This window comes from Equus asinus, chromosome 29 (assembly GCF_041296235.1).
Source record: "Equus asinus isolate D_3611 breed Donkey chromosome 29, EquAss-T2T_v2, whole genome shotgun sequence".
NCBI lineage: Eukaryota > Metazoa > Chordata > Mammalia > Perissodactyla > Equidae > Equus > Equus asinus.
The window spans coordinates 22,169,696-22,241,784 of record NC_091818.1 but is presented as its reverse complement, the minus strand read 5'-3'; the positions used below and the strand labels follow the sequence as shown (position 1 = coordinate 22,241,784).

Sequence of the window (72,089 nt, the reverse complement as noted above, 5' to 3'; positions counted from 1 at the left end):
CTTGTTTTCTCCTAAAAGTAGATGATACCAGAACAGAATAGTTCTGTTTTTTCCAGCTGAAGCCTCTCGCACTATAGAGGAAATGAATGAATCACACTCAGTCACTCAGAGTTTTGCCGTGTCTTTGAAGGTATGACTTTTCAAAGTATAGTAGCAACAAGGAATAACAGTCTAACTTCGAGTTCTGTTTGTAGAAATTAGAAGGTGTACACTGTTAATTTAGGGCTGCTACCCTGCTGCGGCAATACTGCATTCTTGGTTTGTCCTTCATAGTCATAAAGACAACCTATAATTTTGCAGCTGTATATAAAAAAAATCGTGACTTTGAATAGTACTAAGAGTTCTTTGTGAAACTTTTAACTCCTCTGAAAGATAAACAAAAATAACAATAGAATTACCAGCGTACACACACACACACACACAAAACCCTCATCAAAACGACTTCCTACAACTGGAACAAATGCGACTCCACATTCTCAGAAAAAAGATCTGTATGTTCTGGATGAAAACAATTACATTGAACATCCGAGTAAGAGGAAGTTGAAGGAACTGAAAGATCCTTTCAAGGGAGAATGAATGGCTCAGAGAGTTAATGAAGGCAATACACACACGCCTTCAGGTCATGACATGGCTAATTGGGAACGGGCTGTCTTCAAATGCTTAAAATAATTATCCTGAAGAAAAGCACATTAAATCACAGTAATATGGTTTAAATTAGAGTAATAGGGTAAAATAAGGCAAGAACAAGATTATTTATTATTTTATTTAAAGGCTAATTTTGAAAAATCCTTCCAGGGTGATTGATTATGGTATGAAAATGACTTTTTAGGAAATGAATGATTTTCCCAAAGATTTTCATAAGGCTGGTCCTTTTTGGTTTGGAGATTACGAGCAGGTTAAGGTCTTTTTGCTCTGGGGAAGGATTTGTGCCCCTTTTCTGCAGTCTGCAAGCCCCGCTACACCAGGTGGGTATCTCCAGTTCTCCTTGCACTCTTACAACTGAGACAAGAGAATCAAATCAAGTGAATTGGAAGAAAAGGACAATAAGGTAGGTTTCATATTTTTGTTTACTATTGTGTACAGAATTCTAGACTAAGAATTGGAAGGTCCTATTGGGTCCTAGACACAAGAGCTGTATGATTTAAAGCAAGATGCTCGAAATTTATAGGTCTACTTTTTTTCATCTGTAAGTTAGGGATAAAATTATTTATGTTGCCTACATTATTGGGTTGTTAAAAGGATCAAATAAATAATGTGCAGTGAAAATAGAAAGTAAATCATAGAATCATTACTGCACTCTAGAACAACTCTGTGCTGCTTTTTCCCTCTCACTTTCCTAGCATCTTTTGTTCCTGACCCAGCTCTGACCTTGTTGTTGGACCTCCAGGCCCCATTATGGAGCCAGTGGGAGGATGGCGGCAGTAGTGGCGTTGGCAACAGGAGATGAAGAAGCTGAACAGAGCAGTATCAATAGTTCTGTTGCCCCAGGTTACCAGCTACACTCCCTGTTAGGTTCATAACCAGGAAGAACATTTCTGACAATTGCTGTGGAAGTGTTTCTGAACAATTTTTTTCTAGCTCTGAGTTCTCTCATTCTGATCTCTAAAATTAAGATTTAGGATGGATATGAAGGAGGGCTCTTACTCTGAAGCAATTACCTTCTCTACCGAAAAGAGCTCCATCCACATTGTTGAATCATGTACAGTTGAGTATGGTGGAATTTGGTTTACTAAGCATTGCCTGAGACCAACAGGACTGTACAGGTTTCAAAATGCTAACACTTTACAAATGTAATACATCTTTTAGTGGGGTGTGGAGAATGTCTAATGACAGTGTTTTCTAGAATTTCTAGGGTAGAACACAAGCTTTGCATTGATATTACAGGCGTATGGTTTATATGCTTGAACATATAATCACAGGGGTCATTTTAGAAGGAAATTTTCTCACTCTCTATGAGGGGGTCACAGGCTAAGGAAGGAATTCTTAAGGTCAAGGAATGTTAATATGTGCATAGGCGTCAACAAAGTTGAAACCAAGACTAACCGGTCTAACCTGCCTTGCCACCAAAACAGCGTTTCTCAAGACAGTGCTGTTGACATTTTGATCTGGATAATTCTTTGTTGTTCGAGGCTGTTCTGCACATTGTAGGATATTTAGCAGCATCCCTGGCCTCTACCGACTAGATGCCAGTAGCACTCTCTCACTTGTGGCAACCAAAAAATATCTCCAGACATTGCCAAATGACCCCCAGGGCACAAAATCAGTCCCAGTTGAAAATCACTGCACTAAAACCATCCATTTAATTTACTGCACAAAAACACTGTTTTGTCTTCTGGAAATTCGCTCTAATGAAGGAAATTGATTTTCAAATAATCAACAAATTTTAGTTCTCACTAATTTTACTAACAATTATTTTTATGGCTTTACGAGTTACAAAATACTTCTACATATAATATAATGGAAGTGAAAGAAGGAAGGGAGTTAATATTTATTGAGTATTTACCATATGCCATCTGCTAAAGGATTTACTTCAAACACATTCTTTCATCTAGATCTTGGAGACTCTCTATGTGAGAGTTATTTCCCTCCGTTTTATAGTTGAGGGAACAAGCCTGGACACGTTAAGTAGCTTTCCCAAGACATGTAGTTAATCTTCTGACTTCAAGTTTTACTACTCTTTGTCCCACATCACAGCTGCCAGTGAGACACTGATCTTTTATACTTGAAGGTGAAAATAGCAATTTTCATCGATGTGTCAGAGTTAGCTATCTCCTAAGGGGTCCCAGTCATTTTTTATGAGGATATCACACTTTTCCATTTTACAGTTGAAGAGACTGGCCCCAAATCACCAAGCTGCAGGCATATATCACCATTAAAGCAAAATTCAATCCAATATTCTACAACAGGCCAGTTAAAATAACCAAATCAACCTACACTCTCTCTGGGTCAGTACTTTACATTACCTTTCCATCTGGCTGGTTTGTAACATTATAACACAGGCAAGTGGGAGGGTAGCTAGGTAGCAGATGTTACTGGGGATTTGGAACAACGAAAGGGGTTTTCATTGCAGCCATATACGTAAATTGAAATTAAATATTAGATACTCCTTTTCTTAAATTAAATATTAGATACTCCTTTTCTTAAAAGTCCTTCTGCAACTGCATCTGCAGAATGCATCCCCTTTTTTCTGGCCATCTTTTTCCCAGGCTCCAATCTGTCATCACTCAGCTTAATCAGTCCTCTCTCTCAGGTATCCTCTCCCTCTTATTCCCTGATTCTCTAGCTCTCAGCACCTTTAGCCCTCCTCTAATTAGATTCCCTTTATTTATAGGGCAGACCAATGAACTCTCTACTCCCTTCTCAGGTTGGGCTCCACCAATGCATATTTGAAGACGCATTTATCACTTTGCTAAACAAAAGGCCATCCCCTTAGGAGCTCACCCCAGTGCAGCGCTGAAGAAATGGCAGACTTTGCAATTTCTGTCTTTCTTCAGTCACCACCCACCCCCATTTACCTCCTCCCAAGCTCTGTAAGTGGAAGAGTTCAACACAGATATTTATTTTCTCATTGATAAGAATTATCTGGCCACCCCCACTCCCCAATACATTTTTTTTTTTCAGTAATGAGACATTTCATTAAACCACACCAGAAAAGAAGTTTCATTTGTATGTAGTCATATCACAGATGTTGAATACTTTCTAATAGCTATTCTGAATATTAAGTTTGAAGCCTTATCAGTCAAAGGATATAATTTATAAGAATCTCCCTGAGTCAGAAGTGGAGGTCAGATGTTGGGCTGTAAAACAAACAAAAAACAGACACAAAATCTAACAAATGTTAGACTAGACACTACACTCCCCAACGAATGGACATGATATCTGAGCCCTGCAGGCTGAGAGGCAGTTAACCAGGTGAAGGAGGGGAGAGTGGAAGTGATTCAGGCAGAGGGAATGTCCTGTCTCAAGTCCCCAGCCAGGAGGGAATAGAGCAGTTACACAAGAAACTGAAAGAACGCCATGGAGCACAGGCTGCTGAAGGGACCGTGGCTCCTGAAGAAGACGATTAGGCGTGGCATTGTGGACCATGCAAAATATTTTGGTCTCTGTCCAAAATCTGATAGGAGACCATTGAAAGGTTTTCAATTTGTGTGGGAAGGTTCTAAATGTATCATCCAAAAGACCGCACCTAATTTTGTTTCTTTGGAAGTAATCCTCTCCTTACCGTGGAGGCTGTGTTCTTGCATATTTTTTCCCCAATACATGTTTTGAGAGGAAGCAGTGGTTAGGCAGTTTTTTATTTTTTTTTAATACTTCGTATTGAAGTATAAAATACATACTGAAAAGTGCACAATTCATAAGTGTTTATCTCTATTAATTTTATAAACTGAACACACCTGTGAACCCAGCATCCAGAACAAGAAACAGAATATTACAAGCATTCTAGAAGCCTCTTTGTTCCCTCTACAAATCTGTGTTATATTTTCTAATGACAGAGTTTGTAGATGCCACCACGTGCTCTCTAACCAAGAGCATTGCAGTGAGTAACTTGGTTTTATTACTGTGTTGCTTTCAATCAGAAGTTTACACACAAGGCACAATTGCTCATATTATTTGTGCACAAGCCATTGAACATGTAGTGATTGTAGTAATAGTGTGGTTTAGGGGTTCAAGAGGGGAAAGAAACCTTCCAGGTCCTGTTCCTGGGATTTCTCAGAGCCCACCAGTCTTTCCTAGGTGGGGTTCTCTCCTAGTCATCCAAAAACCCCTGATTTTCCTCGGGTTCCATGGGTAGTACCGATTTTGATAAGTGATATCAGCTCTCCCAGCAGAGCTCACACTCACCTCAGGAGAAACTTCTTGCTCCCAGCATCACCAGCACCAACATCTTACATTGTAACTGTTCTACATACACAGGACCCTGAATTCTCTACTCCGGTGGATCTCATCCCTGGCAGCACATTGGAAGTATTTGAGAATTGCAAAACAATGAAAAAAAACCCTTCATGCCACCCTAAACTAATTACATCAAAATCCCTTCGGGGGTAGGGTCCAGCATCAACAGCTTTAAAGTTCCAGGTGTTTCCAAAGGGCTGAAGAGCTTTGCAACTTCGCAATCTCTCCTTGGATCTCTCTTTCTTTTCAATTTTAGGCATATCAGCAACTTGAATTACATTCTCAAAGTGACTCAAAATTTAGTGCAAACTTGATTCCCTTAACTAACTTTCAAACATAGGAGAGGGTATCTTTTTTTTTTTTTAACTAAAGATGTATTCTTAAGTTCTCAGAAATAGGCAAATCTCCTTCATTGTCTTCCAGTTACCTTCCTCTGAGTACTGGTCAGGAATGGTCAGATCACCTGGCACACCTGCGATGAAGATCTGATCACTGGAATCTACTACCAGGGGAGCCGAGTCTTCTCCAGCATGGAAGGGTGCCTTCCTCTGGTCATTCAGTTCAGGACGTGAGGTCCGCCTAAACAGAGCCACATAAACACGCCACTCTCTTTTGTCTCTGAAGGCAGTTTTACCATCAACAATCATCTGTCACTCACCAGCTACATTTTGATAGGTATTGGCAGGGCTGTGACGGACTTTTCTTACAGGAAATTTCAGTCCCTGTTTCTTTTCATGTCCTCACGTATCTGTTTTCTCGAGCTGTTTCTCTACCACTAGGAAGTATCGTGAGCAGCAGATCTTCCTTGGAGCTGTATCCTGCCCCCACTGCCTGAATGATGCAGTGACTAAAGGATGGGCAATGACTTGAGAAGGCATCCCGGAGGTGACATGTCCCCTGGCTTGGGGGATCATACACAGATATGAAATTAGCCCTGAATATCTCTGACCTCTATTACAGCCTTCTCCTCAGGTTCCAAAGAAAGTAATTGGAAATTCCGCCTTCTCTTTCTTCGCCTTTATCTTCATCTGCCTCCCCCCTGCTTCAGTTGCTCTTCCTGTTCCTTCCAACCTAACATTTTCCTGTGTCGAAGGATAGGAAAAAGGATGTTACACTGGATGATTTGCTCCAAACTCCAGACTTCCAAGGCATGTCCTTGCTAGAAGAAAAACTATACCCCCTGATAAACTTACCTTTAAGCCCCAGCATTGAAACTGGCCCCAAGGCAAACAGTTCTCAAGTCATCCTTCCATAGTAAAACCCCTGGGGAGCCAACAACATTGAGGGCAGTCCTAACTAATGGGACTGGCTGAATTAATACTAATAATAGCCGTCATTATTGAGGATCTGCTATTCACTGTATTTCATCATATTACATAATATAATCAACCCTTAAAAGTAGTTATAACTCATCTCATTTGACAAATCAAGAAATCAGAGCTCAAAAACTTGAATGGCTTGCCTCCATTCATGCAGACAGTAAGTAACTGAGTGAAGTTTTGAAATCAGGTCTGTCTGATTAGACCCTGCTGCCTTTCATAAATAACATTAATCTTCTATGTCTCCCTCTCTAAGGCAAAGTTGCTAAACCTTCTCAGGTGCCTGGTGCTCTTATGCCAAGCCTGAATTCCCAGAGTCTCCCCTGATTAGAACCCAGCTCAGGCCTGTTCTCCTTCAAAGTCTCAGATGATGAGAGTTACCTATTGTTCTCGACCTAAGGCCCGGTCTTCTTTTAGGAGATATCTACCAAAGTGGTAACAGTTCCATGCTCTACGTAAAATGTGATGAGTTTATCTTCGGTTCTTCTTGGATAATACCCATACTTTATGAGTCTTCCAAAAGTAATGCCTTAACTGAGATTGATGCTAGGCTTGGGATTTTAGGCACTTTGAAGAGAGAGCTATATGAGGCATTTTTAGGGGTATCCTGAATAGGTCAATCGGGACTCTTTGGTTGGCAAGTATGGGAAACCCAAACTCAACCTGGTTTAAGGGGAGAGAAGGTATACTAGCAAAATAGTGGAAACATCAGATCGAATGATGAATACATAGCTTTATGGAATTTAGAATACTGCACTTTAAAGAACCGCCCATACAAAGAACTGCCTATACCCTATCCTATGATTGTGTTAGAACAATGCCTGCCGTGCTCTCTCATCTCTAAGCGAAAGTGACTTATGGGAAAATATAGATCAGTCTCACTTAGGAATATATTTATATATGCAAACTCACAAGTAAAATGCCAGAACATATAATTGAACAATGTAAAGGGAATAATTTAACAAAATCAATCAAGATTTATCTCAGCGTAGAATAATATAAAAAAATCCACTAATGTAATACATTGCATTAATAAGTTATGAGAAATAACAAATAATAGGTGAAACTCCATAGATATTCCCATTAAAATTAGGAATACAAAATAATGATGTTCATTATTGTCATTATTATTTAAATTTTTTTTCTGAGACGATGGTCAATGCATTAAGGGATAAAGCAGATATAAAAAGTATCATAAATAGAAGGTGGGAGTATTGTTCTACCAATAAAAGACCAAAACGAACAAAAGTGGACAGATTCAGTCCAGTTTCTCAACAAGGAGAACGTGATCTAAAGGACGAGGACACCGGCTTGTGTTGGAATGAGGACGGTGGGAGTGTTACATACAGAGCCAGGTTGTTCTGAGAATTATCTCAGAACTAGAGAAAAAGAAGAACTAGACTCAGCTCCCTGGAAATGGAGCTGGCAGGAATGAAGCCGGAAGCAGGTTCTAGCCACCTGGCTGGATACCCACGGGGAACTGACACCCTAGCAATGAGAGGAGGGAAACCTTGAGTTTTCAAGTGCTCTAGGTAGAAGAGAGTCAGGTAGGGGCCCAGACTTGCCATGTTGTGTATTTGTCACCATGTTTTGGTGTACTGGAACTCTAGACACACTTAATGCAGTCACACTTAGGTAAGAGCAGCAGGGCAGGAGATTCTGTTATGGTGCTGGGCTGGCTTATCATTGGTTCAGGGGTGGGAGAGGGAAAAGCCTATTTCTAAATGGATACCCCTTGGACAATGTAACTTGGTTGAGAAGAGTATGGGACAGGCCCTGACAATGTCCTCCATATGTATCAAGGATTGTGAATGGCGTATCATAAAATAAATCAGTATGTTTTAAATACATTCATGAAAGACATTCTGTTGAAGTTTGAGCTTTTGCCATGGTAGCTTATCCTTTGTTACTCAGTAGATCTAGCCCTGTGAGTAGACTCAAGGGCCAGAAATTCCAAAACTCAAAAGGCACTGGTCAGGGCCAGCCCTGGTGGCCTAGTGGTTAAGTTTGGCGTGCTCTGCTTTGGCGACCCGGGTTCAGTTCTCAGGCACAGACCTACACCACTCATCTGTCAGTGCCCATGTTGTGCGAGCAGCACACAATCAAAAGGAGGAAGATTGGCAGTGGATGTGGATGTTAGCTCAGGGCAAATCTTCCTCAGCAAAAAAAAAAAAAAAAAAAAAAGCCACTGGTCAAAGGGTCCATTTTCAGGTAAAAGCAAACAATCATATTTCACCCTTTATCTCCTGCTGAATGAAGCTATAAAACCTGGAAAGAATGCAAGGAGCAGCTATTTGAGGACTCTGAAAAGTAAATATTAGCCTATGGCTTGGGACAGAAAACCAGAATTTGAAAAACCACTCAACCGGCAGTGAATTTACCATGTTTCCCCCACTGGTAGCTCCTGACCTCAGCTTAATGCACTGGAAGTGGGCAATGGAGCACAGAAAGACAGAGCTCCAGAAGTCTTCTGGTGGCGACCTGAGGAGTGGGAAAGCATACCTTCTAAGCTCAAGGAGAACGTGGAAACCTAGCCCGCTTTTTTTCTTTTCTTTGTTCTGCTGTGCCCAAACAATCCTATGGCAGCAAAACCAACCAGTGGAGACAGGAGCCTGCAGCAGGCAAAACTTCGGAAGAAAAACCTTCCTCTCTGTTTGACAAAGATATCAAGATATTGGGCTAATTCCTATTGCTTTTTTTTCTCTCCCTGTCTTCCTGCCACTTGACCATGGACAGGGGCCTAGTTATGAAAGTGCACAGCACACCAGGGTAATTAAAGCCCTAACTTTCTGGCTGGAGGACTGAAGGAGAAGATCTATAGGGAATCAGAAAGTATTCGGCATATTACCAAGGGGGAGGAACTCAGGGAAATGACACTATACTGTTGTTTATGAACTCTTGGGCCAACCCCCAAGCTCACGTGTTTGGGCTTGATCCTATTTGGCATACCAAAAACTATGAGAAATGAGCTAACAGATACATGGCTACCCAGGCACCCAATTGGCTATTGGGTGGTGCGTACACTAGATGGGTCCATAGAGCCCCACAAAGGCTCTGAAAACTAAACTGATTTGGAACCACAGCCAACAGAAAGTGGGCTGAAACTTTTTTCCTGAACCCAATCAGGTAGGCTCCTTGCTAAAACAAAATATCAACATTTTTCACAGGTTTTAAATAAGACTCAAAATCTCATAACATAATATTCAAGGTTTCCATTCCAGAATATAATCCAACATTACTCAGTTTACAAAGAATCAGGAAAATTTCAGCTGAGAAAGACAATGACCAGATTCTAATGCTGAGATGATACAGATATTGAAATTATTTGACAAAGACTTTAAAGCAGCTATTTAAAAGTGCCCCAGTAAGCAATACAAACACTCTTGAGTGGAAAAATAGACAATCTCATAAAAAAATAATACCAAAAAGAAGCAGATAGAAATTTTAGAACTTAAAAACACAATAACTGAAATAAAAAAAACTCAATGGATGGGATTAATAGCAGAATAGAGATGTCAGAGGAAAGACCCTGTGTATGCGATGACGGAGCAACAGAAATTATCCAGTCTGAACAACAGACAGAAAAAAAGATAGAAAATAAAAAGAGCATAGACTCAGGAACCTACAGGATAATAGCAAAAGCTCTAACACTCATGTCATCAAAGTCTCAAAAGGAGGAGGGAAAGAGTGGTGCTGAAAAACCACTGAAAGGAAAAAATGGCTAAAAATTCTGAAATTTGGCAAAAGACATAAAGCTATAGATTTAAGAAAATCGGCAAACTCTGAATGGGATAAGCCCAAGGAAATCTATTCCCATTCACATTATAACTGATATAAATATATTACATACAAACTAAAGACAAAGAACACATCTTGAAAATAGACAAAGAAAAATGGCTCATTGCCTACAGAAGAACAATGATTCTGAATATGAATTTCTCATCAGAAACCATGGAGGCCAGAAAGAAATAAGAGTTTTCAAGTGCTGAAAGGAAAGAACTGTCAACCCAAAATGGTACATCTGGTAAAAATATCCTTCAGGAATGAAGGTGAAAGACATACATTCCTAGATTAGGAAAACGAAGAGCATTCATTGCCAGAAGACTTGATATGAAGGAATCGATAAAGGAAGTTTTTCAGACAGAAGAAAAATGATGCCATCAGAATACTTGGAATATCGTGAATCAAGGAAGAGCAACAGAAATGATAAATATCTGGGCAGATACAATAGACTATTATTTTCCTCTTGAGTTCTTTAAAATATATTGGGTGTTTGAAAGCAAAAATTTTAACAATGTCTGATGGGGATTTCAATGTATACAGATGTAATATATAAGATCACTATAACATAGAGGGAGAGGTAAAAGGGATCCACAAATTTGTAAGATTTCTACAGCCCCATCAAAGAGGTAAAATACTGATTCTAAGTAGGCTGTGAAAAGATAAGTATGTATGTTGTAACCACTAGAACAACCATTAAAAACTATGCAAAAAGATATAATTTAAAAAACAAGTGAATTAAAATGGAATACTAAGAAATGTTGAGTAACTCAAAACAAGTCAGGAAAGGGAAAGCGGAGGAAGGAAAAACAGAGGGAACAAGAAAAAAACAAATAATTAAATTGTAGGCCTAAGTCCAAATATATCAATAATTTGATATACATCAAATTCAATTGTCTAAATACACCAGTTAAGAAACAGAGATGGTCAGAAAGGATTAAAACTTATCTTGAACTAACTCTATGCCACCTACAGGAAATTCACTTTCTCTTTTTTGGTGAGGAGGATTGACCCTGAGCTAACATCTGTTGCCAATCTTCCTCTTTTTGCTTGAGGAAGATTGTCCCTGAGCTAACATCTGTGCCAATCTTCCTCTATTTCTTGTATGTGGGATGCCGCCACAGCATGGCTTGATGAGTGGTATTTAGGTCCATGCCTGGGATCTGAACCTGTGAACCCTGGGCCACCAAAGTGGAGCACTTGAACTTGACCACCATGCCACCAGGCCAGCCCCCAGGAAACTCATTTTAAATATAATGCTATATCATGCAAACATCATTTAGAAAGGAGCTGGAATAGGTATATTTTACCAAAGTAAGCTTCAGAGGAAAGAAAATTACCAGGGGTAAAGAGGAACACTATAAACTGATAAAAGGGTGAATTCATCTAAAAAGACAAAATACTTTTAAATTTGTCTGCATCTGCCAATAGAGCTTCAAAGTACATGAAACAAAAACTGAGAAGTAAAAGGAGAAATAGATAATTATTCCTCCCTGATAGTAAACAGAAAGTCAGCAAGCACATAAAAGAATTGAACAATACTATCAACCACCTGTATCCAATTGACATTTACAGAACACGCCACCCCAGAATAGTAGAATATACATTCTTTTCAAGTGTACGTGGAACATTCACCAGGACTGACGATACCCTCGGTCATAAAACAAATCTTAACAAATTTAAAATAGTTGAAATCATAGAAATGGTTCTTTGACCACAATGAACAAACTAGAAATCGGTAACAGAAAGATAACAGAAAAATCTCCAAACACCTGGGAATTAAACCACACCATTTTCATAATTCATGGGTCAAAGAGTAAGTCTCAAGGGAAATAAGAAAGTGTTTTCAAATGAAACAAAAGGAGAATATAGCACATCTAAATTTGTGAGGTGCTGCTAAATTGGTGCTTAGTAGGAATTTTTTGGCATTAGCCACTTTTATTAGATGAAAGATCTCAAATCAATAGCCTAAACTTCCTTATGTGAAACCAGGAAAACAAGAATAAACCTAAAGTAAGTTGAAGGAAATAATAAAGATAAGAAGAGAGATCAATGAAAGTGAACATACAAAAACTAGAGAACAATCAATGAATCTAAAAGGTGATTCTTTGAAACAATCAATAAATTTAATAAACCTCTAGCAGGAGTGATAAGGAAAAAGATGTGTGAAGTCTCAAACTACCAATGTCAGGGAAAAAAGGAGGGGAAAACACTGCACATCCTGGATACAGAAAAGGATGATAACTTTACTCACATAAATTCAACAGCTTAGATGAAATGGACCAATTGCTCAAAAAATACAAGCTGCCAAAACTGACTCAAAGTGAAATAGATAATCTGGATGGTTCTTCAATTATTTTAAATAACTAATTCTCTAATTTAATTTTAAATTTAAAAATTTCTGAAAAAGAAATCTCCAGCCTCAAATAGTTTTACTGGTAAATTCTACCAAACAGGTGAAGAATAAATAACACCAGTTCTACCCAATTTCTAAAGAAATTAAGTGAATAATAAACAACCTTCCAAAAAATAAAGCACCAGGCCTAGAGAATTTCACTAGGTGAATTTTACCAAATATTTAAGGAAGAGTTAATTTTAAATTGAGTTTAGGTCAATTCTCCACAATTTCTTCCAGAAAATAGAAGAGAGAACACTTCCTAACTCATTTTATGAGGCCAGCATTACCTTGAAAATAAAACTAGACAAAGATAGGACACAGAAAGCTATAGACCAATATCTTCTATAAACGTAGACACAAAAATCCTCAAGAAAATATTAGCCAGTTGACTCCAATAAAACATAAAAAGAATAGTACACTAAAACTATGTGGGAATGTAAGGCTGGTTCAGTAGTCAAAAATCAGTGTAATCACAGGCCACATGTTCATCTCAATTGATGCAGGAAAAGCATTTGACCAAATTCAATAGCTATTCTTAACAAAAACTCGGAAATCTGGACTAGAAGGAAACTTCCTAAACTTCTAGTCATAATTCCAAAAAACGGAAATGGATGCCCTTCAATGTGTGTATGGATAAACAAACTGCATTACCTCCATACAATGGAATATCAGTAAGCCATAGAAAGGAGTGAACTAAAAAAACCCACAAAACTATTGATACATGCAACAACTTGGATGTATCTCAAAGACATTGAGTGAAAGAAGCTGGTCTCAGAAGGTTGCATACATATGATTTTGTTTATATGATATTCTCAAAATGACACAACTATGGAGCAATGGTTGCCAAAGATTGGGGTCAGGGGAGAGTGTGAATCTAAAAGGGTAGCATGAGGGGATTTGCAGGAGAGATGGAACTGTTTTGTATCCTGACTGTGGTGGTGGCTACACAAATTTACTCACGTGTGAGAATTCCTAGAACTGTACACCAAAAACATTCATTTCACTGTATGATAATTTAAAAAGTAAAACTTGGACAGAGGAGGGAAAAGCCACTGGTTCAAAAATGTAACATTTTGATTCTTGGAGATGATGCATCTTAAGATGAAGACTAGTCAGCGACCCTCAGTATTCCTTCTTCCTTTTTCACTTTGATCATAGAACCCCACGATTTAGCTGGGCACATGGCTGCCAAGCTCACATTCGATTTTCCAGACTCTCATTAGGTAGGTGTGGCCATGATTAACCTCAGGCCAATGAGGTACGAGGAAGTAATGTGGGAACTCCTGCATTACTTAGTTAAAGGTAAGTTCCTTTCCCTCGACTTCATTTCTTCTTCTCACTGGATGGGAAGCAACAAGAATAGTCAGCTACCTTGGATGCAGAAATGGAAGCTGCAAGTTGAGTTTGGCAAATCGGCCTTACAGCTTGGGTCTGGATGATCGCCTGGAATATAGCCATCTACGCACCCTGCATTGCGCATGTCTCTCTGAACTACAAGTGGGAGAGAAATAAACTTCTTTCTTATTTAAACCACTGTATTATGACGTCTCTTTATTACAGCAGCTACCCCCTACCCCACCTTATACGTTCCTAGCATGATCAACGGATTCTTCAATGGGTTGGTGCTTATTATATTTTGCTCCGAAACTCAATTACCAAGATAGTTAAAAGACTAAAAGATGGAGGGGATCTGAGAGACAATTTACTGCAAGCTATTTGTTCTTTTGAGGCCAGGCTTGAGGACTGAAAAACATGATCTGGTGGCAATATCCCATTTTAAGAACCTGGAAACAAAGAAATGTAAGGACCGTCACTTAGTATTGGTGAGATTCATGCTGAATCTGTCCCTCGTCAGCACTTGCCTTTTTTTCATCTCTGCTAGCTCTGATCTACCCTATATTTCACCATTTTGATGTCCTGCTCCCTCCAGCCCCTCTACATTATTTGTTTACATAGTTGGTCCTTCATCTTTTCTTCTATCTCTTCCACTTTTCTTTGATTCTTCTCTTGTGATATGGCATTTGTGTGGACTGTCCTTATATTTATTAACTTCTTGGCTTGATCTTGAGAATCTTTTAATCAGAAACTACAAATACCATTTCTGGTGCCCAGCCCCATCCTGAAGCTATCCAGGAGCTCACCAAGAGTTGCCTCATTAGAACAAAAGATGCTCCTATCACCCAGGAAGTTCCAAAGGATTTAGGAGCTTTGTGTAAGATGCCCCTATCACTCCCACCTCTCAGGAAATTGTAAGAGATTTTGGAGCTCTGTGTCAGAAACTGGGGGGCAGAGACCAAACATATATTTCTTATTATGTCACACTCTCAAGTCTTTTATTTTACATGAGGATGCATGTCAGAAAGACTAAGTGACTTATCAAAGGTTACAGGGTCAATATGTAGCAAAGCCAGCACTAGAACTCAAGTATTCTTATAGGACAATGATTTTTCTGCTCTGTGATTTTGACTTCCAGGTATGTCCTTACCAGGTTTATTTCTGTTTCAGATTCTCATACTACATTGATTAATAATTCACAACTAACTTTATAACAAAAAAAAAAAATACCTACCTTTAACAGTATAGTTCCTATTCAGGTCCTTGCCGGCTTTTGGTATTCCAAGTTGTTAACTATTGGCACTGTGGTCTTCTTTTCATTCACTCCAAATTTTAGCTATTCACAATATGTCTTTCAAGAAAAATCTGCCTACCTTGAATTGTGGTCCATCCACTCCACCCCACGTTCAAATATCAGATGGCTCACGTGGCATTTTGAACTGAAAGCATCGTTGTTGATGTGAAATATCTGCTAAGTTCTAGTCAGTAGTGAAAATGAGCATAATGCAAATATTTGAATAGCACAGAACTCATGCCCATTTAATCAGTGTTCTCCAAAGTAAATTTCTCTGCCTTTGTAGCTTCTTGGTGGTATGAAACTAAAAAATAACCAAATGAGTTAGCACTTTCTTCCTGCCACTGGGTACTGGTGACTGGGGAAACAAACTTTTCCAGCTCTAGCTAAAGTGCATGTTTATGGTGATGATGTAAAATAATGGAAGTGTATCAGGAGAGCTGGATTCAGTTCTCATCCCCTGGCGTTACGATTGAGGGCAAATCACTTCAACCTTGTGTGAGTCTGTTTCTTTAACTGTAAAATATGAGGTGCTCAGTTCAAAAGAGAAAAGTCAAAAGTCAACGACAAGGAGAAAATATTAAGGACAGCCAGGCAAAAGAAACTAACCTACAAAGGAACCCCCATCAGGCTATCAGCAGATTTCTCAGCAGAAACTTTACAGGCTAGAAGAGAGTGGAATGATATATTCAAAAATCTGAAGGACAAAAATCTACAGCCGAGAGTTCTCTACCCAGCGAAAATATCCTTCAAATACGATGGAGAAATAAAAACTTTCCCAGATAAACAAAAATTAAGGGAGTTCATTGCCACAAAACCTCCTCTTCAGGAAATCCTCAGGAAAACCCTCACTCCTGAAAAATCCAAAAAAGGAAAGGGGCTACAAAACCAAGAGCAGAGGAGATAAGTAGAAGGACAACAACAGAGAGTAGCAGCTCTACATCAGAACAGATTAAACCATGGGACGAGAAACAAAGGAAACTGAAGAAAACCGGAAAACAAGACACAAAATGGGAGTGGAAGGCCCCCACGTCTCAATAATCACTCTAAATGTAAATGGATTGAACTCCCCAATCAAAAGACACAGAGTGGCAGGATGGATCAAAGAACAAGATCCAACAATATGCTGCCTCCAGGAAACACACCTCAGCCCCAAAGACAAACACAGACTCAGAGTGAAGGGATGGAGAACAATACTCCAAGCTAATAATGAACAAAAGAAAGCAGGTGTCGCTATACTAATATCAGACAAGGTAGATTTCAAAGCAAAACAGATAAAGAAAGATAAAGAGGGACAGTATATAATGATAAAAGGGACTCTCCACCAAGAAGACATAACACTTATAAATATATACGCACCCAACACAGGAGCACCAAAATTTGTAAAGCAACTCTTAATAGAACTAAAAGAAGACATCAACAACAATACAATAATAGTAGGGGACCTCAACACACCACTAACACCAATGGACAGAACATCCAGACAGAAAATCAACAGGGAAATAATAGAATTAAATGAAAAATTAGACCAGATGGACTTAATAGATATATATAGAACACTTCATCCAAAAACAGCAGGTTACACATTCTTCTCAAGTGCACATGGAACATTCTCAAGGATTGACCATATTTTGGGAACCAAAGCAAACATCAATAAATACAAGAGAGTTGAAATAATATCAAGCATCTTTTCTGATCATAACGCTATTAAACTAGAAATCAACTACAAGAAAAAAGCAGAGAAAGGTGCAAAAATGTGGAGACTAAACAACACGCTTCTCAACAAACAATGGATCATTGAAGAAATTAAAGAAGAAATCAAATATTATCTGGAGACAAATGAAAATGAGAACACGACATACCAAATCATTTGGGATGCAGCAAAAGCAGTCCTAAGAGGGAAATTCATCGCAATACAGGCTCACCTCACTAAACAAGAAAAAGCTCACGTAAGCAACCTCAAACGACACCTAACGGAACTAGAAAAAGAAGAACAAACAAAGCCCAGAGTCAGTAGAAGGAGGGAAATAATAAAAATAAGAGCAGAAATAAACGATATTGAAACAAAAAAGACAATAGAAAGGATCAATGAAACAAAGAGTTGGTTCTTCGAAAGAATTAACAAAATTGACAAACCCCTAGCCAGACTCACCAAGAAAAAAAGAGAGAAATCGCAAATTAATAAAATCAGGAATGACAGAGGAGAAATCACAACAGATACCAATGAAATACAAGAGATCATAAGAGAATACTATGAAAAACTATATGCCAACAAATTGAACAACCTGGAAGAAATGGACAAATTCCTAGACTCCTACAATCTCCCCATACTGAATCAGGAAGAAATGGAGAATCTGAATAGACCTATCACAAGTAAGGAAATAGAAACGGTAATCAAAAACCTCCCCAAAAACAAGAGTCCAGGACCAGACGGCTTCTCTGGAGAATTCTACCAAACATTCAAAGAAGACTTAATACCCATTCTCCTCAAACTGTTCCAGAAAATTGAGAAAGATGGAGAACTCCCTAACACATTCTATGAAGCCAACATCACTCTGATCCCCAAACCTGACAAGGACAACACAAAGAAGGAGAACTACAGGCCGATATCACTGATGAACATAGATGCAAAAATCCTCAACAAAATTTTGGCAAACCGATTACAGCAATACATCAAAAAGATTATACACCATGATCAAGTGGGATTTATACCAGGGACACAGGGATGGTTCAACATCCGCAAGTCAATCAATGTGATACACTGCATCAACAAAATGAAAAACAAAAACCACATGATCATCTCAATAGATGCAGAGAAAGCATTCGACAAGATCCAACACCCATTTATGATAAAGACCCTCAGTAAAATGGGTATAGAAGGAAAGTACCTCAACATAATAAAGGCCATATATGATAGACCCACAGCCAACATCATACTCAACGGACAAAAGCTGAAAGCCATCCCTCTGAGGACAGGAACAAGACAAGGGTGCCCACTTTCACCACTCCTATTCAACATAGTACTGGAGGTGTTGGCCAGAGCAATTCGGCAGGAAAAAGAAATAAAAGGAATCCAAATAGGTAACGAAGAAGTAAAACTCTCGTTGTTTGCAGACGACATGATCTTATACATAGAAAACCCCAAAGAATCCACAGAAAAACTATTAGAAATAATCAACAACTACAGCAAAGTAGCAGGGTATAAAATTAACGTGCATAAATCAGTAGCATTTCTATACACTAACAATAAACTAACAGAAAAAGAACTCAAGAACTCTATCCCATTCACAATCGCAACGAAAAGAATAAAATACCTTGGGATAAACTTAACCAAGGAAGTGAAGGATCTATACAATGAAAACTACAAGACTTTCTTGAAAGAAATTGACGATGACATAAAGAGATGGAAAGACATTCCTTGCACATGGATTGGAAGAATAAACATAGTTAAAATGTCCATACTACCTAAAGCAATATACAGATTCAATGCTATCCCAATCAGAATCCCAAGAGCATTCTTCACAGAAATTGAACAAACAATCCTAAAATTCATATGGGGCAACAAAAGACCGCGAATTGCTAAAGCAATCCTGAGCAAGAAAAACAAAGCCGGCGGAATCACAATCCCAGATTTCAAAACATACTACAAAGCTACAGTGATCAAAACAGCATGGTACTGGTACAAAAACAGGTCCACAGATCAATGGAACAGAATTGAAAGCCCAGAGATAAAACCACACATCTATGGACAGCTAATCTTCGACAAAGGAGCAGAGGGCCTACAATGGAGAGAAGAAAGTCTCTTCAACAAATGGTGCTGGGAAAACTGGTCAGCCACATGCAAAAGATTGAAAATCGACCATTCTTTTTCACCACACACCAAAATAAACTCAAAATGGATCAAAGACCTAAAGATTAGGCCTGAGACAATAAGTCTTTTGGAAGAGAATATAGGCAGTACACTCTTTGACATCAGTTTCAAAAGAATCTTTTCGGACACTGTAACTCCTCAGTTGAGGGAAACAATAGAAAGAATAAACAAATGGGACTTCATCAGACTAAAGAGCTTCTTCAAGGCAAGGGAAAACAGAATTGAAACAAAAAAACAGCTCACTAATTGGGAAAAAATATTTACAAGCCACTTATCCGACAAAGGGTTAATCTCCATAATATACAAAGAACTCACACTGCTTAACAACAAAAAAACAAACAACCCGATCAAAAAATGGGCAGAGGACATGAACAGACATTTCTCAAAAGAAGATATGAATATGGCCAATAGACACATGAAAAGATGTTCATCATCGCTAATCATCAGGGAAATGCAAATCAAAACTACACTAAGATATCACCTTACCCCTGTTAGATTGGCAAAAACATCCAAAACCAAGAACGACAAATGTTGGAGAGGTTGTGGAGAAAGAGGAACCCTCATACACTGTTGGTGGGAATGCAAACTGGTACAGCCACTATGGAAAACAGTATGGAGATTTCTCAAAAAGTTAAAAATAGAAATACCCTATGACCCAGCCATCCCATTACTGGGTATCTATCCTAAGAACCTGATATCAGATATCTCAAGAGTCCGTTGCACCCCTATGTTCATCGCAGCATTATTTACAATAGCCAAGACGTGGAACCAGCCTACATGCCCAGAAACTGATGATTGGATAAAGAAGATGTGGTATATATACACAATGGAATACTACTCAGCCATAAAAAAAGACGAAATTGGCCCATTCACAACAACGTGGATGGACCTCGAGGGCATTATGTTAAGCGAAATAAGTCAGTCAGAGAAAGACGAACTCTATATGACTCCACTCATAGGTGGAAATTAGTATATTGAGAAGGAGATCTGATCGGTGGTTACCAGGGAAAAGGGGGGGTGGGGGGAGGGTACGGAGGGGGAAGTGGTGTACCCACAATATGACTAACAAAAATGTAAAGGTAAAGAGAATGGCTGCATCAGTCAAGGTCCCAAGAAGAAGAGGAATCTAAGTCAGATGTCTCAAGGGACTATAATTAAGGGACTATTTACAGCATCATGGTTAAGTCAGGGCAACCAAGAATGGAGGAACTCAGAGGATAACTTAGCAGGAAGACTTTTCCACATTAGACCTAAAGGAGAAGAGGCAGGACATAGTGTTACCAGAGCCCAGTGAGAGCTGGGGCTACGGTAGGAGCCAGCCAGGAGGAACAGGTAATACAGACTGGGAAGGAAGATGCTCCCAGTTGACTACAAATTCTACCAGGAAAGCAGCATCATTTATAGCTTGCAAGTTTACAGTTTTTACTGCAGCCTGTAGGACAGCACCCCAACCTCACAGGATACTGTCATCCTGCTGGCACCTTAGCTGAGCCTGTGTTAGGCCATTCCACAGTTTATCAGACCAGCTGCTTCTGGAGGGTGGGGTATGGTGATAACACCAGTGAATCCAAGGGCATGCATGAGCCCACTGCTGCATTTCTTTTGCTGTAAAATGAATTCCTTGGTAGGAAGCAATATTGTAGTGTTATAATGGGCCTGGGGTCAAACGGAGAATAACAGCACAGAGGTCCTCTTTTCAGTCTTGGCTACACTGTCCCATGAGCCCTGAGACAGCACTGCTTGTGTCAAGCTTGGGTGGGGGGAATGCTGTATGACTCTTCTTTCCAGTAGCACCTGAACTCCAGCCACAAAGGCCTATAAGCAGCCTTACATAAGCCATGAGTCACAGTGCTCATGTTGGTACCTGTTTATGTGAGTTCTTCAGGCAGCATTTCTATTCTTCTCTTCACCACAGATACTGAGAGGAACAGCAAAAAGATGCAGAGAAGTCAATGGCTTGAATTTGTTCTTTTTTCTCTCCTGCTGTCCCTTTCTGAGGCCACTGCTGTGGGCATGTTGGGGACAGCACAGACTCAGGAGCCCTTCCCCATCACACTTCCAAGTGGATTCTTAATTTCAATCCCTTCCTCCATTCTGGGTTTACTCATAGATTACCCCAAACTCCAGGTCTTAACAATACTATTTTAAATATTCCCTTATGAGCTGATCATATCTTTTGAATATGGCAGAATTAATACTAAAAGACAGATCCACAAGGAAAAGGACGATGAAGTGTGTCTGAAAGCCTAAAAAAGAATGACTCTTTTTTTTTCTTCCCCAGGGATTTAAGGATAATAGCATATATGTGGAACAGAGCACCCAGGCCAAATCGTTGGTTAGGAATGTCATCTTCTTGATCCTTCTGTTTTGGCGTCTTGTTATCCACCTTGAATTTCAGTACCACAGCTCTAAAACAGTTTATAAAAATTTTGCCTCCAAGGTGCTCCTTCACATACAATTCAACATGGTTGAAAGCAAACTCATTTTCCTCCCTGTTTCTGTCATGAGTTTTCTTTCTTATTTGTGGCACTGAGGCTTAAAACATTAGAGAAATGCTAATACTTTTCTCTCCCTTTGCTTCTTCTTGTCCTTCACAGGCATGGGGCAATTAATTATTCTTTGCGTCTTTTGTACACATCACTCCAATTCCAGCTCCCACAGCCACCACCACATTCTAGTCTTCCAACAGTTTCCTATCAGGCCTCCATGCCTTCACTCCTGCCCTTTGCCTAATATTTCCAATACACAGCACATTTATCCATCTCAAAGGTTATATTTTACATGTCATCTTGATGACTTTGTTTATACTGAATTCCTTCTGCCTGAATCATTGCCCTCTTTCTTGTACTTGTCTAAACTGCACTTTTCTTTCAAGTCCTGCTTCCTTCATGAAGTCTTTCTTGGTTGCCCTAAGCTTCGGTGACCAATTATTCCCGTCTGAATTTCTGGAGCATTTATTGTCTGTATCATTCATTTAGCACCAAAAAATACCACCTTGCCTCTCTGTGCATGAAGGCTGGCTTCCTTTCTAGCAGTACCTGGTAATGGTTGTGCATGAGAGTTATTGAGGGTGTTTTTAAAATTTGCTTTAATACTCAAGATAGAGATTCAAGAGACATCCCAACCTATATAAAAAACAAACAAGCAGCTAACATTGTTACAAATTCCTGAAGTTGAGTTGGGGTTTTTATGTTAATGAAAATTTTTTTGAGCAACTACTCTATGCTAGGCATTGTACTAGATGCTGGAGACAGAACAAGGAACAGGACATTAGTCAATTCTGCTTTTAAGAAGCACACATTCTGGGGGCTGGCCCTGCGGCATAGCGGTTAAGTTCATGTGCTCCACTTCGGCAGCCTGAGGTTCGCTGCTTTGGATCCGGAGCATGGACCTACCACTACTTATCAAGCCATCCTGTGGCAGGCATCCCACAGATAAAACAGAGGAAGTATTAGCCTAGGGCCAAATCTTCCTCAGCTAAAAAGGAGGTTTGGTGGTAGATGTTAGCTCAGGGCTAATCTTCCTCAAAAAAAAAAAAAAAAGCACACATTCTGGTAGGGGAAGAAATAATTAAACATACAATTATAATGCTGTGGAATACATAACACAATAGACGCTTAGGACATTATCAGAACACATAAGAGGAACGTGTAATGCTGACCTGGGAGGCCAGGGAAGTTGTCCCAGAGAAAGGGATCCAGAAGGTGGAACATGGAAGACGAGTAAGAGTTGCCCAAGCAAAAGTATGTATGCGTGTGTGTGTGTGTGTGTGTGTGTGTGTGCAGGGATGAGGACAGAGGAATACTACAGGCAGAAAGAATGACATGTGCAAGGTCCTGGAGATAAGCAAAACATGGTTCATGGAAAATATGCAAGGAGTTCAATTTAGCCAGAACACAGAGTGCAGGAGATGAGGCTGGACTGATAATCAGGGTCTATGACAAGATAGTAAACACTCACTAGGGCAGTGAGCAGCAGATAGAAGCCAAGTGACTCAATCAGATTTGGGTTTTAGGAATACCCCTTTGGCTGCAGTGTAGAGAATAGTCTGAGAGGAGAGAGGAATGGAGGAAGGAAGGCCAGTTGGATAGCCGATATGGTAGGTAATCCAGCAAAAAGCTGATGATGATGACCTGACCATTGCCATGGCGGTAGAGATGAAAAACGTGGATAAATTTAAGTGATGCTTAAGGGGTAGAAGTGTGAGGACTAAATGTTTCGGTGTCAGGAGTGAGGGAGAGAAAGTGAAATGGTTGTTAATGTCATTCCCCAAGAAGGAAATCAGGAGAAAAAGCTGGTATAGAGAAGAAGATAATGAGTCCAGTGTAAATTATGTTTAGCTTGGCATTCTCCACCTGGGCATACCCACGTGGAGATGTCTTGGCAGTTGTATATATTGGTCTGAAGCTCAGGAGGGAAATCTCAGCCATAGATTTAACTTTGAGAGTCCTCAAAGCAAGTGGGATGAGGGAGCCATGTAAGTCCAAGAAGACAATGTGTGTGCAGAGTGCATGCAGAGTAAGAAAGCAAAACCAGGCTAAAACTCAAGGAACAAAAATGTTCAAAACACGAACTAGAGGAGCTCAAAAAAACTGGGAAGTGGCCAAGAGGTAGGAGGAAATCTCAGAGAATGTGGTGTCGCCAAAGTAGGTCAACCATGTTACATGCAACATCAACAAATCCAGGCCTGTTTTAGATGAGAAAGTTTTTGTTTTTGTTTTTAAATCTTGGTGTGAATAGTACAGTGCAACAGTTCTCAAACTTTTTGGTTGTACAAATTATTGTACACGTTTACAAATTATTGAGGACTCAAAAGAGCTCACAATGCGACTACATCTATTAATACTTAATTAGAAATTAAAACAGAAAATTTTAAAGGTATTAATTCATTAAAAAACAAACATTACTAGTTAATATAATTGTTTATGAAAATAATTATTTTAAAACAAAAAATTAGTGAGAAGAGTGGCATTATTTTACATTTTTACAAATCTCTTTAACGTCTGGCTTAATAGAAAACAGCTGAATTCTCATATCTGTTTCTGCCTTTTACCTGTTTTGCTATCACATTTTATGTGGCCTCTGGAAAATTCCACTGTATTATTATGAGAGAACAAGAGTGAAAAAAGTAAATAGCATCTTAAATAATTATGAAAATAGTTTGATCTTGCAGACCCCCTGAAAGGGATCTCTAGGGATCTTGGGACTAGATTTTTAGAATCGTTACCCCAGAGTGGGAGAGCTTGACAATACTGCGAGCCTTGCAAACAAGCTCTGTTGCCATAGCCAAAAGTAGGCTGAATTGAATTGACTGAGATTTCAATGGCAATTTTATGAGAGGTTGAGGTTGTTTGGTTAGCATCATTTTCCAGAGTTAGAAATTGAGTCAAGGACGTTCATTCAATTAATTAATTCCACAAATATTTAGCACATATTATATGCCAAGAACTACTTTCTACACAAAAAAACCAGACAAAAATCCTTGCCTTGATAAAGTTTCCCTTCTCTTTGGGGAAGGTTAGACAGTGAACAAATAAGGTAGTAAAATGTATAGTATATTGGAGGGTGGTAAGTGCTATACAAAAAATAACTCAAAAAAAGTATAGGGAACGCTGGACGGATTTGCAGATCTCAGTGGTATGGACAGGGAAGTCCTTATTAAGGCGGCAACATTTGAGCAAAGACCTGAAGCAGGTGAAGGAGCCATTTGCATAGCCGGTGAAAGAGCTTTTCCAGATATTTAAAAAACTAAATCCTTAACTTGTTTTATTAATACATACTCTTTAACCAAATATCTACTGTATCTGGCATTAGCTGCAAGTATAAGATATGACTGGAGAACTAACGCTTATTTAGAGTCTGCCATATACCAGGAATTTTGCTAGGTATCATGGTACCTTCACTAAGATTTACAACTTAGTGAAGAAGACAAAGCATATACGTACAATTCCTGCCATTGTGGTGTAGCAGTTCTTAATAAACAGGCATAGTTGGTTTGAAGTTGCATCATCAAACGATTGCATGCACCTCATCTAACTGAAGTTTACATCTCCCTTTCAAGATGCACCTACTCGTGAGTACTCTTTAATCTAACAGAGGATAAACTAGGACGTTAATACGTTATCACATCATCTCTAGAGCACTTGAGTTTCCAAAGTGTCTTCATAAATTAGCTCATTTAACTTTCGTAACAATTCCAAGAAGCCATTATTATTCTACGAAGTATTATGGCCTCCGTCTGCGAGATGGGGAAACAGGCTCAGAGGGCTAGGCAACACTAGGCGGTTATACGGTAGAGTTGGAACCTAAATTTAAGATAACCTGACTGCAAGCACAATGCTTTTCCCACTGCAAAGCAGCTATTCGGAGCAGCTGCTGAAATAAGAGTATTATACTCCTCCTACTCAGTCCTTTCCCAAGCACACAACGGAAGGACGGTTAGCTCAGCACTCGGGAGGCAGAAGAGCCTACCCTCTGAAATGGCACACGGCTCTCCCCATCTGCGCTTGCGCAAGGGATGACACGGCTCTCCGGAAAGACGCCCGGGACTGTGGGTTTGCGCAGCCGCAGAGCTACCTCAAGGCGGAACTGGGGCGTCGGAGGCCTCTGCAACCTAAACACCCGGTGTAAAAGGAAGGTGGCAGCCGCGGAGCGGTGCGCATGCGCGGGCAGCTCTGCCTGGTGAAGGGCTGGTTGAGCGCCGGAGCGGGGTGGCTTGCTGGGCCGGAGCGGAGCAGGGGCAGGATGGACGAGGACGTGCTGACCACCCTGAAGATCCTCATCATCGGCGAGAGCGGCGTGGGCAAGTCCAGGTGAGGCGGGGCTGCGCGCCGTGGCGAGGCCGGCGGGCTGCTTTCTGCCTCGGTGGCCGCTGTCTCCTGGGCCGCGACGGGAACGGTAAACGGCGGCGGCGGGCGCGGGCCGGGCTGGGGCGGGCTCCGCTCACGGCCTCCCGGCCTCTCTGCCGCGCGGGCCTCTGGCCCTGCCGCCCGCGCCCGCCCCGCGCCCGCCTGCCGGGTGCCCGGCCTCGGCCAGGCCCGGGTTCTCGGGATCGCCCTGCCTCCTGTCGCAGCACGAAAAACAATCCCGAGGGCTGCCACCCGGCCGGCCGGCTTGCGGCCGCGGAGCGTAGGGCGCGGCGGGCGGGTTCGGGCCCAAGTCCGGCCTTGGGGAGGCGTCGTCGCGGCCCCTCGGGGTGCAGGCCGCCCGTCACCCCGCCAGGTAAGAGTTGTAACTTCATCACTTTGGGCTTTCTGTCGGGCTTTCTCTAAACACGTAACGTTCTGCGCTGGAAGTTTCGCGACGCCTTGGACCACATTCCTGGCCTATTTTGGTGCACCCCTTTGCCGATTCCTTTATGTTTTTCTCTGAGTCAGCTGTGAAAGCGCTCGTTGGTCATCTGACCACTCGAGTAGCTCCCTTCAGTCTAAGATGCTAGAGCTTAAGCCGTGGCCCACCTTTGGAAATAAAGTGTAATTGTTACTTCTCATTCTGCCACATCATCTAGAGGTAAAAGAACAAATTAGCATTTGTGTGTTTTCTTTCTTGACTCCTTCTTGGGGGAAAATCCTATTGACAGTAGTTCGGGTTGCGTATAAGGTGAGACCTGGAGCTCGGTGGGTGCTGCAAGAGGATGTGGTTTCATCCAGGTCTTAGAAAAACGTTCTCCAGGTGAAGTCATCCTTGCCATCTGGTTATGAGTAGATTACAGTCTGGGCTGCTTTGATCTTTGAACAATAGTCAAATTCCAGGAGCCGTAAGCAATTTCATATTTTAGCTATACCTCCTGATAAACTTATTTTTCAGATCACTTCATAAAGGCTTACTTTTTTAGGTACTTAAAGATTTGAAATCTTATTCTGTAATATGTTTTGAAATTTTGTATAATTTTAAAGTATCACGATACATTTTCATAGTTTTCTTCGTTTAATGTACTCTGTGTATGTTGGAGTGTGGGATTTGTACGTAACAAGGAATAAATTAATGAAACGTGAGCTAGCAAAATAGTATGATTTGTGTGTGTGTGTGTTACTTAAAGGGCTGGATAAAATCATTTTTATGATCACCATCTATTATATTTGAGAGTTAAAAAGTTAATTACTATATTGAACATTGTCTTAATAGGAATTCCATAGCCTTGTGACCTTTTTTTTTTCTTGAAATGTGACTCTCATTTAGGTTAAGGGATGTGAAATTGCTGATTTTGAAGTCAAGAATGGTTGAATGTCGTTTCATGTGGTTCAGCCCAGTACATAGTTGGTTGGCACTTTTTCTAAATATATTGGATGAGTGACTCAACTATGTTAAAATTTTCTGGAAGGTTGGCTGGAGGTACTGTGTTTACATAATTGAATTTCTTCCTCTGGAGTAAAATCTGTTAAGTGGATTTATTGGTTTTCTTAGTCCCCTCCCCTCAAACAAACTTATTTGGATCTAATCTGCTCCAAACTGTTTCTCAGTACTTAGTGGTGAATTATCAGCTGCTCACTGAGAAATTTTAACACCTTTAACTACCTCTTTCAAGAAAGGATCCTATTTAGGGAGAAAGTTGGCTTATTTTTCTAGCTAAATATACATTATTAGTGTATGTGATATGCTATGAAAAACAACCTTGAACACCTGCCTTTCTGGATGAGAATAAATCACTACAATATGGAAGCCTATGCTTTTTAAGGTGAGTTACTACAAAAACATTTCTCCTGGATATAATCTTAAAAGGTTGTTCAAACCAATGGTTTGTTTCTGTTTTTTTTTTTTTTTTTTTTTTACAGATTAAGAGTTAGTGGAAGTGAGATATCACTTATGTTGTCGAGAAGTCATTGCAAAACAAAGGATATCTTAACTAATTCAAATTAGTGGGTTATTTTCCTGTTTATTTCATACTGTTGGAGTGCAAGGAGCATGTGTTATAGCAGCCAGGAAATCAGGATTATGAAACTGATGCTGCCACTTGTGTGACCTTGTGTGTGATATTTGAACACTTTAGGCCTTCATTTCTTCATTTGAAAAATGAGGTTGGAGTAGAAATCTCTCCAGCCCTGTCTAAGGTTCAGTGTCTAACAGTCTTTGATTCTGTGGCCAGCCATGGTGCAGTAAAGAAGTAGCAAAGTGTTTCAGAAACTAGAAGGGCTTCTAGAGGCCTGTTATCTAAATTACTGCCCTCCTGTGCCTCTTGTATTCCCATCCTTTTTGGCCAATTTCATTTGTAAATTAAGAAATGCAGATTAGTTATAATCATACTGTTTGTTATAAATTTGGTTGTCTTTAAGTGGAATGGTGGTAGTTACTGCTTCCATCTGTATAGCTCTGCATGGAGAGTATTTTGCTCCTGTAAGTTTGAAAATATGAAGGCTTAAATATACTTCCTTTAGAGCAGTGGTTCTTAATCATTTTTAGGTTGTGGATTCTTTTTAAAATCCTATAAAGAAAAAGACTCTGCCTAGAAAAATGCATACATAGAATTTAGAATACATTTTGAGCTCAGCGTGTACTCCTGGCTAAGATCTGCTGACTTACACTCAGAGCCTATATTAAAATTTGTTGCTTTGCACCATCTCAGTTCCTTGTCTTTCCTGACAAAGTACCATTGATGACAAAGATTGTTGTAAGGATTAGCAGTTATGCAAGCAAAGCTCCTGGCTCAGTGTCTGGCATATTGTTGATGTTCAGTAAATAATGGCCAATACCATTGTTATTATTTGTATTATTATTATGGTATTGTTATCATTACCACTACTCTCCAACTTCTCTGTATCTGTAATAATGTTTTCTGTGGTGATGAAGTATAGATACATATCTTCTATTCTTAAATTATGAGTCACTGAAATTTTTAGTAAATCTTCACTTTTATTACTTTAAAGTTTAACGTTGCAGAGAGAAGAAAACTTTTGTAAGTAGTTTTTCAAGATTCTTATTAGTGCTGTCACCTGACTCATGTTGGAAGTAAGTAAAAACAGTTATAGTCAAGAGGGTTCAATGTTAAGTAGAAGAATCTACAGTTTGACTCTTCTGTTTTACTTTGCTTGTGTGCTCTTGGTTTTATGGTAAACATAAGAAAGCAAAACCAAAAAGGGAAAGTTAATTCTTCAACAATTAATGATACTGGGTTTGGAAACTACCAAGAGGCCATTTTGCAATCTATTCTGTGGACCAAAAACAAATCTCGATCAGTAATAATTACAACCTATAGAAATATTCATAAATTTTTTTCTGCAATTCAGACGTGATAGCTAGTGCCTTGATTTTTATTAATGCAAATAGGTCATTAGAACAGTCTTGTCCTACTTTAGGAGATAATATGAGGGAAGATTCATTAATTTTATAAGTCTAGGCTTTTACAAAAGCTTAGATTTAATTTTTGAAAAGCTTCTGGTAACTGACAGTTCTGCCTTGTATTAAATAAAATAATTCTGGGAAACGTAAAATCTTAGAGTATTCTTATGGTATCCTTTGCTTTCGTTTTATCCCTTCCTTTCTAGTTGCTTTACTATTTCCTAGCTTTAGTCCTTTGTTATTTCTCATCATAAGATGGCAGTTATCTTTGTTGCGTTTTTTTTCCTGGTATTAATTTGAGGTTCTTGCTATTGCTTTCTTTAAAAAAGCTTTCAGTAGCTTCCTGTTGCCTACTTGATTTCATCCAGTGTACCTAATGTTTTGGTGGTCTAGTAGTTAAGATTCGGCTCTCTCGCCTCTGTAGCTGGGGTTTGTTTCCGGGTCAAGGAACCATACTACTCATTTGTCAATTGTCATACTGTAGCAGCTGTGTGTTGCTATGATGCTGAAAGCTATGCCACCGGTATTTCAAATACCAGCAGGGTCACCCATGGTGGACAGGTTTCAGTGGTGCTTCCAGAAGAAGACAGACTAGGAAGAAGGACCTGGCCACCCACTTCTGAAGACATTGGCCGTGAAAACCCTATGAATAGCAGTAGAGCAGGTCTGATAACAGCGCCGGAAGGTGAGAGTGTGGCACAGAAAGACGGGGCAGGGTTCTGCTCTGCTGTACACAGGGCGCTAGGAGTCGGAATCTACTCATGGGCACTAACAACAAGAAAACCTGTTGTTTGCCAGAGTATGCCTACTCTGGCCATCGTATGGTCTTTCTCTCCTCACGTTTTACTGTTTCTTCTCTTCCCACTTAGGGAGTAGTCATGCTGTTTGTTAGAAAATGCTGGCCTTTCACACCTTTCTGTTTTTACTTGAATTCAGAGTGGATTACACATCAGATTTTTTTTTTAATTAATTGATTGCATTCCAACAAACTTATTTTTCCCCCTTTCATCCACTTCAGTTAAAGCATGACATGTTGTTGATATAATTTTCTCAGAAGGACATACCAGTACAGTTCGGAAAAAACAACCCACAAAACCTTTTCACACTTGAGGAATTGTGTAGGGGAGCATGGGGAATATATTTTCTAATAAACTCCTTTGCTCTTGGATTCTTTAATTGCCTTTCGGATAATTTAAGTCCTCCGTGTATACCTGCACGGAGGCAGTACTTCTGGGAGCAGACCTACATCAGCTATTCTTTTTTTTTTTAAGATTGGCACCTGAGCTAACATCTGTTGCCAATCTTCTTTTTTGCTTCTTCCTCTTCTCCCCAAAGCCCGCCAGTATATAGTTGTATGTTCTAGTTGTAGGTTGTTCTGGTTCTGTGTGGGACGCCACCTCAGCATGGCCTGAGGAGCAGGGCCATGTCCTCACCCAGGATCCGAACCTGCGAAACCCTGGGCTGCTGAAGCGGAACGTGTGAACTTAGCCACTCAGCCACGGGGCCAGCTCCCTACATCAGCTTCTATTATCTAATTTGTGACAAAATATAGTAATTATGAACATTTACAAAATGACTAGAAAGAAAAGTCAAGTTTCTAACCTGTCTTTTTAACATCTTTTTTAGCCTGCTCTTGAGGTTCACAGATGATACTTTTGATCCAGAGCTTGCAGCAACAATAGGTAAGCCTATGTTTAAAAATTTAATAGAAATGTTGGATATTTTCTTGCCTTCACGCTGTTCTATCTAATTTCCCCTACCGTCCCCTCACCACCCCATTGCTTCCTTGTCTGTCGGAATCTTACTTGTCTTTCAAGGCTTTACTTTGGTGTCATTAAATTTCTGAGCCTTTCTGGATCTCACCAAGCAGAAATAACATCCTTATCTGTTGTCTCATGGCACTTTGTTCACACTGCTGGTATTATAATTATCTGTACACACATTTCCTGATTGTCTTTTATTTTGTATTATGCAATTATTTGAATATTTTTTGTATGCCAGGCACTGTCCTAAGATGTGAGGTTATAATGATGGATAATATAGACTTAGTCTCTATCATCATGGACCTAAAAGTATTACCCAGCAGTAGAGTATGTTAATTTTGTGTTTTTAGCATTTGCTATAGTATCTGGCATATATTTTGAACTCAACGTATTTATTAATATTAGCTGTTAAGTATTGTTAGGAACAATAATACCTAAATGCCATTTTAAAGTGAAATTTACATTGCCTGGAAGTGGTTTGCCACACTAGTTTATTAGAAGATATGAGAAGATAGAGCTGGATATTTTGGTATCACATGTTTAGGGAATAGACGACAATATAAAGGGATCGAGAGACAGCTTGCAGTGGTTGAAAGAGCTGAGTCAGAGCAAGATAGTAGTCTTGGCTCTGCCTCGCACTGGTTGTGAGCTTGAGCAAGTCATTTACCTTCATTGTCTTCATCTGAATTGACAAGTTTTGGAGAGAATACATTTTTCTTACAGCTCTAAAATTTTATGATCTGATGAGTAGAGCGTGGTAAAGATGATCCTAGCATTAACAGGGAAAATAAAGAGTTTCTGTTAACAGGTTTTGTTTGTTTTTATTTATTGTGTGTCTAGGTTTTTTTTTTCTATTCTTCTTATTGTTAAATAATGTCATTCTTAGGAAAAGTTGTGAAAATAGTATAAAGGATTTCTGTACGTCCTACTCAAATTCCCCAAATGTTCCACATGTGCTTTGTCATTCTCTCTCTACATACACACACGCGGTATTCTTGTTTTTCTGAATTGCTTGAGAGTAAATTGCAGACATGATGTCTTTAATCTCTAAATCATGTGTATTTCCTGAATGAACATAGATGTAATTCTGTATACAGACAGATTTCATCAGTTGTCCCACTAATGTCTTATATAGCAAAGGAAAAATAATTGTTTCTGGTCTAGGATCTAGTCCAGGATCACACTTTGAATTTAGTTATCACTTCTCTTAAGTCTCTTTTAATCTGAACAGTTCTTCAGTCTTTTTTTGTCTTTCATGGCCTTTGACATTTTTGAAGAGTACATACAGATCAGTTATTTTGTAGACTATCCATCAATTGCGTTTGTCCAGTGTGTCCTCATAGTTAGATTCAGGTTATGCATTTTTGGCAGGAATTCCACAGAAGTGCTTCTTGGAGCATGGTGTATATTTGTACCATTCGTAGTGATAGGACTTTGGTTACTTAAGGTGATATATGTGACATTTCTCTATTGTAAAGTGTCATCCTGTCATTGTAACTAGGTTGGTTGTCAAATGGTGATTTTTCAAATTCCATCGTTCCATCTACATCTTTTATTTAGCTTTCTGTAAGGAAAAGCTCTTTTTTGTTTCTTTTTATCAGTAATAACTCATGATGCCTCTAAATGTTTAATAAATTATATCAGTCATTCTTTAGCTTTTGTATGACATGTTAACGTTTACGGATTTACTCTTATCTGTGTGAAAGGGAATCATTTAAAACACTAGCAATTCAAAATCCATTTTAATTTGACTTTGGTATATTATTTGTTCCTGTAAAAAATTAGTAGTAGAACTTTATTTTTCTCAGACATGCCTGGTAATGGATAGCAAGGAGTAGAAGAATAGTAACTGGCGGGAAAATAAATTTGCCTGGAGTTAAAATTTTACTAAGGGAATGATCTTATATGTAATATAAAGCTGTCTATCTTCATTTCAAATCCCGATGGAATCTGGGGACTCGCAGAATGACAGATCCTGTTTTGTGCTTACTATTAAAAAGGCTTTGTCTGCCTTAAGAACAAATACTAAGATTATGGCGCACTGATGAGGATATACGTAATTTGTTCCCCAAATGGGCCCTGGGTCTTGAAAAGTATCTTTTACATTTAGTCGTCAGATTATTTTCTGCCTTAGGTTATAATCGATATACACATGAATTTTTAAAATAAAAACAATTAGCTCAATTGTTAATGGCCTTGTGAAAATTAGTGTTTTGTGGAAAATTAGTATTTTACCTCACAATAAAATAGTAAGGAAAGCACACCTTTATCTTTCAGTAATATAGTTTGACACTCAATTTTCTGTCTTATATAAAATATTCTTTTAAGATAATTTTATTGAAATTTGAGTTTGAAGATGGTACTATAAAGTTGGCATTTTCTTCTTTTGCTTTCTGGCAATTAGCTAATAACAACGAAGAGAGGGAAAAACTAAAGCACAAACCCCATATTCCACTAAACTAGAAGATGGCTAAAACCCCAAGCCACAGAAGAGTTGGAATGGCTGCCAAAAACAGTGGAGACTAAGCAGCCTGCACATGAGACTAAGTAGAGAGAGGATGCCACAGCTGCAGAGCTCCGAGCCGGCAAAGATGCTTGATGAAGTGGAGAGGCCCACCCTGGGGCGCAAAACCTAAATCCCTTGTTTGCAAAAGCAAAATGGGTTTCTTAAGCTCATGGCAGGAGTTTTCCTGCACCTGTTTTGATTCCAAGAAGTTGGGGAGATGAAGCCAAACAAGAAGTCACACAAATCAGCCATTTTTGCTTTTGTCTGTCCAAGTGTAGGGGAGGAAATGCCTTTGCATTGTGGAAAACCTCAAGGCTGCCTGTCGCCATTGGCTGTTGAGAAGTAAAAAACTAAACCATTCTTATGTAAAACTCTAAGTCAAGACAGAGTTTTGCTGTCCAGAACTGGAGTCACTGTGGCTGCCTGCGTGAACCTCCTACAAATAGCTTGTCCGGGAAAACCTCCCATCATTCAAAGATGAGTTAATCAAAAAGAATCCAGCTCAAGGCCACTACCACCATTCAGGAATCACAAAGGAAGAAAAGAACAGAAAAACAAAGGATAGGTGAAGAATACTCACCAGAAAAAGTATTGCTGCAAAGAAGATGAAAATCATGGTGAAATATTTTGCCATGAATTTAAAACCCTTAATGCAAGTGTTTACCAGTGAGAGCACAAAGCAGTAATATAAGAGGTCAAGGAAGGGGTAGTGTAAGTGTGTGAGAAAATGCAATGTAAGCTGATTGAGTGGAAAGAAAAAGAAATAAGATAAAAAATAAAATCATTACTGGAATGAAAGGGAAATTGGAAGGATCACAAGGGACGATGGAAAACAATAGAGGACATAGAAGCTGGAAATGGGAAAAGTGGGTAGAATTTACCAAAATGAATGAAAATGTTAAGACAAATTAGAGAAAGTGATAGATATGGAAATCAGAAAGGAAATTCATCATTTGCATATTTGAGTCTCAGAAGAAGAAACATAAAGAAATGCAACAAGTATTTAAAAATACAATCCAAGATAACATTTCTGACATGAAAGTAAACACACACACAAAATTCTAAGACTGTTTTGACCAGGTTTTTTGTTTATTACATGGGGGTGTTGGGGGAAAAAAAGGCATTAGATTTCTTTTTCTGCTATGGCAAGGCCATATGTTGCTACTTAATCAGCTGCATAGATAGAATTGGTTGAAATTTAAGCATGAAAGTTAGATCCTTGTAGAAAATAGGCTAACTTTATATAATCTCATTAAATAGGCAAAAGTTCTTCATGTTAAGATTTTTAATGTACCCTGTTTTATAGGTAACCCTTGAATATAAAAAGAGTACTTTATGTAAGACTCTCAAATAAAAAAATTAGAAAATTTAAAACCAGTTCTCTACTTAAGATAGGCTGGCAAACTATTTCCTAATCTGTTTGTGAGACTTATAGTTGTTAAAATATGTAAAAATGTTTTTTTGAGGGTTGATAGATTTCAACTAAAGTTAGAGAGATTTTGGCTAATGGTTGCCTTAGATCAGTGATTCTTATCAATTCCTTAATAAGTTTTTAAAAAATACTGATGACTCTGCCCTCATGTTACCTGTGTCTGACTTTAAGGACAGAGACCAAATCTGTTCCATCTGCAAGTTACCTTAATAGTTTGGACTTACTTAACAAAGAGATAATTTAATTAAAATGGAAACGAATGAGTTTATATATCTTGTTTAATGTCATGACATAGACTTGTTAAAATATTTAGAAATATGAGAATTCAGAGAAAAATATAGTGATTCTATTCATATAATTTCATTCAATTAAACATTCTAATTGGAATAAAGCAATAAAAATGTCTAGCATTTCTCTGTTTAGAATAATGACAAGTTGTCTTCATGATAGGTAAAGAGTTTCTATTTTCTATTTTACTTGGAGGTTTTATGAGGAAAAGTTGTGATTTTTTTCATATACCTTTTCAGCATTGATTGATGGTTGATAGACTTTTTTATACTGAAATGTCCTTGCTTCCCTAGATGAGTCTTCACTCCGATTGTTTGACATATTTCTGGATTCTATTGACTAATACTTAATTTAGCTATTTGTATACTTAAGATAGTCTCTCCTTTTTTGTGTTTTTTTAAAATCAGGATTTGGTCTTCAAGTTGTACTGGTTTGTAAAATGAAGTTGTTTTCCATTGTCAACCTACAAAAACAGAAACCAGTGTAAGAGGCAAAGCGGTTATTTGGAATCAAAGAATTGCAGTTCAGGAAGCGCAGATTCAGGTAGAAACCCAAATAGCATCCTGATTACAGGAAAGGGGCTCTGGGTTTTTAAGGGAAAAAGGGCGGAAGATGAGCTAAGGTATATTGAAGAGGAGTTCATTGGTGCTGGATGAGGTAAGGCTAGACTTGTACTTCATGGATTGACTTGTGATTCGGTCATCGGGCCAAAGGCTAGACTTGTACTTTGCTGATTGGTTAGCGATTTGGTCATCAGCAAGTCTAATTTCATTGGTCCTTACAAACAGGATATTCTTGTTGTCTGGCCGCGTGCCCAGTTGTGTAAGCAGTGTGGGATAGGTAGAGGAGAGACCGAAGAAATGACCTGGAGACGGCATGAGAGACATATGGGCTTACTGAGATTTACGTGCAAGGAGTGTCCACTGGCGGCCGGCTGGGCAGCACTGTGTGCCGCTACTGCGCGCAGGGAGGAGGCTGCTTATCTGGGCAGGGGGCACAAAGGCTGTGTGCTCGCCAAGAGGGGCTGTGGCTGGTACAGCCAGCGTTCCCAGGAACAGTAGCTCACGTGGAGGGGCTCTGTATTCCTTTAAGACATGATGTTCTTTGAGTGAGATAAGGTAAGATCCAGGTTGTCCAGGCCCTGGATCGTTACAAATCCCAGCAGCTAGGCGTCTGGCCCAGGTGGTTGGCGTTCTGCCCACAGCGGGCCAGAAGGACACAAGGTTGTAATGGGGCATGCGGGTTATTGCTGAGCAAGCAAGGCCCAGGCCCTCCGCTTGTCCTCATGGACTTCTTGGAATGTTGATGGTTTGGCCTGGTTTGGAAGATAAAGAAAACAAGACATACAAGGCAATCCCTCTGAAATGGCTGCTCCAGCTCTATTTTAACACAGCTCCACTCAAGTCATCTTTTACACCATCTTTTTAAGTTGTCTTTACTCACTTAAATAGAATTGGAGTTACCTGTTCTGTGAAGGCTACATTTTACCTGAGTCAATCTGATCCTTGTTCCCTTCTTACCATTCCAACCTCTTCAAGTTTTCTATTTCTTAGGACAGCCTTGGGAGTGTAACTAGGAAAGCATGCCAAGTTCTCTCTTAAGCCGGTTGCACATAATATTCTTTTAAACTCTTCATTATCTGTGCCTCTGTTCCTCTCTCATTTCTAAACTTGTGTATTTTTGTAGTCTGCCTTTTGCTAAGGAATGTATTTTATTGTTTGAGGAATTGCTTTATTTTTTTCCTCTGTCTGCTTCCTACTTTTCTTTTGGTTTATTTTGTTAGTTTAAGATGAGAATTAAGTTCCCTTCTTTTTAGCCTTTATTTAATAAAGATGTCCTCTAAGAACAAATTTTACTGTGTCCCATAGGTTTTGGTGTGGTGTGTTTCTTTTTCATTGCTCTCTGCATAGTTTATATTTTCAGTTTTGCTTTCCTCTTTGGACATTTGAAATCTTTGATTTAAGAATGTGTTTCTTAATTTCCAGGCCTTTCTTTGGTTATTGTTTTATTTCTTATTTATTGGATAATGATTCCCATTTGGACTAAGACCGCCCACCCCTCTGCCAGCCTCCTGTCTATCAGTGGAGTTGAGTTGGAGCCTCGGAATTCAGCCTGCTTCTGACAAGACCTTCCCCACACCCCTCTTTCTTCTCCAGATCTTTTCATCTTGCTTTTGCTATCTGCCACAAGACCAGCAGACATCACACAGTTTTTCCCCTCTTTAAGTAGTCACCACAAAAGTCCTGGCCTCCCACCTTAGTCTTTATCCTCCAGATTCTAATCTTGATAAGGTTTTGTACATCTTCTTTTCTCACTCCCAGCTCCCACTCCTTGTCAACTCTTGAAATGTGTTTACTCTGTCCTCTGGGGTAGCAGAGCACTTAGTGCGTTTTATTATTAGTATTTTAAAGTTGTTTATAAACTCAGGTTTGGGGATCTAGTTCTTTGTAATCTTGTTCTCGATTGGCTCTTTGAAGCTTTTATAGTATCTCTCTTGGTGCCTCCTCTGATGTCCTCCACCCACAGCCCTCCCCCCCGAAAAATAACTAAAAAGCAGTTGAAGCAGGAATTTTTATATCCTTAATGAGAAGAGGAAAATTGACTTAAAGAGATTAAGGTTTTGCCTATCGAGACCAGTAAAAGAGTTGAGACTAAACCCAGCTTCCCAACTTCTAACTTGGTATTCTTTTAATGACATCTCAGTAATACAATTCAGCAATAAAAAGGATCAGACAGATTTGAACAGAATGCCAAAAATGCTAAACATAAGGGGGAAGGAGCAAAATTAAATATATCGATTAATTAAATATGAATGGGTCCAATTCCAATAATTCACATTGTCAGATGGAGTTGAAAGGAAATTAAAACAAATAAGAGATAGGCCAGGCAGATGCAAACAAGACAAAAGCAAAGGTGGTACTATAATGTAAGTTAAGGTGGACTTCAAGGTTAATATACTGGAAAGGATAAAATAGGGTAGTACATACTGATGAAAGGCCCAAGTAATCCACAGAGCAGCTGTAACGTTTATAAACGAGTAGGCATTGAACATAAAAGCTATATATAAAAGCAAAATCTGTTCAAACACGAGAGAAGAATTGGATGAAAATACAGTTATATTAGAAGATTTGTTCTCTCTTTCATAGTTAGATAGACGCAAATAAGACCATAGAGAAATAGAATAATACAATCAACAAACCTTTTGAATAAAGAACTCATTTCTTTCAAAACCCATGGAACAGTTTTACAAAATCAATCTTGGACTTGGTAGCAAAGTAAACCTTAAATTGGAAAGAAGCAGAACTTTTACAATACATGTTCTCTGATAATTTATTCTTTCAGAAGGTGTGTTTGAGCTGTTGCGTTCCTAGCATATGAGTTGATAAGCAGTATCTTAAAAAATATATATCATATAGTAAAATTGACTTTTTTTGGGTATGTTGTTCTTTGGATTTTAACGTAAGTATTATAACAAATGTGAATGGTCATTTTATCACCACCACAATCAGAATACCAGCCAGTTCCATGATCCCAAAAGCTACCGAGTGCTATCCTGTTTTAGTTAGACTTTTTCCCCGCCTCTAACTGCTGGCAACCACTGGTCGGTCTTTATCGCTTTATCTTTGTGAGAATGTCATGTAAGTGGAGTGATGAAGTTTGTAACCTTTTCTGACTGAGGTTTTTCACTAAGCGTAATGCCTTTGAGCTGCATCAAGTTGTTGTGTGTCAATAGTTTATTCCTTTTTATTGCTGGATTGTATTCCGTTGTGTGGATATTTCAGAGTTGGTTTATCCATCCACCCATTGTAGAACATTTGGGTTGTTTCCAGTTTTGGATGGTTATGAATAGACCTGTTATAAACATTCAGGTACCAGATATTGTATGAATGTTAATTTTTATTTCTCTGGAGTAAATACCCAGTAATGGGATTGCTGGATCATATGGTAAATGCATGTTGAACTTTGGAAAACAGTTTGTCTATTTTTGAGTAAAGGTATCACTTTACATTTCCCCTAGCAGTATATGAAAGTTCCTGTTCTTTGACATCCTCACCTGTTATACTTAGTGTGATCAGACTTTCACATTTTAGCCATTCTAATAGATGTGTATTGGTTATCTCATGATGGTTTAATTCACATTCTCTAATGATATTGAGCATCTTTTAGATTTCTTATTGGCTATCCATATATATTTTTGTGTGTGGGGGGGTGTGTGTATGAAGTGTCTAAGTCTTTTGTTCGTTTTTTAATTGGGTTTTTTCTTACTGTTGAATTTTGAGAGTTCTTTATATATTCTGCATAGAAGTCTTTTATTAGATGATATGTGCTTTGCAAATATTTTCTTCTTAGTCTGTGGCTCCTTTTCTCATTCTCTTAACAGTTTATTTCTAAGAGCAGAGGTTTTTTTATTTTGATGAAATCCAGTTTATCAGTTTTTTCTTTTATGGATGATGATTTTAGTGTTGTATCTTTTACTTAACAGAAGGTTGCAATGATTTTCTCCTATGTTTTCCTCTAGAAGTTTTATCAATTTGTGTGTTACATTAGGTCTGTGATTCATTTTGGATTAATTTTTGGATACACTGTGACATATATAGATTGAAGTTTTTTTCTCTTTTCTTTCTTTTCTTTTTTTTGCTTATGGATATTCAGTTGTTACAACACCATCAGTTGAAAAGATTTTCTTTTCTGCACTGAAAAGCTTTTGCACATTTATAAAAATGTGAGTTGTCCCTGTAAGTGTGAGTCTGTTTCTGGACTCTATTCTGTTCCATTTATCTGTTTGTCTTTATGTCAGTACCTCACTGTCTTGATTTTTGTAGTTTTATAATCAGTCTGGCAGTCATACATTGTTAGTCTATCAACTTTGTATTTTTCAAAGTTGTTTTGGCTGTTCTAGTTTCTTTACATTTCCTGATAATTTTAGAATGAGCTGTTGATTTAAAAATAAAGGCCTGCTAGGATTTTGGTAGAGATTGCATTGTATCCCTTTAGATCAATTTGGGGAGAATGAACTCTTAACAATATTGAGTCTTCATTATGTCTCTTCATTCATTTAGGTCTCTTAAAATTTCTCTCGCAGTGGTTATATGTCTTTCATATCTCTTGTCAGATTTTAGCCTTAAGTATTTCATGAATTTTTATGTAAAATGGTATTTAAAATTTTTGTTGAAATTTCTCTTTGTTTATTGCTAATATAGTGAAATACACTTGATTTTTTAAATGCTTATTTTGTATCCTCCAATCCTTGCTAAACTTTCTTGTTAGTTCTAGGAGCTTTTTTTTATCCTGTAGATTCCATTGGATTTCTACATTCTTCCTTTCCAATCTGGATTCCTTTTATTTCTTGTATTATTGCCTTTGGTAAAAATCTCCAGTATGATGTTGAATAGAAGTGATAAGAGCTGATATCCTTCTTTTTTCTGAATATTAAGGGGAAAGCATTCAGTCTTTTACCGTTAAGTATGATGTTAGCTGTAGTTTTCCTTAGATGCTCTTTATCAGGTTGAGGAAGTTCCCTTCTATTTCTAGTTTGCTGAGAGGCTTTATGAGGAATGCATGTAGGATTTTGTTAAATGCATTTTTCTGCGTCTGTTTAGATGATTTTATGAAGTTTGTTTTTTAGTTTGGTATAGCAAAGTCCACAGTGATGTCAACCTTTTGTTTCTGAGGTAAACCCACTTGGTTGTGATGTGTTGTTCTGTTATACATATTTGGATTAGTTATCAAATTTTGTTTAGCATTTTCCTCTATGTGCTTGGGGACTATTAGTTTGTAGTTTTCATTAACTGTAATGTCTTTGTCTGGTTTCAGTATCATGATAATGTAGAACTCATAGAATGACTAAGGAAGTACTCACTTCTCTTCAGTTTCCTGGAAGAGTTTGTTTAGAATGGATTATTGTTTAAATATTTAGTGGAATTCACTCTGGGCGTAGGGTTTTTTCATGGAAAAGATTTTAACCTCAGATTTGGTTTCTTTAATAGATATAGGACACTCTAGTTATCTATCCATCTATTTATTTATTTACTTTTTGGTGAGGAAGATTGGCCCTGAGCTAACATCTGTTGCCAGTCTTCTTCTTTTTGCTTGAGTAAGATTTTTGCTGAGCTGACATCTGTGCCAGTCTTCCTCTTATTTTTTATGCAGGACACCGCCACAGCACCACTTGATGAGCTGATGAGCAGTGTGTAGGTCCTGCGTCTGAGACCTGAACCTGCAAACCCTGGGCCACTGAAGTGGAGTGTGTGAACTTAATCACTATGCCACTTGGCTGGCCCCTGGATTTTTTTTTAATATATGTTCTGCCAGTCTCTGACTTGATTGGACAGTTTAATCTACTTAATTTAATGTAATTATTGATAAGAATTTACTGCCAACATTTTGCTATTTGTTGTCAGTATGTCTTATAGAGTTTTTGTCCCTCATTCCCTCCATTATTGCCTTCTTTTGTGTTTAGTTGATTTTTCATAGTGACATGCTTTGATTCTCTTTTGTATATATTCTATAGGTATTTTCTTTGTTTCTATTTCTTTTTGAGTCAATTCTGGTAACTTTTAATCTTTCAAGGAAGTTGATATTTCATCTGAGTTGTCAGACTTATTGGCATAAACTTGTTCATGACATTCCCTCATTATCCTTTTAACCTCTGTACAATTATAAATGATGTGATCTTTCTCATTCTTTAAAATGGTACTTTTTGTCTTCTCTGATTCTCCTGTTCAGTTTGGCTAGAAGTTTATCAGTTTTATTGATTTTCTTTATAGAACCAGCTTTTTGTTTCATTGATTTTTTAAAAATTGTTTTACAGATTTGATTTTATCAATTTCTGATTTGAATTTTTATTATTTCCATTCTTCTGCTTGCTTTGGATTTAATTTGTCTGTGTTCTTAAATGGTTGGAAGTTGAGGTCATTGATTTGAGATAATTTTTTCTTTTCTAATATGGGCATTTAGTGCTATAAATTTTCCCATCAGTGTTGCTTTAGTGACATCCCACAAATTTTGATATGTTGTATTTTTTTTTTCATTCAAAATACTTTAAAATACTTCCTAATTTCCCTTGGAGCAATTTGATTATGATGTGCCTTAGTATAGTTTTCTTCATGCTTCTGTGTTTGGGGTTCATCAAGCTTTGTTTTAAATCTATGAGTTTATCCTTTTTGTTAATTTTGAAAATTCGGAGCCGACCCCACCGTTATTTCTTTAGATATATCTTTTGTCCCCCTTTCTTCTCTCTTTTCTTTTTTGTCGTCTACATTTGCTTGCATATTAGACTGCTTGAAGTTGTCCCACAGATCACTGATGCTTTCTCATTTTCTTTGATTCTCTTCTCTCTGTTTCCTTTTTGGTAGTTTCTATTGCTGTGACTTCACATTCACTAACATGTTCTTCTGCAATATCTAAGTCTGCTGTTAATCCCATCCTGTGTATTTTTCATCTGAGACATTATCATTTTCATCTCTAGATGTTTGATATGGGTCTTTTTATTCTCTTTCATGTTTACTTAACTTTGTGAGCATGTGGCATATACAGTTATAAATGTTTTTAATGTCCTTGTTTCTAATTCTAACATCTTTGTTAGGTTTGAATCAGTTTCTATTGATTGCTTTTTCTCCTTTTGACAAGGCAGATGATTCCATTGATATGCTCTGGTTTCTCATTCACAAGTATCTCTTTATCATATTATTGATGTTATCTTTGGTAAGTTTTCATGTTCCACTTCTTGTTTTAAAGGTCTTAGTGATTATATTATCTAGTTTTAACTAAAATGACCTTTATAAAATAGGCAAGAGTGCCTAAAAAAGATTCCTACAAAGAAACTGAATTAAATATTGTATTAAAAATGCAAGCCCAAATGAACAGCAAGGAAACAGCTGAAATGATAATTCTTCAGTGTGATGATGTAATTTATAATAAGAAATATATGGTTCTTGACACAGAGCTCCTAAGACCCTTGGAATTTCTCAGCTGATAAGAGCAATAAAGATGTCTTTTGTTTTTCGTAACAAGCCCTGTTTGACCACACCTGACTTTATGTTAATGCAGTGAATTCTAGAAAGCCCCAAGGATGGAGACTGGTTGCTAGGAGAACCAACCATGTGATTCGAAGATTGGCACTTTCAGTCCCACCCCGCCTCCCCCAACTCTGGGGAGGGAGGAGGGGCTGGATATTTTGTTCAGTCACCAAAGGTAAATGATTTAATCAGTCATGCCTATGTAGTGATGCTTCCATAAAAATATGAAACCATGGGTTTGGAGAGTTCTGTGTTGGCCAACATGTGGAGGTGCTGGGAGAGTGGTGCTCTTGGAGAGGCCATGGAAGCTCTTGCCCTACGCATCTCTTATCTGGCTGTTCCTGGGTTATATCCTTTCCGTGAGCTACTATCGTAAGTTAACCAAATCAAGGAGGGGTTTCTGGGAACCTCTGATTTATAGCCAATTTGTCAGAAGCACAGATAATAAGCTGGACGTTGACTGGTGTCTGAAATGGGGGTTACAGCAGTCTTTGAGCCCTTGGGATCTGACTCTGACTCCAGGCAGATGGTGTCCGAACTGAGTCGAATTGTAGCACACCCAGCTGGTGTCCCTGCAGAGTCAGAGAATAGCTTGTTATGAGAAAAACCTCCTCATATCTGGTCACAGAAGTGCTCAGTGCTGTAGTACAGCAGAGGAGAAACACAGGGCTATTTTCTCCTAAGCATTATGCTTCTATCCTGAGCTCCTAGTCATCCACATGAGGAGGTTGAAAAGGCAGTTTAGTCAAATCTAGTAAGAAGTTGGCAAAATCAGATTTATCAAAAAGATTGCCACTGTTGCCACCATTAAAGACAAATTTAACAGTCACTTGCAAAACAGAAGAACCAGGCTTGGTGAAGAAGCAGTTTGAGCCTATGGGAGTTACAGAGCACAGTGTCTGCACATGAGATTCACCAGAGGAGCCAAGAGAAGATTAATGGAGACTTGAGGGGTCTGAATCCACATGGGGTGCCCTACAGGCTAGCTGTGTCTGTTAGCTTTGCTGATAGGACTCCAGTGGGCAGTGTTCCCCGAAGGTGTTACCTGTAACTTTCAGATCGAATATAGTCTCTGAAAAACCTTCAGAATTTAACCATAGAGTATGCATGACAGGCTGTCTCTATATAGTGTCTACCATTGGCCTTCATTTAATACCAGCACCACGTCAGAACCATTTCCCTCATCTGAATTTTCTCAGGTTTTGGTATTTTTTTAAAGCAATATTAATAGAATAAATAATTTCATTTTTATATAGATAGTGTGGCATAATATATTTTTATCTAGACCCAGTGAATACACGATTATTTAATATATGGGATTTTTTGTTTGTTTGGCTGCACAGAAACTTTATACTTAAATTTGCCTTGGACTGTGTAATCAGACTGGCCTTTAACTAGATTGCCCATCATTTGAGGCATGCCTTTATCAACTCCTTTATCACCTTAGCCCAAAACAACCAACCATTTTTTTTCAATCTTTGGCGTATAGAAAGACCTGGCATAATGCACATTTTGAAATGCATTTTTATTGCCTAATTTGTGTATGTCATGGATCACCAGAAATCATCCAAAAATTACTAATATATTTTCATATTGGTGACAGGTGTTCTCTTAAGTGTTTCGTATATGTGGGTGCTGTTCATCTTAGGTGGGGCTGTTGTGAATTTATTGTGACAAGCTAATAAGATCTTTTGAAAATTTCTTTCCAAGCGTCTTGAGCTGATGTTTTCCCTCTGGCTAGTGGGATAGACTGCTGTTATTTCTGATACTCTTTAAAGACATGTGGGCAGTTACTGTTCATTTAAGCCAGATGGCATGTGTCAACTCCTTTTCCTGGAAAGGAAGAGGGTTTTTTGGGGCTGCTGTAGTAAAACTTTATGTGACTTCTTATGAAACTCTTCTCTTTAGATAAATTAGTACTTACGGAAGATTTTCATCGAACTTTGAGCATCCCTCCTGCACTTATGAAGATTCTTAGAGGGTTGGGCACAGAGGTTTTGTGTGTAAATTCTCATTTTGCCATTGTGCAGTAGAAGTGATCATTGATAAGGTTATGTAAAACTAATACTGTATTTTAGGATATAAAACAAAGAATTCCTAAGAAAAGAAGTGAGTGGCCCTTTTATATTTTTCCAATTCTGCAAGTTCCCTACGGTCAGAATCTGAGTTAGGAGATTGGCTGACTGTGGACAACACTCAATATAGTGTATAGATGCTTAGGGAGCCCGTGAAAACTGCCCTGATCCACAGTCAGCCATGGGTAGTCTTCTCTATATTAACACCATGAATTCTAGCTTGTGGCTTTTAATGTGCATATTCAGTCACCACCTTACATTGAATTTTATTTTTTCAATAAAATTTTTATTTTTTCAAGAAGTGCAGGTAGGTGAGTGTTTGAATCCTATAAGCATTTGGTTTTCGTTTATGCTGATTAAGTCCTAAGCTGCTGAACTTTAGTGACACTTTTTCTTTTATCTTCACATTTATAACTCAAAGAATTTGGGGTATGAATTTGGGCATTTGATCAAGTGGTTTTTTGATTTTCTGGTTTTCTTGGTAATTGATCTTAAAAGTACATTTTATTGGGATTCTTATCAAAATTTTCATTTTTTCAAGGTGTTGACTTTAAGGTGAAAACAATTTCTGTGGATGGAAATAAGGCAAAACTTGCAATATGGGTAAGAATTTTTTAAATGTATTTTGTATAGATATTAAATACATACTTTTTAAAGAAGGAGAAATTGATATGTGAAGTGTTCTAGAGGTGAACAATTTGTATTAAATAACTTTTGGGAGATTTGATGTTGATTAAAGGGTGGCAATAAATATTTATTATAATTGTGTAATTAGGCAAAGATTTGTTTTACTTAAATTTTAAAAATATATAATTCCTTCAGAATATTTAAAAACAGAACAAAGTATAAAAAGTCATGTTGTCTGCTAGAGAGAAGCATTGTTATTGAATGTGTTCCTTTAAGGTTCTAAAAAGACAACCTAGGCTGAACTAATGCTAAAGGCAGTTGTTGGGGAGAAGGGGAATGAAGTGGTCCTTAGAAAAAACAATGTATTTTTCATATTTGTGAGTATAAATATTATAAAATTTGAGTTTGCCAACTTTGGGTTTGTTTTTTAATACTGATGCCCAGTCTTTGATTATTGGCTTCTTCTCATTTGCCTGTGAACCCAGCCATTCTGAGCCACGTTGCTCTGCTCACTAGACCTCTTCGTGGTCATGCTGATCAGGTTGCATTACCTGTCAAAATGTCCAAGATGTCTGTACTGTCTGGTCGTCTCTCTCTCTCTCCTATCTACCTACCTACCTATCTACCTACCTATCTGTGTCTCTCTATCTAAATAGGATTGCTAATATAGTAATTATGTAATGTTCAATTTATAAAAATATACTACTTTGTATATCTAATTACCACATATACTATGATAAATATATAAATATATTTTAATAACATAATAATATTAGAATTGGTCAGCAGTCATCATATTGAGACATACTTCAGCATGGTGGTTACATAGTGCTGCCTGGGCATCAGTTACAGATTGGAACAGCGAATGTTCATGATCTCATTCATCTTCCTGGCAGTCTTTGAATGGTATGCTGTTTGTAACATACATTTTATCCTAAATAATGAGTAACTATGTAAGTGTGTCTAATGTTTTTCTAATTTTTTTCTAACATACAGTGCTTTACATGATTGGGAGCCTATTTGCCCTCCCTCAGATATGTTTAATATCAATCAGAACAGTCGCGTCTAACAGAGAACAGTTTGGAAAATGTTGGACTAGGCCGTAGTAAAATATATTGAACAGTTTAAGAATGCTGAGTTCCTTCTGTCCTAAAATGGAGGCCTGATTTTCCACGTCACCTCTTTCTGCCCTTGCTACTACTTTGTGAAATACGAGATTAGACTAGGATCTGAGGCTTCATGTTCACCTTGAGGTCTTTCTTTCATGTGAGAGGTTTTTTGTTTATTTTTAATTTACTCTCTAGTTCCTGCCTAATAAAAAGGCTGGCAGGTATTATTGAAGTGATATCTTTATTATAGATGTGTGAATATTTTTTAAATGAGAAGTTTCTCCCTGACTATGAGGATAATACACGTTCGTTCTAAAAAGCATAATTGAAACAATAAGAAATTAATAGAGAAGTTCATCTTTAACCAATGTATACATTTTAGTGAACAGTCTTTAAAATAGCTAGGCACATGCATACTGTTACACACGTGTGCATCTACAGTTTTCCAAAGGAAAGGATTACATCTTATGTTTTTTCACCTGTTTGTGTCCCGCGCTACCCCCCTCCATCTACACTGTACATTTTTCTGTCAGTGAATTTAGAGGTACATCAGTTTAAATGGCCACCTGTATTCCATCTTACGGCTATACCTTACTTTTGTCAAACCTTAGTGACAGATAGTTACCTCATTTTTAGTTTTTCACAAACATCAACAGTGCTCTGAGTATCCTAATGTATGCATCTGTGTGTACTTGTCCAGTTACTTTCAGATGTTTACCTAAAAGTAGAATTGTGGCTCAAAGAATGTGAAGATTTAACATTGATTCATATGAAAAAGGTCTTTTGGACTGTATATTGCCAATCTTTCTCATTTTTGCCTCTCTGAGTAGTAATTGTTTACAAATGTTTGCATTTCTTTTGATTAGTGAGGTTTTTTCTCTCACATTGTTTATTGATTATAGTTTAATGAATTTTCTTTTTTTGTACTTTGCCCATTCTATATTAGCAGCCATCTTTTTCATGATTAAGGTCTTTATATAATAAATATACTAGCTTTTTGTCATATGCTGCATTTTTTTCCACTCTGTCATTTGTCTTTAAAATCTTATTTAAGGTGAATATGTGTTAATGTTTTTATGTGTGTATGTAATACTAACTCTTTCATGTGCTACGTATGTTTTTTCCCGTTCCATACAGATTTCTTTTTGTCATTTACCTTTAAGTCTCGTTGAGGATGAGTGTGTGTTTATGGAGTTGAGGGGATGAGGGGGAGAGAGATTTTTGCCATACCAAGGTTTTGGTATTTATTTAGTCGGGTCAGGTATTTTCTTCATGCATCTGGGTGTCGTGTCATATTTAGGAAGGCCTTCTCACTCAATATTAGAAGTGTGAGTCCATTGTTTCCTCTGATTTGTCTAGTTTTATTTATATAAATGAAATCAATTCCTCTCCCACTGGGAAGCTCCTGGGATTGAATAGAATCATCAAGCGCAGCCCCGGCCCACCGCCTCCATCAAGTGCCGCTTGCTCATCCTGACCTGCTTGGCACCTCGGAGGCGGCTTTTCTCCACAGCCTTGCCTCACCTCCGCTCCCCACCTTCTGTTATTTAGCCTTTCTGGATCCTTTCTAGCCCTTCATACATCTCTGTCTTCAATAATCTCTTTTCTTTTCCCACCAGAAAATAAAACCACAGGGTAAAGATAAACAGCTCTGCCTCTTGTATCTCACAAAGATGTCATTACACTTAGTATATTCCTGTTTTGAAAACGAACACAAGCAAAAATCTAATTTCTGACTATTTAAGTGCTGTAAGTTTTGTAGTTGTTATAAATCCTGATCCAATATTATCGCACGGGGTTTTTTGCCCAGATTATTGTACCTATTTAAACATTTTTATAAGTGAATCAAAAAATGTCAAGACTTTAAACATCTGGCCTAATTTAATATTCACATGTAAAGTGTCAAAATCACGTGTAATATTTTAACATTAAAACATTTTTTGATACAGTCTTTACTTGTAAAACATTGGGTTTTGTGGCTATTTTCACAGGAATTACAGTTGTGATTTTTATTTGTGTTTCATCAAGGCAGTTATTGAATTTGATCTCAATGAAGACCAAAGGGAACAAAATTCGTACTCAAATGCTTTCTGCTAGTTCTGGAAATTAATTTATGAAAGAGTGGATATTTTCCTTATGCAAATACAGTGACTTTCTTCTCTGTTATAGCAAAAAGTTTTGGGATTAAAATATTTCATTGTCCTAACCTATGTTGTATTACCAGAATTATAGTCTGCTTTAGATAGCAAGTCCACTTCAATTATGTAGCTTTTAATTTATATTATTGTTTTTGAAAAGTTGAGTAAATATGCAAATAGAATAATTTTAAATATCAGAGGCAGGTTTTTTTAAGAAACTTTGATGCAAAGAGAATTTTCATAAAGAGAAATCATTTTTTTAATCTCATAAATCTTTCTGTTTACAAAGTTTAATTTTAATTTTATTATTTTTTCATTTCAACATGGCAAGGGTGGGGCAACAGTTTCTGTAGTGGTGAGAATCTGGAACAAGGACAGTTTGCATAAGCAGGCTTATCCTGTGCAAGAGTAATGGAGGTGCAAACTGGTTTATGTTGAACGTTGTTTTCCTCTTCAGTTTCTCTTCTAGGGCTATTAATTACCTCAGACACTCTCTACCTGTTGTTATTGTTTTAAAGTTTTCTCTACTTTGGCCAGGCAAAGAAACTAGGTGTTGTTGGAGCCTGTCACTACTAGTTTGAAATTCCTCTCCAATCTTATAAACCTCTTAGAGGTTATTAACACTTGTTATATCTAAAGGAGCTTCTGCTTGTCCCGTTGCTAAACTCGCATTTGCAGCCATGGGACTGGTAGTTAAGGTGATGTTTGATGCACATCTTTACTTTTCTGCAGGTTACTTTACATTAACAGACTGCAAACTTTTTTCTTAAAAGGCAGGATAGTAAATATTTAGTCCAACCCTAAAAAAGGCCATATGGCAATGCATAAGCAGATCGGCCTGGCTGTGTTCCGCTAAAACTTTCCTTCATAAAACTTTACATAATAAAACAGGTGGTGGGCTGAGGCAATAGTTTGCAAACTGTTGCTTTGCATAATCTTAGGTACCTTGAAGCCACAGTCCAAGGATGGTAGAAAGAAGACAAGAGAGGAGGAACCAGGCCTGGAAGTAGAGACTTACTAATTAGTTTCTTCTCTGCGCCCATCCCTCCCCGCCCCCCCCCCCCAACAAAGTTGAGCAGTGTCCTATGGTAAGAATTGTTCTAGGCGCTGGGGTTAAACTGGTTGTTCAGCGGATGACGTCCCTTCTTCATGAAATTTACATTACCTACCTAGTGTACATCTTATGTTGTTCATCAGCCCTCATATGAGTCAGAAACAACATGTAATTAGGAGTGGTTTGGTTTTATGCATTTTCCTAAAAGAAGATACATAGAAAACAAGAGTCTAGCGTAAAAATTCTTTATCTTAAATAAGACACCCGTGTAATTCTGTTTAAATCAGTGGTTGTTAGCCTTGATTCAATGTTAGAATCACCTGGGAAGATTTTTAAACCTTCTATCATACCCTAGACCAATTAAATCAGAATTTCTGGGAGTTGGACCCAGGCGTTAGTATTTTTAGTTTCCCAGGAGATTTTGTTGCGCACCCAGAGTTGAGAACCATGATTTCCAATGAAATTAGTTTCATGTGTGATAAAAATCTTAAATCCAAAGTGGTAGAAAGCCTTCAGTCAGCCCTGGTGGTCTAGTTGTTAAGATTGGGTGCTCTCACAGCCGCCGCCCGGGTCGTTTCCGCTCAGGGAACACACCATCCCTCTGTCGGGTGTCATACTGTGGTAGCTGTGTGTCGCTGGCATGCGGAAAGCTCTGCCACCGGGGCTTCCAATACCAGCAGGGTCACCCATGGTGGACAGGTTTCAGTGGAGCTTCCAGACTAGACAGACTAGGAAGAAGAACTGGCCACCCAATTTGAAAACATTGGCCATGAAAACAGTGGAGCATGTATGATACAGGCCAGAAGCTGAGAAGATGGTGCAGAGAGACTGGACAGAGTTCAGCTCTGCTGTACACAGGGTGCTAGGAGTCGGAATCCACTGGATGGCACTAACAACAAGAAAACTTTTACAGAGGTTGCATTTTTCTAGAGATGTCAATATTTATTAATTTTGTTTTATGTAACACTCATCAGTAAGAGAACACATCTTATTTAAATTTCAAGTTTTAAATGAACTTAACAATGCTGTTTTGATTTTCTGTGCCTAAATTGTATATTGAAGGTCTGTTACTTATTTATGATTTGTTTTATTTAATAATAATTGATTGTTACTTTTAGGATACTGCTGGTCAAGAGAGGTTCAGAACATTAACTCCCAGCTATTACAGAGGTGCGCAGGGTGTTATATTAGGTAAGTTTTTACTGTAATATACTATTTGAAAAATACTATTGTTTATTACTGGAATTTCTGATTTTCCTTGTCTATGTAGGTAAATGAATTTTTGTTCTATTTTTCTTTAGGGCTACTTTTATGTATCTTGAAGTTATATTTACTTCATTTAGTATTAATGAGTATTATTTAAACTTTTAAAATTTCTTTTCAGCCCTTTGTCTAGCAGTTAACAAATAAAAGTCAGGCCAGTTTATTTGGTTTAAAGCACATGTTGATGAGCACGTAATTGAGGATTAACCCACATATAGTTTGTCTGTCTTAGAGTATTACCAGAAACTGATGCTCAGTTAGTAGGTATTACTTGCTGCAGTTTATAAAAGAAGAAGAGTGTTTGTTACTTATTGGAGTCTGTTTAATCAGTCCTGAAAAATAGCACAAAATACTTAACACTGTTGACTCGTAATCCCACAAAATTTAAAAAACAAATGTGATTCTCAGTGTAATCTGTTGAAAAGAGCTTACTATTAATATTCCTGGGAAACTGTTTAAAATGAATATTGATCAGTTGTAGGGGAGAATTCTTTTTTTATATCATGACTTGTGAGACTTTGGTTTCATTTCTCTTAATTTGACAGTTATTCTTTTTTTAAAAAAATTTTTATTGAGTTAATGATAGGTTAGCATCTTGTGAAATTTCAGTTGTACATTATTGTTTGTCAGTCGTGTTGTAGGTGCACCACTTCACCCTTTGTGCCCACCCCCACCCCCATCTTTCCCCTGGTAGCCACTAATCTGTTCTCTTTGTCTACATTTTTAAATTCCTCATATGAGCGGAGTCATACAGAGATTGACAGTGATTCTTATTATTTTGGTACAGCATTCCTTAAGTTTAGAAAACACTTTAATAAGCTCTTTATTTATTATGATGCAGGATAAGATGAAAGTGATAATGGAGGAAGACAACCAGGATCCCATCCACTAACTTTACATATTTTTTCAAAGCTGCAAATTCTGGTCATTGTAAGAAACAAATTAACAGGGTCATAGATGTTTAAATTCATGTAAAATTTTTTTGTATTTTGACACAGATTTGGATCTAAACACATTTGGGTTTTTGGTCAAACTTCTTTTATTGTTATGAAGGGGGACAGCTTAAATTTTTGCTTAAATTAATTTTCAGTTATCACACAGCATATAATTTATATGTTATATGTATGTTATATGTAAATTTTTTTTAATATGCTTCTTTTTTTAATGTACTTGTTTCTTCATCTGGATCGGTAGACAGTGTTAAGCGTTGAAGGCTTAAAAAAACAGACTTGTCTACATATTGACATTAGCTCCTGGTTACATATCAGAAATCTAATGTCATTGCTTCTTATTTTTAATGCTTAGTTAATAAATTACTCTCTTTATTTCAGTTTATGATGTCACAAGAAGAGACACCTTTGTTAAACTGGATAATTGGTTAAATGAATTGGAAACATATTGCACAAGAAATGACATAGTAAACATGCTAGTTGGGAATAAAATTGATAAGGTAAGAAGTCAGACTCTTGGTATTTTGGCTCCATAGTCTGATAGCTTTTCTTAATCTTTGCATTTATCTTTTAGGAAAATCGTGAAGTCGATAGAAATGAAGGCCTGAAATTTGCACGCAAGCATTCCATGTTATTTATAGGTGGGTGTGTGGATATTTATTCTTTTATTTTTAATGAGGAACTTTAAAATGGAGTTTCTGCTAATTTTTTTTTTTGAGGAAGATTAGCCCTGAGCTAACATCCGCTGTCAATCCTTCTCTTTTTGCTGAGGAAGATTGGCCCTGAGCTAGTGCCTGTGCCTATCTTCCTCTATTTTATATGTGGGACGCCTGCCACAGCACGGCTTGATAAACAGTGATAGGTCTGTGCCCAGGATCCAAACCAGCAAACCCCAGGCTGCCGAAGTGGAGCGTGTGCACTTAACTGCTACACTGCAGGGCTGGCCCCTACATTTTTCTTTTTATGAACCATAAAACATATGTATTTAGTTCATGGTTGTCCCATGCTATAAAATATAATTATAACACTAAGTTTTTTATTTTTCCTTCTTTAAAAAAAAAAAAAATAGGATAACATTATGTGAAGTCATATGGAACACAGTCAGATCATTCCTCTCAGGATATAACGGCATTCAGTAAAGCCAGGAATCCATGCTAAAGTTGAACCTCGCTGGTCCATGTGCTGTCAGCAGTGGCACCACCTGGGAGCTCGTTAGAAATGCTTCATCTCAGGCCCAGCCCAGGTTTTCTGACTTAGAATGTGCATTTTAACGAGACCTTTGTGTGCTTTGCATATTAATATTTGAGAAGCATGGTAGAGCAGGGGTTGGCATACTTTGGCATGGGCCAGATGTGGCCCCACCCTTTGCATTGGAGCACACCCGTGCCCAGTCGTCTGCATGCTGTCTGTGGCTGCTTTGGTGCTTCCTGGCAGAGTGCAGTAGTTACAGCAGGAACCGTGTGGCGTTTAAAGCCTAAAATATTTACTGTCTAGCCCTTTACAGAAAGTTTGCTGACCCCTGGTCTAGAAAAGTGGACTGACTTTGTCAGAATCATGTGGAGAGCATTTTAGAAGCACAGATTTCTGGGCCTTATCACAGGTCTGAAACAGGGCCTGGGAGGCAGTTTATAAAAAACACCCTGGTGGTTTCTGATGTGAAGCCAGTTTTAGAAATGACTGATTTAGCTGTTGCGCTGTGTTAGAAGCTGTTAGGAATCAGGAATTGGATCATATATAGACAGAAACAGAGTGGTATAAGTGGAAGGTATAGGGAATTTTAGAAAGGAGTTGAGTACTAGCGCTACTGCTTATTTGCTGGGTGTCCTTCATTTCTGTGTATTAGTTTGTTCAATAAATATTGTCCATTGAGGATATAATCATGAACAAAATGGTCAAACTCCTGCCCTCATAGAACTTACATTATAGTATGGGAAACAGTCTTAAATAAGTAAGTAATGCTTTGAAGCAAATAAAACATTGTAGGGGGAGAGAGAACGACTGGGGTGGAAAATGATGAGGGAAAGTTCTTCGAGGCAGAGCTATTTGAGCATGAATCCGTCATATGAAGATATTGAAGGAAAGCATGTCAGGCTGAGAGACTACCAAACATTTCCTGAGGTAGGAACCAGAGTAGTGTATTTAAGAAACAGAAAGAAAGCAAATTGGCTGGAGCATAGTGTGTGTTGGGGGAAGGATGGTGATGATGGGAGATTTAAAAAGGCCATGTTAGACCTTATAGGATATGGTAAAGAAATGGATTTTATTCTAAGTGTGGTGCAAAGCAAGGGAGTAGTGCTGTGATCTGAAATTCTTTTAAAAAGACTCATTTGTGTAGCAAATGAACCATGAGAAGCAGAGGCAAGAGTGGCCCAGGTGAGTGATGCTGGTGGCTTTGACTACTGTAGCAATAGTGGGTGGTGGAAAGTTCGCAAATCCACCAGCTTTGTTGGTAGAGCTGACACACTATGCTGGTAGACTGGGTGCAGAGGATAAGGAAAGAGAGCAATCAAGGATAATTCTGGGTTTTGGGCATAAGCAACTAGGTGGATTGTGCCATTAACTGGGATGTGGAAGACTGAGATAAGAACAGGTTTAGGTGGGGGAATAGGGAATCAAGAATTCTGCTTGGGCATAAGAACGAACCATCTTTCAGATAATCACATTCTGGCCGCTGGCATTTAAAGCCATAGATTGGAGCAATCACTACAGGAAAAACTGGATAGAAAAGGGCTGAAGATTGAACCCTGGGGTACTCCAACAGTTAGAGGTCAGCAGAAAGAGGAGGTGCGGGCAAATAAGGCTGTGAATGACATGCCAGTGAGAGGAGGACTGTCAGGAGTGTTCAGTGTCCTAGAAGCCAGGTGCACAAAGTATTTAAAGAAAGAAAGTGATCATCTTTCAAATGCTGCAGGGTGTCGGGTAAGATGAGGAATTGGATTTGACAAGACAGAGGGTGGTAGTGGTCTTGAAAAGAATGCTTCAGTGGAGTGATGTGATCAAAAGCCTAATTAGAGTAGTTTGAAGAAAGAATGTGAGGTAAGAAAGTGGAAACAGCTTGTTTGTGTAGATAACTCTTTACAACAGTTTTGCTTTAAAAGAGAGTAGAGAAACTGAGTGGCTGCTAGAAGGATATGTGGGCTGGAGGGCAGGTTGGTTGGTTGGTTGGTTAATAGGATGGATGATAATTTTGGCAGGCTTTTATACTTATTGGTATGATCTGATAGAGAGGGCACATGGTCCTTCAGTGAAGAAGAAAGGGGACCCTGGAGCTAGAAAAGGGGATGGCCTGAAGTAGCAGCAGGGACGGTTCATCCATTGTAACAGGAGTGAAGGCAGAGTCTAAGGATACACATGCAGATAGGTTGGTAACTCTGTTAGTGGGATGATCAGTAGTTCTTGCCAGATTGTTTCTGTTTTTCTCAAGATCAAGCTAGATCAGCTGAGATAGAGGAGTTTTAAGACGAAAGAATAAAATAGACAGTGAGAAAGGTAATCACTAGGGAAAAGCAGGACTGGGGAGCAATGCTGAGTGTCCTCATGTGTTTCATAAGCATAAATTTAAAATGGGACCAGTGTCCATGGTTGTATGTCATTTATCCAACCACCTGTAGATGGTTGCAGGCACAGAAAAACCAGATTAATTGTTTAGCTAATTCTAAAATGTAAATAATATCTGCTTCAGGGGCTAGTTTTAAGAATTCACTGAAAAATTAAGGAAGGAACTTTGACATAGTATTTGAGTAAGGCTTTACAATTCACAGTTCTATCATAAACTCTTGGGCTTGTATATGAGTATTCTTATGGATAGAATTTAAGTCACTCAACTTGACAGTTGAGAGAAATTCACTAATATTAAGTCTATGGGGAGAAATTGCTGATTGGTTCTTTATATATTGTAGGCTGGTATTTATGCCATAGTAATTTCTCAGAAAAACGTAAGAATGTGACTGGAAAAGAATATACTGTGACATTTTTCCTTGAATTTCAGAGGCAAGTGCAAAAACATGTGATGGTGTACAGTGTGCCTTTGAGGAACTTGTTGAAAAGATCATTCAGACGCCTGGACTGTGGGAAAGTGAGAACCAGAATAAAGGAGTCAAACTGTCACACAGGGAAGAAGGCCACGGAGGAGGAGCCTGTGGTGGTTATTGTTCTGTGTTATAAACTCTGGGAAACTCCATCTCTTGCATATTTGATCAGATAGTGACATCTTTCTGTATATAAACTCTTTAACTGCTATTTTAGGGACCTTGCAGTTTGCACATATTTGTTTTGTATCATGGCAGTAAATACTTGCAAGAAATCCCACTCACTGGCTTCCCCAGGTAAAACGTTATGGTGAGCATGCATGGTTTGCAGTCTACAGTTTTTTATGTAACATAAAATAGGTGTACCTTTATAGGTCCATTTGATTTTATGATTTACATTTATCATGTGATTTTAAAAAAATCCACTTATCTAGTATATGTTGATACAAAGTCTACTGTCGGTCTCCTTTTTGCTTAAATACTCCTATCAATTACTGAATTAATGGGTATGTAGAACTCCTGGAACCACTGGGAGATATACAGGTATCATCAAACCTGGCAAATTTCCTCTCAGGAATAACAAAGAGATGATTCCACAGCTTTTCTAGGATGTTTGCTGACAGATTCTCTTTTAGTAACTAAGCGAAATTCTCTTTACAGGATGTAGTCCAGGCCAACTTTAATTAAATTTCTGTTCTGATGCTTCTATAATAGCATTGATATGTTAAAGAAGTTTGGTCTTTCTTTTTCAATTTACTTCAATGAGTAGCTCAGTTGCTTAACTGGAGTTTCAAATCTGTGATATATACATTGAATTCATGACCCTGTGTGCAGCGTTTTGAGTTATGTGGTGTTTGGCAGAATGGCAATAAGGTTTTCCCCCATTTTGGTTTCGGAAAGATATGAATAGTGTGTTTATGTAACTCATGTAGTACTTACCACTTTTAAAACCAACACCTTTATCCGTAAATGTTGGTGGTGTTTGTTCAGGTACTTCAATTGTAGCTTGTGTAATGTTTATGAATATCTGTATCTTATGACTTCCATAAATGGCTAGTTGATATTCAGAAACCTATTTCTGTGTTTTGAGGGTTGGGAAAAAAAGAAGACTAAATGACAATTTGAGAAAGGGATATTGCTTCCAGATTTTGATGTGTGCGGGAAAATCTGTTGTGATGAAAATCTGCATAATTTACTGTAATAAGTAGCTAATTGTTTATCAGAACCAACTTGTACAGACTAATAAATCTTTTCCACAGTATTCAGTTTTCTAACCTCTTGGCTATTGTACATTGTATATTTTTTTCACTTATTTGTTACTTAGTTTACATTGATCTCTGCTTTTTTAAGCCCCAAGTAAGTAATTTGTCCATTCAGGCAGGTCACTATGATACCCCTCAGTAAGATTCTGATGTTAATTTCTGGGCAGTTTGTTCTCTGTATGCAGTTGCCAATGATAAACATTTTTGTGAGTCACCTTTGCAATATGTGTGATAATGCATTTACTTCAAGTTGGGTCTTTCTGAAAATGTCCATCTTCAAATAAGAAAACTTTCCATTCTACTTGGTTCACATTTGTTAGACTGTATTACATGTGATTGAAGGTTTTCTACGTTCTGTATGCTTTTACTAAATATAAAACATTTACTACTTCAGTGTTGGAGAAAGGTAGCTAACCCATGTACCTACCATTTGTTCGTGTTACATTAAAACTGTAGGTTTGTATGTTTATGTAGTGTCTGTATTGACAAAACATTTCTGTTTATTGCATTTTGCTTCTTGAGCTATATAATAATCTTTCTCTGCATTGGATTGTTGTCTTAATTTGGTCAGAATTTGGATACATATGAGTCAATTTTTAAAAACTGATTTTGTTTGATAGATTTATATTGTAACCTTTTATAGCTTTTAAATAAATATAGCCTGCTTTCCCTAGATGCATTTGTGCAGGAAGTATTATACATTTCCCTATTACTCTCATCAGCTGAGGAACATCTGAATATAGTGTTATTCAAATTCTATTATATAATGTGGCTTTCACTTTACTATTTTGTTGCAAACTTATTGTTTCATAGTGGAGGTTTTCTAAGTGAAATAGTTGTAATATCTAAAATGTCACTTAACTGAGGATTTTGTTAATTTTTTTCCCAGATCATTTAAAGTAGTTTTAAAGTGCCTTTTGCATATGGTGCAAATTAGGAGAAGTAGAATATAGTATTTTGAGTTCTAGGAGTACTGACATAGACCTGAACAAATGACATAACTATTCAATTTATATTAAGAGTAATAGTTAACATTTATTGAAAGATTCCTTAGTGCCAGGTGCTAAGTGCTGGATTATCTCATTAAACTTCTCAGCAACCTTAAGAGATTGGTTGGTATTCCTCTTCTGCCCATTTTAAAGATAAGGATCATGAAACGGACATATGTTAGGTAACTTTCCAAAGATCGCGTAGCTAATCGGTGATGGAGCTGCATTCCCGTCATTTTCACTCCTGAGTCCATGCTCTTACTCACTGCTCCCATTGCTATGGCCGGTTACTACCTTTTGGTTTTAACACAGCAGAGAGTTCCCCTGTTTCTTTATCATTCTTTTGTTATGTGTAATAGAAGTATTTCAGCTTTTTTGGTTATAGAGTAGAGCAGGATACTGAAGGAGATGATTTTGATCTCTCATTGATGTAAACATCAATGTTGACATAAACCAACCGTGTAAGTCATTTGACTAAAAGTTAAGGCGGTGGAGTGGGTGGTCTCAGTTCTTTTACCTCGTCATGGTGGAATGAAAATCCCTGACTTAGAAAAGGTTCAAAGTCAGGCGACATGGCACCTTAACTTCCTATTTGTAATTGGACTTGAGAGAAGAAATTAAATCTGGGAACAGTCTTTTGTTTAAAACTGAAATCTAGGGGATATTATACCTGTGGGGGTGGCACAGACCTACCTCATATCCATAATCTCTTTAAATACAGCTTAGTGTATGTTTTTTCTAACTGAGTTTCAAGTGAGCTAGGATAATCTTCTAGGTATTCTAGACTGTAGGTCTTCTCAGTATCAAGCATTACGCTTCTTTGTCTTGGGGTCCGTTTCACCAGTCATACTTCCAAAGGTTTTTGTCCTTCATGTATTTTCCCTATTTAGATATAGGGGTAAAAGCATTTAATCAGTTTTCAGAAGACATTGTGCTAGTTCTGACCGCAGCTATGCTGAGGGTGATCAGCTACAGACTTCATTCTGGGTTTTATCTAGGAATGCGGAAAGACGACTGTAGGAAGAAGCAGAGAGGCTGCGTCAAGACTTGGCGCTGAGGGATATAAATCTACCCAGGAAGCTGATTTTGTTTTTTCAAAATAGGAACATCTATCAGGTTGCAGGGGAAAAAAAAAGGTAATCAACTTCTGTCATGTTAAGGGATTTAAATTTTACTATTTGTTGCTAGCTTTTTGTTTCATGTTTAGGAATCAGTAATGTTTCTGATTGGGTATAAAGTTTGCTTAAGCGCCTTAGTTACAGCTGCTTTGTACACACACACACACACACACATGCATTTCTAGTAGAAGTGTGAGCGCCTGTTCTCAGTCCTGCCCCCTCACCCTCTCTCTCACTCACAAACAGTATTTTTTCTTTTGTTTATTAACCTGATGAGCAACAAGTTATGTAATTTTATTTCTATTTCTTTGATTGCTAGTGAGATTAAGCATTTTTAATATTTTATTGGATATTTGTATTATTTAATTCCTTGTTTGTGTATGTCGTGGTTGCCCATCCAGCATCCACTTCCTTCTCTCACAGTGCTACCCACTTTTTCTTTGGTTAACTGCCCCCCATCATCACACATGTGGTTTGGATGAGATTTGTCACACCCCCAGCTCTGGAGTTGGCCTGGCTGCCTTTAACTAGTGCTCCTCCCTCCCTGTAAATGGTTAGGGATAGGCACCTGACCCACATCAGGCTACTTAGATTTTGCTGAGGCTTCCTCAGGAACTGCTGAAGAAGACGCCTTCTTGGAGATAAGTGTGGTGTGAGGATTCATGTTCTGAACTTGCTGCAGCTAATTTTTCTAATCCAAAGGAGCCAGCCTGAGGTCAGTACCAAGAAAATGAGAGGGAGGCCAAGTTGGAGCCCTGATGCAATGTGGAACCTCTGGATCAAGTTGGACCTGAAGTGAAATCTACTTCTGGACTTTGCACTTATGTGAGCCAATAAATTCCTTTTTTGTTTAAGCCAATTTGAGTGGGATTTTCTTTTTTCTTGGGATCAAATGGATGCCATGTGAGTGTGTATGTTCTTATTTGTAGGGTCTCTTTGTACATCAAGTTCAGTACATTAATGTTTATTTGCGTAAGGGGATAAGAAGTAAAACGATCACTTGAAAAGCCATTACTCTTAAATAACTTAATATTTTAGTGAAGTTACTTTCATGTATTTCTTTTTGGATATAGACATATAAATGAGTTAACCCAGTACGTGTGATTTTTTTTTTTAAAGATTTTATTTTTTCCTTTTTCTCCCCAAAGCCCTCCTGGTACATAGTTGTATCTTCTTCGTTGTGGGTTCTTCTAGTTGTGGCATGTGGGACGCTGCCCCAGCGTGGTCTGATGAGCAGTGCCATGTCCGCGCCCAGGATTCGAACCAACGAAACACTGGGCCGCCTGCAGCGGAGCGCGCGAACTTAACCACTCGGCCACGGGGCCAGCCCCGAATACATGTGATTTTAACGTCCATTTGTTTTATAGGGTCTCATGTTGCCTGTCACCTGAACACTCCCTCTTCCCCTGTCCTACCTGACATAATTAGTTTTACACCCTGGCCTGTGTCCCCTTTCTGCATTTCTCCATGTCTTTATAATCATATAAAATATGTACATATACATATTTTACTCTTGCTCATTTTATAAAAATGGAATCATCTGTATATTCATCTCTGCATGTTTCTTTTCTTATCTAACCACAGATTGTGAAAATCCCTCCAATCCAACTTACATGTATCGAACATCTATGTCAGTGATTGTTACAATATTAAGTAATCCACGGTTTGGATGTACCACATCCATTTTTAACCATTCCTCTAGTAAGGGGTGTTTGTATTGTTTCCGTCTTTTGCCTGTGCAGATGGTGCTGCAATAAATATCCTTATACACCTATCTTTTTGTTTCTCTGGGATAAGTATCTAAGAGTTGCATCTGTGGGCCAAACAAAGTCTATTTTTTAGTTTTAACTTTGTAGATTGTTTTCAAAAATCTGTAACAGTTTGCATTTCTGCTAGCGGTATCTGAGTATCGTTTCCCCCTGCATTCCCCATTTGCAGCAGGAGTTGCTCTCAAATTTTAATTTTCATCACTTTTATATTTGTAATGTGTTAACTGTTATTTTAGTTTGCATTTTCTGCAGAGCATTTTTTCATGTTTTTAGGCTATTTGGTATTGCTCTTTTTTGAAATGATTATTTATACCCTTTGCCAGTTTTCCTGTTGTTTTTTTGTTTGTTTAAATGATCTGTTTGTATAGTACGGATACTAACTTATGTGTGTATGTTTTAAGCATTTGTTTCTAACCTAATGTTTGTTTTTTCACTTTGTTTATGCTATGTTGTCTTACAAGTTATTTTTTAATATTTTATACCATCTGGGTTCTGCAACTCTTAGATGGTACATACAATGTCCTTTTAACCTCTTCTGAGACTTCTGCTTTTTCTTTTTAAATCTTTAATAACTTGGAATTTACCTTTCTTTATGACACAAGATGGGGAGCCAAGTTATTCTTATGGATAGCCAGTTGTGCCAGCACTACACATTAAATAAACTTTCTTTTTCCCACTGAGCTGAAATACCACTTTTTTCCTAGATAAAGTACTGGAATCTACTTTGGCCTTCTGTTTTAGTGTCTCTTAACCTTCGAAGGTAATATATTTCAATATAATTGATTTTCTTTCATCCTGTGTATTTCATTTATGCTTTAACAAACATTCTCAGAAGGCCTCTGCAGGTTTCATGAGCCTGCTGCTGAAGCCTGGCCAAACAAGAGTTGTGATGCTAGTGGCTGCGCAGTGTGTTCCTGACTGATAAGGCGAGTCCTTTCTCCCTCTTTGTCAATTTGTTTTCTACATATGAATCTTAAAGATCACTTCATCTGTTGCTCATTTTTCCTTTTTGTGATTCCTTTTTTTTAGTAAAGGAGTTCTTTCTGAACTGCAACAAGGATACTAATCCTTTGTCGTTAATATATATTCCTGAAGTCTTCTCCCAGTCATTGATTTGTCTTTTGACTTTATTTGAAATATTGCATAATCAAAAATTTTTTAAACCAAAAATTTAATCATTTTAATCCATTTTTAAAAACTGGGATTCTAGGTGGACTCACATGATATTTCTACATTAATTAGGAGAAAACTAAAAATTTAATAAAGATTTGCCATTAGGAAATATGGGATCTTTCTGTCTATTCAGATTTTATACTGCTTTTTAAATTTGTAGTTTTCTTTACATAGATCCCGAACCTTTTTTTCCATTAGTGTAAGTAGAATTGGTTTCTCATTTCAGAATCTATGTAGTTATTGCTAATAAAGAAAAGCCATGGACTTTTCTGTCTGTCCAGCCACCTAATCAATTTTGTGGTTTGGTTTAAACTAGAGTTTCTTTAGTTTTCTAGGTAAGATAGCAAAAATGTAATTTTTAAATATGTTTATTTGGAGGAAATTGCAGGCGTCTGCTTTGTCTCTCATATCATTTTGAGTCTGTTTCCTGACAAAGTGTTTGGAGGAAACCTCCCATTTCACAGCTCCTGCTAAGTCTTGGACACCCCAGCCTTCCGTGGAGGTTTCCGCCAGCAGGAGGGCAGATCCTCCAACTCTCTCCAAGGCCAGGGCTCTTCGATTTCCACGGGCCAAACCCTGCCTAGGATCCACTAGTTTCTGAACTTTTTCTAATGTAGTCATAGTGAGACCGGGCTGTTGTTTCTAACTTCATGTTTTGCAAGATTCATAAAATTGGGAAGATTCTATCTTTTTCTGCATGGTGGCATACGTAACTTTTTAAAACTGGTGTTGCCTGTTTCTTGCGAGTTTCCTAGAAGTCAGTAGCGCGTAGTGGTTAGGAGGTTGGCTTTTGGAATCAGTGAGCTCACATCCCAGCTCAGTTATTTTAGTACTGTTTGGTCTTGGGGCAGTTACTTGAAAACTGGGCATAGTAATACTCTCAACAACTTTGTAGGGTTGTTGTGAACATTACATGAGTTAGGGAGTGTAAAGCTTGACACAGTGCGCTTCAATGAATGTTAGCTGTTAGCATATCTTGGTTGTTGTTCTCCGAAGTTTTTCTATTGTTCCTTAAGTCAATTTTTATAGTTCACATACAGAAAACAATGCATTTTTTTTGCTTTCAAGGTTAGAATTTTTCTGGAACAAAATTAGACATTTAAAAACTATTTTTCTAAGGTGATAGTTTCTCATTCCATATGTACATATGTGTAATTTTCCTTTTTTCTTTTGCAAGCAGGTTGTCTCTGTGGTCTCTTTAACAGGCAAAAATGTAGTCTAAAACAGTGAACTGGAAATAAACGGTATAGTGATTTCTAAATAGAGTGGATAGATGTTAATGAGGTACCTGTGGAGAATAGTGTGAGTCCCTCCTTTGGGAAGATCTGGGTGTTAACAGCAGGCCTCGCTTCGGGATACACAGCATCCGTGTGTCTCAGCCCTCGGAAGTCTGCAGGTGCCAGGAGAGCTCTGGGCACTGAGCTTACTGTGTCAGGAAATAGTATAGGCTCCTGACCACAAGGCGTCCGTCGTTTTTCAGATTCGTGTTCCTCTAGCCATAGTTTCTTTACTAGGAATTTTAAGCTAGTTAAATATTCCCATGTGTCTCACTCATACCACCTTTTTTAGGTTAGACAGGCAACCAACATCTAAGTTTTCTTTAAAACAACACTAATAAATCTTGTAGTACTAGGTGGAGAGCATAATATACTTTTATAAACATGTCTGTTTACACTTACCTCTTGCACAGTTCACTTTTCCTTAATAAAAATATGATTAAATCACTCTTACAAAATGATTTCAGAGTTACAGTACCAATAGAACTACCAACTGTGAACCTACTAAGAAAAAGTAAAAATTTATTTGCATTCTTTTTGACCTTCAGTGTTACTTCACAATGCATGTATAGTTGAGTGTTCAAACTACTTGAACAAATTCTTTGCTTCTATATGATTTTATTATCTATTTGATATAAATTCATTTGTTCCTGCTTGTATTCAGTTTTAGGGCTTACTTTTTTCATCACTTTTAATTTAGTCTTTTGAATAATTAAAAGATTTACATGGCTTAAAAGTCAGTACCATATAAAAAGCTAAATTAGAGAGGTCATGTTCCCAACCTTATCAACTCCATCGCCATCTCACGTCCTGCTTATATGTAGTCATTGTCACTAGGTTCTGGTTTATTCCTCCTCTGTTTCTGCAAAAATTATGCAATATTCTTTTTTCCATTTCTTATGTGAAAGATGGCATACTATGTACATCTTTTGAATCTTGCTTTTTTACTTAATGTAACCTGAAAAGTCTCTCCATGTATCATCAGATCATGAAGCTGTTCCTTATTCTTTTTCAGGGGTTGCAAGTCCTCCATTGTAGATTGCACAGTTTATTCGACTGTTTGCCAGTGAATGCGCAGTGAATAACTTTATGTGTTGTTTCGTTTCTTTAGAGGATAAGTTCCTAAGTCAATTTTTAAAATCTTTATTGAAGTATATTTGATATAAAATGCATTCACTTTGGGACCAACTTTGATGAGTTTTAATAAATATATACACTTGTGTAACTACTCTCACAATCTAGATCTGGAACATTCCTATTACCAAAAAGTTCCCTTGTGTGTAGAGTTTGGTCACCTTCTTCCTCCCGCTTCTGCTATACCTGATGCTGCCTGGGGTTTGCTCTGGACCCCCAGGCAGATTGGCTCTGGCTTTTATTGCAGTTCCAGATGCATATTCAAGACTTCCTTTTTATCCTCTTTTACCTATTAGAGGCATCTGTCTTTTTTCCATTTTGCATAAATCTGTAGAAATCTCTCATATGATGATGTTCTTCACTGCCTTCACTATTAAGATTTGTTCTTCAGTTCTTTTAATGTATTTTTAACGTGTTCTTGGGAGGACGTAGAAACAAACTCATGCTTGGGTGTACCCTCTAAGCTAGAGCCATTAATTAGTCTTTTAACTAGTGAGGTCAATAGGAAATTGTTGATAGGAAGAAAAAAGGTGAAACCAAAGGACAGGTGTTCCTAATGAGGTAAAGTATTTTGGAATGAATGTACCAAGGCAAGTGAGCTGGGACGGTAGGCAATGTCAGAGAGATGCTTGACCTTGATATTTGGGGGGTAGATCCAGGTTGTGACCAGGTATGGGTATGTGAGGTGGGGTGGAAGATAAGATAGCTGGCAGTGAGGAGGCCAAGGTGCTAGATGGATCCTGGATGGTTCTTCAATCAATAGACAGCTGAATCTATTTCTAGATTCTGTTCTGTTCCACCAGTGTAGTTCTATGCCAAAATCATAACCATTTTGATTTACAGTATGTTTATAAATTAAGTTCTCCCCCTCACTATTTTTTTTAAACAACTTATTTTGGCAATGATTTTACTCAGTTAGAAAATAAAGTCCTTTGGAACTGACAGAATCTGCATCAAATTTATATATTAATTTATAAATGACATTTTTAGAAGTCTTCACACGCAGAAACATGGCATATCTTTCCGTTTATTCAGTTCTTGTTTTATGTCTTTCACTAAAATTTTAGAATCTCCTTCATATACATGCTCTAACTGTATTTATTAGTGTAAGCCTACGCGTTTTATCGTTTTTTGTTACAATAATGTATCAAGGGGTTTTTGTTTCACTTCTGTTTCTCATTTGTTTTTCTCAGTAATAAAAATTGTGTATTTATTTCTTATAAATAGCATCTTACCAAATTTGTTATTAATACTAATCTCTTTAGTGTTTCTTATTTTCTAGGTACATAATGTGTGTGAATAAAGGTAATTTTTTCTGATCCTAATGTTATGACAGTAGTTTTAGTATTTTGCCTTTTAATGTACAATTTGCTTTTTTCTTTCGAGAAGTCGTCTTTACATTTTAGAATATTGATGTGGCTTCGTTCTTTCAATATTTTACTTCAGTCTTATTTGAAATGATAGCTAAATTTTTTTCAAGTTTTTTTGGTTTGGGCCACCTATTAATATAAGCAAATGGTTTTGTTGCTTGGTTTAACATAATGAATTATGTCGAAGATTTCCTGTTGCAAAACCATCCTTTCAGTCTCGGAATATGTCTTGTCAGAATTTTATTGTTGAAAAATATTCTACTGAATTCAACTTGCTCGTAAATTTATTTATAAATTTTGCATCTGTAAGCTAAATGAAGGCCTGGGCCGAGTCTTGTAAATTGATGTGTTTCCAGCAACTGGGACAGGGCGGTTCCAACACACACTTGCGCTTCTCCCTCTGCTCTGTAGTCCTCTGGGTGTTCCACTAGCTTTTATTGGAGTGGATTTTATGAGAATGGAAGGAGTGAGCACAAACTGTGTGGTCATCCATGGAGACCCCACCTAGACCCTACCCATAGTAGTTTACCCTAAATTACCCTAAAGTTTCAAATTTATTGCTATTGAGTTTTACGTATAAGGTCTCTTAATTTCTTTTGTAATTGGAGCTATGCCTTATTTCTTATTCCTAATTTTATGTTTTCATTTTCTCTTTGTTCCCTTGGTCAGACTTGAGGATTTAATCTGTTTTATTTGTATTATCAAAGAACAAGGCTTTACTTTATTTTTACTTTCTATTTTAAAATTTCATCGTTTATTCTTTTTAAAAACTTTTTGTTTTGGAATAATTATGGATTTGCAAGAAGTTGCAGAGATAGTACAGACAGATCCCATGTACCCTTCACTCAGTTTCCCCCAATGGTTGCATCTCACATAACTATAGCACAATATCAAATCCAGAAGATCAACATTGGTGCAATGCAGGCGTCTATTTCCATGATATTTTATCACATATGTATTAGAGTAAGTTTCACCATATTCAAGATACAAACAGTTCCATCACCATGTAAGTCTCTCTTCTTTTATCCCTTTATAGTCACTTCTCCCCTTTCCCCCACCATCCCTAACCACTGGCAACCAACAATTTTTTCTTCATTCATATAATTTTGTCATTTCAAGAATGTTATGTAAATAGGATCATCTAGTATATGACCTTTTAAGATTAGTTTTTTTTCCCCCACTCTGTATAATGTCCTTTATCCTTCCAAGTCGATGGGGTATCCACAGTTCTTTCATTTTTATTGCTGAGTAGTAGTGGTATGGATGTACACAATTTGTTTGCTCATTCACCTATTGTAGGGCATTTTAATTGTTTCCGGTTTGGGGCTTTTCCATATAAAGCTGCTATGAACAATTGTGTACAGACTGTGTGAACAAAGTGTCAAGAAGTGTGAGTGCTGTGTCATCATCCTTGATTCTTAATTCTCTGTGGCTCTTTTCTGATTTATTATGATTTTTGAAAATGTTCTTTAATTGCATACTTAGTTTATTGTCAATCCTTTTTAATAATAGAAATATTTAAACTATTTTCAAGTGTATATAGTTTATTTTGATATGAAGTATTCTTTTTATTTGTAATATTAGTTTTAGTTATGTCTTTGGGTATGAACTATTTCAAAGAATGTGTCCATTTCATATTTTAAGGTCATTTTTTCTGCATCAAACCCCACCTATGGCATATTCTGCTTCAGAAAATGTCACATTGTTTTGCTCTGCTGCCAAGATATGCAAGTTTCTTGGAAGTGAATTTGTTATTGTATTTTAGCTCTTAAGCGTGCCTATTTCTATTGCTAGGATCACATGGCTTGAGTTAAGACCTGAAATTAGACAACAATACAAAAAATAAAAAGGAAAGATTTTTGATTTTCTGTCAGGGATGGTGAACATGGAGCATCAAGGTCAACTTCAACTTTGCTGTTCTCTAAATCTAAAATTTAGCTATTGTAAAGAGTGTGTTCACGGCAGAATTGTAGCTAATCATGTCAGACTATTTCTTTGCATAGCCATGTTTGGGGAACAGAATTTGATAGTATATCTAAATCGAAGTAGTAATCACTTAAGGTGAGATTCTATATTTTATTCCTTTCATATGCATGTGCTATATATGGTCACCAAAATTTGAATTTTAAGTGAAAATTGTATGTCAAGATGAATGGGTGTTTTCTATGAGAAATATTTGTGCAGAGGCCCCAAGAGGTGAAGGGCTGTGCTCACATTCCCGCAGCAGTGCTTCCTGCTTCCCCAGCCAGAGTAGATGTGCCTGATGCCATGCGGCTTGGAGGACTTAAGTGACAGAGAAAGCAGCCACAGGTGTAGAGAGGTCGTGCATGTACTCACGCTGCAACTCAGGTATGCAGAGGAAGTTAGTTCATCTTTTGCTCTGCATTTGATTTGATTTGGTCCCCTCAGATAGAAAGTGAGAAAACAACAATGACAAAAAGAAATGTTTGTGGTTTATGTTATTTTCTTTTTAATAGTCCGATAGAAGAGGAAAGGCAAATTGTAAATGTATGATTGCAGAATCATTACCTCTAGATGAAATCTTTCAGTTCTCCATTAGGTGGCAGCAACTCTTCAGTTATCTGAGAAGTCGGACAGTAAAAGTCATGTTAAAAGCCTTAGACACTGTCCAGTTGAAAATTTTCACAGGCTGTGGTTTTTCGTTTTTTGGGTTTTTTTTTTTTTTTTAAAACCAGATTTCTTTTCTTTTATTTCTTCCATTCTTTCTTTCTTCCTTTCATTCATGCTTCCTTCCTACCTTCCTGTACCTCTGTCTCTATTCCTCTCTTTTCTCGGGGGGTGAGGGGGCAAAGTTTAGCCACAGATCACCTTTTTATTAGATGTGAGCCTTTCTGTTCTCAAATGGCCTGCTTATGCTGAAGTCAACAGACAGACTTCCCAGCAGTCCTCACGGCCAAATTACAGTTCAGTGTCCACAGAGGTTGACTTGGCTGGAGGTGGAGAAAATGGAAGCATAATTGATCATGCATTTTAGAGGAGAGGATTGCTTCCTTCCTCTGGTATACATTTATCTTTTTAAAGAGAAGTTTCAGAGGATTAAATAGAACCATAGAGGCATTACAGATAAAATAAAAGTGCTACCAATATTTTGTAAAACTGAGTTACTTTAAGGCTTTAAATTGTTCATTTAAATATTTTTGCTTTAAAATCAATTTAGACCTTAAAGATGAGATTATATTAGGCTTCTTTTTGTGACGTGAACTGGTTTCTGGAAACACTCAGCTAAAATAAAGGATTTAAAATTGCACTTCATTTTCCACCAAACTTTTAAAACTAAATTGTTCGATGATTTTGACTCTAGTATATTGAATACATATAGTTCTAATAGGCTTCCTTCTGCAAATGTTTCAAATTATAAGACAATTCTGTCATTGTATTCTTCATGAGAATCTGGCACTACCTCTCTTTCTCTGCTTACTTTGCTTAAACGACACTATTTTTGGACTGAATAATGACAGACATGTTTGATATAAATATATGTTTATAATGTTAGAGTCATTTTTACAGGATTCAGAAGTCTTTTTTCAGCTAATTTTCTTGATTGCGCTTGCCTCAAAAAGTCTTAGTCTTATTGATAATGCCTGCATTTTTATTGGTAATGTTTCCATTTCTTTAATTTTTGCTTCCATGTTGACTAATTCCTCCCTCTACCTTTTAAAAATAGACTTTTTTTTTTTAAAGATTTTATTTTTTTCCTTTTTTTCCCCAAATCCCCCCCGGTACATAGTTGTATATTCTTCGTTGTGGGTCCCCCTAGTTGTGGCATGTGGGACGCTGCCTCAGCGTGGCTTGATGAGCAGTGCCATGTCCGTGCCCAGGATTCGAACCAACGAAACACCGGGCCGCCTGCAGCGGAGCGCACGAACTTAACCACTCGGCCACGGGGCCAGCCCCTAGACTTTATTTTTTATAGCAGTTTTAGGTTCACAGCAAAATTGAGCAGAAAGAACCAAGAGTTCCCATATCCCTCCTGCCCCACATAGGCACAGTCTCCCTGACTAACCATATCTCACACCGGCTATTTTTCTGTTATTGATTTCTAGTTCCAATGTCATCTGAAAGCGTGTATGATTTCTATTCTTTCAAATTTGTTATGGTGTTTTATGGCTTAGAATGTGGTCTACCTTGGTAAATCTTCAGTTAAGTTTGAGAAGAATGTATGTTCTGCTGTCGTGGGGTGAAGCAGTCTATAGATGTCACTTATATCCAGTTGTTTGGTGGTGCTGTTGAGTTCAACTACGCTCCTCCTGATTTTCTGCCTGCTGGGTGTGTTCATTTCTGATATAGGGATGTTGAAATCTCCAACTATAATACTGGATTCATCTATTTCTTCTTGCAATTCTATCAGCTTTTGCCTTATGCATTTTGATGCTGGATTGTTAGGTGCATACACATTAAGAAATATATCTTCAGGGGCCAGCCTGGTGGCACAGCAGTTAAGTTTGCACGTTCCGCTTCTTGGCGGCCTGGGGTTCGCCGGGTTGGATCCCAGGTGCAGACACGGCACCGCTTGGCAAAAGCCATGCTGTGGTAGGCATCCCACGTATAAAGTAGAGGAAGATGGGCATGGATATTAGCTCAGGTCCAGGCTTCCTCAGCAGAAAGAGGATTGGCTCAGGACTAATCTTCCTCAAAAAAAAAAAAAAAAAATGTATATATCTTCTTAGAGAATTGACCTCTTTATCATTATCTAATGCCCCTGTTTATCCATGATAACTTTCCTTGCTCTGAAGTCTGCTGTGTCTGAAACTAATATAGCTACTCTCACTTTTTTCTTTGTGGGGTGGGGCACAAGATTGATCCTGAGCTAACATATGTTGCTGATCTTCTTTTTGCTTGAGGAAGATTGTTGCTGAGCTAGCATCTGTGCCAGTCTTCCTCTGTTTTATGTGGGATGCTGCCACAATGTGGCTTGACGAGTGGTGCTATGTCTGTGCCTGGGATCCGAACCTGTGAACTCTGGGCCACTGAAGTGGAGCACATGAACTTAACCACTATGCCACTGGGTGGGGCCCCCACTTTCCTTTGATTGGTGTTGGCATGGTATATCTTTCTCCATCCCTGTACTTTTAGTCTACATGTGTCTTTATATTTAAAGAAGGTTACTTGTAGATAGCATACAGTTGGGTCTTGGTTTTGATCCACCCTGACAATCTCTGTCTATTAATTGGTACATTTAGACCATTGATGTTTGAAGTGAGCATTAACTGAGCATTGTGCAGGTCCATGCCCGGGATCCAAAGTGGCAAACCGCGGGCTGCTGAAGCAGAGCACACGAACTTAATCACTTTGCCACTGGGCAGTTTTGCAGGATGCAGAATTTTGGGTTGTTGGGGTTTTCTCTCAACACTTTAAATATTTCACTCTACTCTGTTTTCACTTGTATGGTTTCTGAGGAGAAGTTTGATATAATTCTTATCTTTGCTTCTCCATAGGTAAGGGTTTTTGTCCTCTGGCTTCTTCCAAAATTTTTTCTTTATTTTGATTTTCTGCAGTTTGAAAAGGATATCCTAGGTGTAGTTCTTGTTTGTTTGTTTGTTTGTTTTGCATTTATCCTACTTGG

The 72,089-nt window shown here is 37.9% G+C and overlaps 1 protein-coding gene across 2 annotated transcripts; it reads left to right on the top strand.

The window, feature by feature from the left end:
- The first annotated feature begins 25,309 nt into the window (after positions 1–25,309).
- On the top strand, positions 25,310–58,348 carry RAB18 (RAB18, member RAS oncogene family). Of its 2 annotated transcripts, XM_044762009.2 has the most exons (7): positions 25,310–25,702; positions 30,789–30,844; positions 45,786–45,847; positions 51,291–51,363; positions 52,767–52,885; positions 52,960–53,026; positions 56,374–58,348. In XM_044762009.2, exons 1-7 carry the CDS (start codon positions 25,551–25,553, stop codon positions 56,547–56,549), a joined length of 705 nt encoding a protein of 234 aa, XP_044617944.1. In that variant the 5' UTR covers positions 25,310–25,550; the 3' UTR covers positions 56,550–58,348. The 2 variants fall into 2 exon arrangements, with proteins under 2 accessions (XP_044617944.1, XP_044617945.1); XM_044762010.2 differs by lacking the exon at positions 52,960–53,026 and having other exon boundaries at positions 25,458–25,702.
- Positions 58,349–72,089: the final 13,741 nt, after the last annotated feature.

What these genes read in the sequence shown, in the direction of transcription:
- RAB18 (XM_044762009.2), top strand. Translation starts at nt 25,551, where the DNA reads ATGCGCGGGCAGCTCTGCCTGGTGAAGGGCTGGTTGAGCGCCGGAGCG. An exon ending in AGGCAAAACTTGCAATATGG is followed by an intron (nt 45,848 to 51,290) that starts GTAAGAATTTTT and finishes TGTTACTTTTAG; the next exon opens with GATACTGCTGGTCAAGAGAG. An exon ending in GCATTCCATGTTATTTATAG is followed by an intron (nt 53,027 to 56,373) that starts GTGGGTGTGTGG and finishes CTTGAATTTCAG; the next exon opens with AGGCAAGTGCAAAAACATGT.